We start from the raw sequence: 55840 nt of genomic DNA on the forward strand, positions 1-55840 counted from the left end.
ACTGGACCACGGAGCAATAGAGGAAGGTGGCCTGGTCTGATGAATCACGTGTTCTTTTACATCACGTGTATGGCCAGGTGCATGTGCGTCGCTTACCTGGGGAACACATGGTACGAGGATGCACTATGGGAAGAAGGCAAACTGGCGGAGGCAGTGTCGTGTTTTGGGCAATGTTCTGCTGGGAAAGCTTGGGTCCTGCCATCCATGTTACTTTGACACGTACACCTACCCAAGCATTGTTGCAGACCATGTACACCCTTTCATGGAAACGGTATTCTGTGATGGCTGCGGTCTCTTTTAGCAGGATAATGTGCCGTTCCACAAAGCAAAATGATTCAGGAATGGTTTGATGTGTCTCAGTTCAATCGAGCATCTGTGGGATGTGCTGGACAAACAAGTATGATCCATGGAGGCCCCACCTCGCAACTTAGAGGACTTAAAGGATCTGCTGCTAACATCTTGGTGCCAGATATCACAGCACACCTTCAGGGATGTAGTGGAGTCCATGCCTCGACAAGTCTGGGTTGTTTTAGCAGGGCAAAAGGGGGACCAACACAATATTAGGCAAGTAGTTATAATGTTATGTCTGATCAGTGTATATGCATTGTGTATATATATATATATATATATAGCATGATCATGTAAAGATGGGTTATATATAGCTGGGTTATGTAAATCTTGTATAGCTGGATCGTGCTTTCTAAACCTGCAGCATACGCTGTGTTTTGAAACAGACGTCTCTAAACCTATTTATATCAATCCCCATCCACGAGAGGGCGGTAAAGCTGAACCCCTCTTTTCATCACCTGGGCGGATGAAAATAGCCTGAAAATCTATCCACCCTGAAGTCCTCACACCCCGACAAAAGGGGACAGGACAAACTGGACTGGGCAATGAGGAGTGTTGGACATCATCTCATCTCAATCATCTCATTTCGGCTCAGCTCTGTTAAGATTGAACGGATCTGATCCAGCTGCTGTGTCAGTGCAGCAGATACTGAGAAGACGGAGAGGAGACCAGGAACCAAATTGATGTCGTAGCGCATTTCATAAAAATAGAAGAAAGCGCATCAGCCAAAGCCACAGCTACACACGGACAGTTACCTGGGGGGCGGACAGTATTTGACACTGTAGCGTAAGTCTTTCTTTATTTTATTAATCCATTGATTTTTATGCTGTGTTGTCCCTTTTACCGACTTTCCCTCCCGATGCCACACCTGCAGATAGCGCTTTATCCTCTCATCCATGATGTGTTCCAGCTGTGGCAGCTCGCGCGTGTGGCAATGCGCGTGCTTTGATATTTGCTGATTTAAACAAAATATATATTCGGCTCTGCTTTATTTAAACGCGTCAGTGGCTAGGATTGTCCAGATTTGCGATCTGGACAATCTGCGATCATGCAGATGCGCACACGCATTACTCTCAGCTATGCAGGGCCTCATAATTAACCGTGAGATTTTTTTTTGCTTTTTCATAAGTATGTGTCATATATTTGACCTCTGGATCAAAATGCATGCATGCCTTTGTCCTATCGGCTGTGCATGCAGTACAAAAACGGCCTGTAGGACATACTGACCAAATGCGGTATTATTTATTTATTTATTTTTATACTACAGTTACTGGTGTTATTTTTGCGGTGCGTTCCTGTGTAGGCTGGAAGAACGGTGCAGGAGCCTTAATGCGTTCATTTCACACACGTGCACGTTTCCCTGACATTAACGAGCCTGCTGGAGAATGAACAGGTTTCAGGATGTAAACTGGCCCTTCACCATCATCATCATCATCATCATTTACAGCAGCAGCTAGCTCCATCATTATTATCCCCATTATCAGGGCTGTCTTAATGTTCTGAAAATACCTCCATGCATCCATGAGTGTGCTTTCTACATAGTGTTTCTGTCTCATTTTGCTCTGTGGTTGACTGCTAACATGTGGCTCTTATTATTTCAGTGTATGTATAATAAGACAGTACAATCCTGTTTTTTTTCTGCAAGAGGGTTAAAAAGCATTTAAATCCTTACAATTTAACAGAGTTTTTGCTGAGTGCACAGACTGAATGAATCCTGACGTGCGATCTGCATTTCACGACCTGCACACAATCTGTGTGGTGTGTGGTCTGTTGTTGGCTGAATGACCATAACACTGTAAATAAGTAGCAGGGATATCAGACAGAACGTTGAGTGTTCACATTGCTAATGGGAAGGCATGTGCTATCTGATATGGGCAGGGCTTTTTGCTGAGATTCCTGAAGCAACTGTTCCAGGGTGAAGGGGCTGAAGTGCTTGGCCTTTTACACAAATACTCCCGCAATCTCTCATCTAGTGTACTATATTAGTGGAGCTTTCTCTGCAAGCTTCTGCAATCTCACCAAAGGACCATGTCGTCTGGTTGAATAACTGAACCCTTACCTCATACTGTCCACTTGGGGATGAAACTTGCTGTAGAACTACAGTTCCTTCTGAAGACCTGTCTAATATGTTAATCATAAAGTATATAAGCCGATTAGCCTCCGTGAGTGGTTGATAGCCTTCTGTAATTCACTAAACCTAAGTGCTATTGAAGATAACCTGGTTTGATCCTCATTGATTTTATTTTCGAAACTTCAAGACAATACCTCACCTATAGTTTGCTCTCGGTTGAAAGCCTCTTCTTCTCTTCTACTCAGCATTACTTAAAGCCAAATGCTTTCCATGTGAGCAAAATGATTAGTCGGCAAGACTGCTTAGTTAGGTATGTAGACACATTAAATATGTATCATATGAAGTCTGTGTTTGCTGAGGTTCTTAAAGAAACGTTCCAGGAGAACATCAAACTTGCATTGGTTTTCTACTTCCTTTACTTATAGCTAAGACCCTGGAGCTGTGTAACTAATAGGACTAATAATGGAAGCTAATGGCCAATATACAGCAAATTACTTAGACAGGCTGTATGCCATATGTCATCGTTTCAGTAGCCCTTAGCATAAGATAAGAACTTTTGAGTTTCTTTACTGGTGATTGAAGGATGCTAATATCATTCGTTTTAACAGTACAAGCAAATGATTTGGAGCATTAAACAATAACAGTTTATTGACTCATTTCGATTCGTAGGGTAATGTTGTGTTACCCTGCTCATACTGTGTGACTCGTTTTTTTTGGACAGTTCGTGGGTGAGGTCTCCATAGAAACTAACAGCATTCTTCCACTTCAGTGGGCAGTTTTGTGACAAATCCCTTTGAAAGGGCACTTAACTGAAAAGCAGTACAAAAAGATGTCAAGTTCAGCATGCTCTTTACATAGAAACATTTGCGCTTAGCAAACACTCACAAAGACACGGTTACATGTGAAAAATGAATTCTGGACACTCAGAAAGTTTCAGCATTGCTGCTGAAAAAAAAAAGGTATAATGAAATAATCTGCTTGTAAAATGTTTAAACATGTTGCAAATAACTGAAGTGATATATTTAGGAAGTTGTATACATTCTTATCACTTTTAACTATGTCACCTACCACAGGAGGCATTTTAACCTTGCATGGTCATTCTTTCTATCTCCTACTGCCCAGTTTTGCTGATCCTATTGCCCGATGTTGCCTCAGATTTTTTCTTGGCACGTGATGTCTACTGAGACGCTTTTCTGCTCACCGCGTTTGTAAAGAGTTCCCATAGACGTCATGTCAACTCAAACCAGTCTGCTTTTTCTCTTCTGTTGTTCCTAATAAAGTGGACAGTGAGTGTAGTGAATTGAAAAACTAGGCCAGAATAAAAGAATTACTAAGACAAATGCTACATGCTTGAACACATGTTATGGCACAAAGGACTTGATGAATAATTTAAATCCTTTTTTTTAGTGGGTTTTATGTTTAACATGCTGGTTAAAATGATAGCTCTTTGGAGCTAATTGTACATAACCCTTTTGCTTGTTACGGTTTCATGTCTCAAACCAGCAGCCATGGTTCACCTTGTACAGAAACAGCATGGGTTTTTAACAGTCTAGTTTCTCTATCAGAGGGGGAATATATGACTGTGTTAGGCCTTTGCTTTATTTTGTGTGCCTGGACACAGGGTCACTTTGTAGTGTGGAGCCTAAGGGCATTTTCAGTCTTTATAAGGGTGTAAATCAGTGGGTGGGGTGTCCTTTAACTGATGCCCCAGGATTAGTTTGTTATTGCCTTTGCAGTGAGAACTATTCAGTAAAGCTGAAAATACTGAAACATTTATGACACTGCGACATTATTATGGTTCAGCTCTTGCATGTGAATGGACAGTTATCACTGAAACCCCTAAAGAAACAGTACTTATGACATGTGCATGCACTGAGTCATATGACACTTTAGCTTCTCTACATACTGATAATTAAAGATCCAGCTCATGTGATATGGCCTTTGGCTTCTTCTTGCTTTCAGAAGTAAACAGTTATGCAGTTGAGTAGGCAGTGGTGACATTTCAGACTTTATTCTGTTACGGTTCTTAATTTTGCACATCATTAGACTGAAGATGTATGGAATTATATTGTAAGGCTAGGTACTGCAAAGGCAGATAGCACAGGGAGGGACAGAAAACACACATTTTAAATGACACTATTCGAAATAGACACCTAATAAATGCACCAGTTTCACCAAAATACTGTGGAACTTACATGAAGTAATCTAATGAAACCATTAACAACCAGCAATGCACGTTGATTGGACTCGCCCCATATCACGTTAGCCTTATTATTTTACATGTGAGCTTAATTGTCCAATCTTGTGCTCTAGTTAGTGTGATCACAGATTAAAATTAGGGACAGGTACATGAAGTTTAAAATGGACAGCAGAACCAACTGAACTGAAGCAACTGAACATAACGCACAAAACCACAGCATACACTACTACGAATACTCTTGAATATTTGGGTATGCAGTAACATTAAGATTTATTATAATTGGAGCTAAGGGGCATATTCCAAACCTGTTGCAAGACAATGCCCCAATGCACATAAAGTGAGGTCCATAAAGACAATAAAGGCTGCACAATGGCCTGCAAAAAGGCCTGATCTCAGCTAGTCTGAACACCAAGTACACACTAGGCCTTCTCCAATTACATCAGTGCCCGACTTCAATAAGGCTCTTGTGATTAAATGGGCACAAATCAATACAGCAATGTTCCAAAATCTAGTAAGAAGACTTCACAGAAGATGGGATGATGTTATAGCTACAAAAGGGGACCAAGTCCATGTTAAAACCCTTGGTTTTGGAACGGAATATTCATGAAGGACATACGATTTGCAAGGGTCAGGTGTCCACATACTGTACTTTTGATTGTAAAGTGTATAATTTGGCATTTATAAAACAGTTTTACTCAGGAACACTAAGCATGAGGCAGGATTACACCAGATAGACACCAGGGTGACACACACACACACACACACACACACACACATGCACAGAGGTGCATTTATCTATACACAAGGATGCAACTTGTGCTCTCTGCTACATGTCTGTGTAATATATAATAATATATAATATTAGATAAGAAAAAAAAATCTACCACATGTACAGCTTGAGTAAACAGCCTGAAATGAATGTAATTTATTTTCATTCAAACACAGATGCAGTGCACAGTGCCAAACTTATCATCAACTGAAGTTGGATTTATTTAGCAGCAAATTCACAACGAGTCACTGAAGTGTCACAAGCAGCCTGTAGTCTCTGTCTGCTCAATTCACACCTCACATGGTTCACACGGACTACACGACAGCTTGTTTTATTTTTAGCAAGAAAACTAATGGCCAAATGTACAACTGTGTCAATGAAACCTGGGGAATGGGGACAGCCAAAGTTGGTCAGTGGTAATTACAGCAATGTTCAATAGAAACGTGACAGTGTATAGGTCAATACTGTGTGTATTGCTATTGTACATACATTTTTCTGGGTAAGAACAGTTTCAATAATCATGGCATTTTGAAATAAATTTCACTTACATGCAAGAGATTAAAGGTTTAACTTAGACACTTCCGTGTGAATCAATAGAGTCACAATAACATGATTTGATTGTGTTTATTCAAGCTTTGGACAAGGATTGAACACTGTACACTCACCAAAGCTCAGGATTAAACCAAGCCCCATGTCATTGGGATGCAGGAGCATGACCCAGTGTGCTAGTGGGCCACACAAGTTAACAGTGATAAGGTTTTTTTTTCTTTTATATATTCAAACCCACACTAACAAACAAAACATATATAGTATAACAGAGTTATACAACACAATATATAAAACACAACTACCCCGTAATACCCCGCCCTTACCACCCTAAATCCCTCCAACCACACACACCAGTCTCATTTAAAAAAGACTTATACTATATATTTACATGTAAAAAACACAAAACACATGGCCACAGTACAAAGCCAACAGCATACAAATGGCAGTAAATATAATATACAGATATTGTGATTGACAAAACTTTAACTAGGACAAGGAAGAGAATGAATACACAAAAAGTTGCCAACGCACAGGGGTATGTCAATATACATTTTCATGACTGATCTATTCAGAGATCGTATCTGCAGCCGCAGTCCAAATCAGCCTCAATCCAAGTCCAGGGCCACGCATAATTTAATCACGTTAATTTAACACTGTAGTTAATTCCTCCTGTCAGCACCAACATCCTCACAAGATTTGATAACGTAAAGTTAATTATAGGTGACATGATCACACTCATTGTACGTAATTCAGTGCAATAAATGCACAAGTTTCGCTCGTGTAAAATAAATGCAGTGTGTTGTCATGCGTTTTGTTGCATGGATCTCAAAAAAAGAGAAAAGAACCACCTCCATTGTGAATTAAGGCCTTCAGGCTACAAAATATATAGCTGTTTATTCATCACCTTCCTCTGGTATCACACACCAAGAATGAAGAATGAAGCGAATAGCAGATATGGCTACAGAGCTTGCCAGGAAGGAAAAGGTCAACTGCTTTACCGTTTTACTGCAGAAGGAACAAAAGTGGGCAGAAGAGTCCATTGAGCAGTGCCATGGAGGTGGGGAGAGAGCATTTACTAGTGCTGGCAGCAGGCACGGGCCAAATGAAAGAAGTGCTAGAAGAAATGCAATAGCACATTGAGGTACAGATCTTAAGGGAGCATAATATAGCTGCCTTGCATACAGAGACAGACTCTGATACGCTTCCAGCGTCTTTCATGCTCTGAACCTGAGGCCCATTTTGGCAGATAATGCTGCTAGCGTGATGTCAAAGCAGACTAAAGATCGATGTGTAACGCAGGAGTGCAGCGCAGGAGCTGCACTTAATTCAGCAGAGGCTGGTATTAAAGCTGCCTTGGCAAAAGTTCCTCCACTCAATACTATTTCTTGTGGTCATCCACTCAGTTGTAGAACTGATGTAGAAGTGAAGTGCTATAAAAACTGACAAAAAGCTATATTATCTACATTTCACAGTCACTACTGCAGTAGATGCAAAATTATGTTGTGAAGAGTGGCCGAGAAATTTGGCTAGTACTAGCTAGCTAAAGGAAATAACTTTATAATGTAAAATAACATTAGCTGCAACTTCTGTAACAGTAAGTTGAGTGGTTGATCTACAGCTAACTAAAATATTATAATAAAAAAAAATAAAACCCACACATACAAATTTAATCACTCTTGAATTCATGGTTCTTGTTGCTGGCTCTCTAGCCAGTCATTTTTGGCTTCACTATTGATCATGCTACATAGAATAAAGCCACACAGGGTTTTGCAGTGCTCTCAACAATCCCCCTCCATAAATATTGGAACCTTTTGTTTTTGCTAAACATTGAAGACATCTAGGTTTGAGATCAAATTATGGATATGAGATGATAGATCAGAAATTCACAGTTCCTGTACTGATATTTACATCTAGATGTTTTCAACAACTTGGATTATGACTCCCACCCAATTTTAAGTGAACATGTGACTGACTGGTGTTTCTTGTTGCTCAGATTTTCCTGTTATATTGATTGTTTATCAGTTAATATCTCTGATTGTCTACTCTTCAACTGAGCCCTGGATTTAATTGGGAAGGCTGCATTTGATGTTAAAAAGGACAGACCAGCATGAAGACCACAGAGCTGTCCCTGGGAGAAAAGCAAGGCATTTTAGAGCTGAGAAAAAAGGGAAAAGCAAGTTTCTCATACTGTAGCAAGTTGGAGTGTCCTGAGAAAGAAGCCACTGGTGTAACAACCAGACACTGAACAGGCCCGTCAAGAAAAACAACAGCAGTTGACAGAAATATTGAGAGATCTGAGAAGAAAAAACCCAAAACAGCAGTGTTCATCACCAACAACCTCCACAGTGCATGGTTGAAGGCATCACAATCTACCATTCGAAGAAGACATTAGGAGCAGAAATATAGAGGCCATACCACAAGATGCAAACCACTCATCAGCAGTAATAAACAGAAGGCCAGACTTTTGGAATTCTCAAAGAACTACATAGATATGCCACAACCAATCACTTCAGCCAAAGTGGTGGAAAGGCCAAAGTGTGGAGAAAGAAAGGATCTGCTCATGATCCGAAACATATGAGCTCATCTGTCAAGAATGGTGGAGTCATGGCTTGGGCTTGCATGGCTGCTTCTGGAACAGACTCACTAATCTTTACTGATGATTTAACTCATGATGGTTGCAGCAGAATGAATCGAGAAGTTTACATAAACATTTACAGAGAAATTCATCCCAATCTAATTGGTAGGAACTTCATTATGCAGCAAGACAACGACCCAAAAACACACAACAAATGACTTCAACAGAGGAAAAACTGGAAGGTTTTAGACTGGTCAAGTTAATCCCCAGACCTTAACCTAGACAGAAGGGAGAAACCCCTGAAACAATCAACAACTGAAAGATACAGAACTACAAGCCTGGAAAAGCATAACAAAAGAAGAAGCTAACAGTTTGGTGATGTCACAGGATTTGAGCAAATATTAGTGTTCACTTAAATAATATTAATAAAACCTGTTCTGATACTTTTGCTTATCAAAGGTGCCTTGTTCTAGGTTTAACACATAATACAGGTGAGCTCCAGTTCTGCAGATCTTGCACGGTTTGGTGAATTGCTTATCAGCTAATCCCAGTGAATAATTTGTGACTTGAATTTAGATCTTTGAGCATGGAAATCATCAAATAGAGCTTGATTCTAATCCTCTAATACAGGCTGCTCTAATATAAGGTCAGTGAATACCGCTCAAAACAGGTGCTGTTTCTTATGGAAAGACCTTTTATAATTATAATGAATTTACTTGAAGCTACATTTTGAAGCCAGCAAACAACAGGGAAATTAGACGGGTGGTGCTTCTTCTCTGTAAACTACGGTGCTGTTAATGGGGTTGTTTTAAGAGCACATAAAGTCAAAAACACGCACATTAACCAGGTGACAGCCCGTGCTGTGTTTTAAATCAGAAGCCTCTATCTTGTCCCTTGCATTCAGTGTTTAACAAAGACAAGATGCAGGACATATTCACCCATCTGAAAGTAATCATGTTACCAGTTATTCTTGAGATTGATATTTGGCATGACTTCTTAATTAGAGCGAGCACCAGAAATTGTGGGATTTCCAAGCCAGATTTTGTTACCCAGCACTGTTAGTCATCTTCCCTCCGTCGAGTCCTCTCAGTGAAATCTGCCTCAGGCTGAAAAAAAAAATGCAAAAAAGTGAAGAAGGAAGAAATGAGAAGGCTACACTTAGATTGGCTGGCCGGCAAAAGTAATTCTCAATGCAGTTGAGACATCTGTTTCAGCTCAGTTGCTTTCTATTCATTTTTAGAGAAATACCTTGCATTCCTGCATTTCCTGCTTTTGACAGGGCCAAAAAAAGTTACTTGGTGTGAGATGTGATTAATAACAAAAATGTGTTTGGAAACGTTACAAGTTGTTTTTTTTTTATTGAAGAGCACTGGAAATAATTCTCATTGAAGCGTCATTTTTTTTGTTTGATGCATAGATCTACCACAAAGCCTCTGTGGTCATTCAGTTAGCTAGCCCTCGAAACCTAGTCAACCTTCCCACAAATATATCTGCTAATTCCACTGCTGGAGTTCCTCACGTTTGTTAAATATTGGGTTTATGCTATGAACAGTATGGTATGATATATATACCAGTAGGCCTGTATGCCTACACATAAACATAACACTAGTCGCATTGAATTAGCCTGCAACTAACAGTGATAAAAGTGCTTTATATGAGGAGGCCACCAACTGTACAAAAACTCATAACAGCTTTTATCAAAAGCCATTTTGAAGTGGCAAGGAAAACTATATCCCTAGCATTCCAGTACACTGGGAAACACCAACACAATAAGTATGGTTTGGTTACACATACTTACATGCCAACTTTATGATAAATATAAATTTCATTAACTTACGATCTACTGGCCTTCATATTGCATGAGCTTTAATGAGTGCAAGATTCTTATGGAGGTTTATTACCCATGAGAATAGGTTTATAGACACGAACGTAGTAATGACACGACGAGCCGAAACTCACCGATGTTATGTGTGCAGCTGGAGGAAATAATCAAATTCAAATGTTTGATATTAGGAGTCATTTAGAAAATGACAAAGAAAAAACCCGGAAACAAATAGTGAACCTTGTATTTGTATCCATTTAGATATCTCTGTTTATTCATATCATGCATTAATATTTAGTTACATCATTACATTAAAGGCTCCAAGAACGAATACAGAGACAATAAAGAAAAATATGTCAGAAAACACATGGAAAACTCTTAGCCCCGTTGTTTAATAATGATGGAATGGCCAGATTAACAGTCAAACCACTGTTTTTTTTACTAGCTGTAGCTAATAAGCATGTGAAAGGCAGAGGAATTTGCTGATAGACATATGATCTTCGCTTCTCCAAATGACCCTGAACCTTGCAGCTGTTTGTCTCTTAAATCTGTCTGAAATGCTGAGTACACCCATGAGCGAGGTTATGTAATATTCATACAATAACTTTGACCCACTAACCCTAAAAATATCTGCGCAGAAACAGAGACACACCGTGTTTCTCGAGAGTGTGAAGTTTTTCTCTGCAGTCCCTGTGTGTGTTATTGAGTTGCAGTATTTTGTGCTGCATCCTGTCATCTCATGCTGGCTGGAGTTGGGAGTGAAAGGTGCTGAGTCTGCACAAACTTATGTTATGCACCAGGATCAACAAACACAAGCTCAGCTTGGCATCATGCTGCTAGTTAACACCTTATTTAACATGAATCAGAGGGCCGTTTGATTGCTGGGAGCTGGTGTTGAGAGATTTTCCCAATTCTTTAAAAAAAAGGCGGACCTGTTCACAACATACCTAGAATAGCATTGTGATGTCTCAATCCTTTCCAAACTCATTCACTTCTTTCTTCTGTTTGTACAAGTGGTGTGCGTTATATGTTAGGGGATTGGAGGAGTGTGTATGGGGGGGTGGTTATGATGGGAAACACATGTCAGCCTGCAGGGTGTCGTAGGCTGGGGCATCCGTACATTCCTCTACTCCCTCATGACCCTCATGAGATCTCCATTCTCCTCATCTTTCAAACGCTCCAGCAGTACTCTTTCTCCATCGCCGTGTCCGTCAGAGTGACTCTGGAGGCATTTAAGGAAATGTATGGTGCCAATTTAAAGAGATCAAACGAAGGTGGGGGTGTGTGTTGTCGCACTCCAACGGTGTGAAATAAATAACTAGAAAAAATATCCAGAAGTCTCCAGAACCAGAGCTCACTTTTCTCTTATTGGCTCCTAGAATAAGTCCTATTAAGACTGTTATGTTTGTTTGAGATTTTATTAGTTTTTTATTAGATTTTTTAAATCCAGAAAACAACCCCTTAATAGCCCCTTAATAAATAAAATATTCTGAACTTTTAAGTTAATCTCGTTGAGGTGAAGTTCATTTCAGTGAAGTCCAAATCCAAACAATACTCTCTCACAGATGGGTCTGAATCCCATCCAAGCTTTAACTGAATAAGTGTAATAACGTCTTTTAAAACAGTCCTGTGCCATTTTTCTGTTCCTTAAATGACATATCCTTATACATCTGAATTGTAACTACTTGGACTCGAAGGAACCATTAAGGGGAAATTTCTCAGAAATGGTTCAAAAATCTTTCAGTGTTGAATTTTTCTCTTTTGTCCATAGAACAGATCTGCACACTGAAGTGCACTTTTAGGAGGGGGAAGAAGTTTCCCTAAGGATTCTTTGGACGATTAATGTTTCTAGCATTCTAAAGTGTCCTTCAGGGACGCAAACTGAAGACCCTTATTGGGTTTTTATGTTAATCTCCATATTTCTGTTAAATTGGGTTTTGGAGAAAGAATCCATTAAGGCTCAATCTGCTGTGATGTGAGTTATGGTCACTTCCCTTTCTTCAAACAGCGTGTCGAAAATGCTTTTATTCCTGTTGATTGATTTTTTTGTATTTTTGAATGTTGTAATCATTTGTAGCTGCACTAAAGATATTCCCTTACTTTACCTTACAGCACTATAAACTTCATTTACCAGCCCTTTTTTTTTTATTTCCTTTTTTTTAAAGAATAAGATATAAGTTATATTCATCAGAAGCCAGTCATATCCTATTCTTGGGAGATTTTAAATGCTATTTTCCTGAGTAGCAAAACTGTTCTTATGTTAGCTCTTTCAAGATGCACAATGATTTTGGAATTGTTGATATTTCTTGGAAGAGCTGATATTTGTTTGTCCATTATTAAAGAAGTTTGTCTTTCGTACATGTCAGCTCAGGGATGATGAAGTCCCTCAGATGAGACTCGTAATCTTTAATACTGTACACATTTCTTTTTCTTGACCTACTTAAACGAATAGTAAATGACCAAACTGCATGCAAGACATCATATTTCCTCCGTCATGGATCTCCAAAAGCATCAAGCCAGAAATGAGACGCTTCTTGAGTAAAGAAAGTGTAAGGAATTACAGACTGCCTCAGCCCTGATTCCCCTTACATGGTACAGTATAAAATGTTGGAGCAGGATTTGTCCCGCGTTCTTTTAGACTCCGATGGGCCCAAAGTACTTCATATATTTTGTCACTGCTACACTGCTCTTCTACGTTAAGGTCTCATCGTTTTATTTTTCTTACAAAAGGAAACTATTTGTGTTGGATAAACCTGGTGTATTATTATATCATAAACTCTTTTCAAGCTGTAACATGTTGTAAACCTATTTAATCAAAGATGCTGTGATAGAGAGAAGGGCCATTATATTACATTTCGTCTGGTTCTCTGTTTTTCTTCTTTCTCTTAGCTGAAGTTCTTCACAATGTTTGACACTCTGTGCTCTTTCTTCTGTTTGTGTCTCTACATTGAGGGTTCCTTATTGTATATGGATATTATCTGTCTCTGTTACATTCATATATATATATATATATATATATATATATATATATATATATATATATATATATATGTATATATATATATATATATGTGTATATATATATATACGTATATATAATAGTATATAATATTGTTGATAAGGATAGTATGTTTTTTATCCCAACCAACAGCAGACACACCCCTTTATATTAACAAGATGAGAGTAAGAAACAGAAACTGGATGTATTGTTGCCCCGTAAATTCTTCACTCAGAAACATTGCATGTCTGTGGGTGTGTGTGTTATTGTGCAAACTCAAGAAACTGGATTACAAAGGAAGGAACTGAAGGCAAAGCTGAAAACCTACAGAAACTCCGGAAAACAGCACAGAAAACACAACAGATTGCCTAAGAGAGAAACAGAGCTTACTGCATTGTTCTCTTTAGATATGTTTTTCATCTCTCACTCTCTCTCTCTCTCTCTCTCAGGATGTCTGAGGCGTTGTCACAGCAGGAGAGGCTCCAGGCTATAGCAGTAAGTAAGATGCTTATTCTACACGTTCTTTTCAACCACTGCATGACTTAAGACATCAAAATAACTTCAACTAAAAAAAAAAAAAAACCCCAAGTAATGTTCATATTAGAAATAAACGTCCTCTTTGATCATTAAAGGCCACTTGTTTTCTGCTAAAACGTGTGAACAGTCACGTTTCAGGCTCGGAGGTGGAGTTTGGCTCCTTAGAAGATGTTTTGCTCAGACACTCCCATCAGCAGTTATATGAACGCACACAGCCCCATCCTCATCCTCACTCCCCTTCCTCAGATTCCACTCATTACAGGAAATAACCAAAATACACTGAGTCTAATAATGGGCTCAACCGTGTACAGGTGCAATCAGTGCAGCAATAAACATATCACAGCATGAATTCTGCGATTTGGGGTAAAGGAAAATGAATTTAATATCCATGTACTGTATGTTGTGACTGTACTGTGGCTTGCATAAGTATTTGCCCCCCTTTGAACTTTTTGGAATTGAATGGACTTAATTGGGATTAAATGTCCCAAAGTACAAGAACATCTTATAATACTAGAGATAATATAAATGCTGTAGTATTTCCAAATAACTATTGACCCCTCTAGCTGAATGGAGTCAATCTGTGCACAATGAAAGTGCCATGTGATCTCTGTATAAATTGTTAGAGAACGTTCCTCAATAAACAGACCAAAGAGCTATTATAATACTATTATAATATTTACTTCTGTAAATGTATCAGTCAGGGTTTGGTTATGAAAATATCCTAAACATCCTGCATTGCTCAGTTAAATCCATTATTTCACATTAGAAGGCATGGGGCACGACCGTAACTCATGCAGGGTCAGGTGTGTGTATTTAGGGTCAGGTGTATGTATGCAAGTTTTGTTGCTAACTTTATTACTAGCTGAATAAAACAACCATTCGCTTTTTGAAACATTAGAAACATAAGCAAATTTGGAAAGTACAGCTCAATTTTGATCCAGACTTACACCAAATCTGTTTTTCTTTTCCTCTCAGGAGAAGAGAAAGAGACAAACAGAGATAGAAAACAAAAAAAGGCAACTGGAGGATGACCGCAGGCAGCTGCAGCACCTCAAGGTAAGACTTTTGGCATCGGATACGCAAAAAAGCAAATGGAAATTTTTTTGCAGCGTCAGTTTTGCCGAAACATTTTTCAAAATCACAGTCAGGTCACATTACAGATGCTTTATTCAATTGTTTTAGTTTTATCAGTGACGATTGGTTTGTGTTCCCTGCTGACCTGTGAGAGTAAAATCTTGGCAATAAAGCTTAACACTAAGACAAGTGTAAAAAGTTTAACAGTGTGTTCTGAAGTATCATTCTGGGTATCTGAGTGTGGAAGTGTCCTGACGGTTTCAGCCCAGGCCAAGGACACTCATCTGTCAGAGACAGGAAGACGAAAAATCTGTTTTGAGTGTGTTTGGGGGTGGGGATGGAGGTGGAAGGGGCTGATAGGACATCCTGTGTTGGCTGAGTGGGGGGACAATGCTTCCTCTGGCTAAATAGGTCTTAGTTAGTAGTGCACACATTTTTGTAACTTGACTCAGAGTGTTTTGTGCTCGTAATTGTACGACAGAATTCATAACATGCCAGCACTGACCATTCTCATGGCTTATTACAGGTTATGTGATAGAATTTGCTACTACTAAGCAAATATTCAGTGAAATGAAAATTAAAGTAGTCTTGGTATTATTTTAGATCTGCATACCTGTGTTTTAGTGTTAGTGACCAAAGTTTAAAGAGCAACTTCAACAACGGAGGACTTTTGCAGTGCTGGCCAGAGATAAGATCCAAAAGCTCTCCATTAGCAGTTTCCATGGAGCTCACATTCGCAGTCAGCAAAATGCAACGAGAGAGCCAGAGAGAGAAAGACAGACAGAGAGAGAGAAAGAGGGAGAAAAATGCTTGTTGAATAGTAGGCAGTGGGCCTTTTGAAAGAGAAGCTGAATAAATTTAATCTCTGAGAGTTCTACTTTACTTTAAAGCATTGCATTAACACTATATTCGTATAATAAATGCAGTATGTTGTGAAATATGTCTTATCACACGTATTGTCCGGTCAATGAACAAATGGACAAAATGGCATGACTGAATTATCAGTGAAACCACCAGAGGAAGGAAAGAAACAAAAGATAGAGACATTAAAACACTACTGATTTGAAATACACTGCATGACTTCTAATCATCACACTTATATATGGTTCTTTCCCAAACTGCTACCACAGAATTAGAAGCACATAGTTGTCTAGAACGTCTTTGTTTACTGTAGCGTTACAGTTTCCCTTTACTGGAAATAAGTCGGCTCAGTCCTGTCCCAGCATGACAATGTCGCTTTGTACAAAGCACACTCCATGAAGACATGGTGTGTTAATGTTGGACTGGAAGATCTTGAATGTCCTTCACAGAGCCTTGACTCTGACTCTGAACACCTTTTGGATGAACTAGAACACTGACTCTCCTTAGTCTAATATCATGAGTCCTGTATTGTTACACGGTGAAATGAGTACATCCTGTACGTCGCTGGAGGGCTGTACAGTATATACACCTACATTAGTGTTGTACACTTTGTTGTTTTGCAGTGTTACTAAGTCGTACGCTGAGAGGACACCAAATTGCTTGCATGTTGTTATGCTTTCGGTTTTATTTCTAGAGAAAAGACCTCTTTTAGAACAATAGTTACAGACTGGATGCATAGGAGAGCAATGAGGCCTTTGTCTTCTATTTTAGATCTCATTGTATCAGTGTGGAGGAGGATGCGTGTGTGTGTGTGTGTGTGTGCGTGTGTGAATGTCGTGTACATGGTGCATGCTTTTACAGCAGCTCATACGGGAGTATTGAATGAACACTGTGGAATATTCAGCAAAGTGTGGCTTACAAAGCAATGTTCCTCCAGAATCATTAAATCAAAATAGTCAGTGTCAACCTTAAATGTTTTACGGGCCCATTGCAAGGAAGTAGACTGACATCTACGAAATCTTGATCAGGAACAGCTGGGAGAAGCAAGAATGTCCGTAGCCTGTGATGCATTGTATGTTATGCCAAGAAGCCTCCAGAGACTGAAGTATAGCCAAAAAATACAACACAGGCTGATTGGGCAAAGTGTTCTGTTCTACATGCCTTGCTTTTCTTTGTCTTTCTGTGACAGCTTTAATATTTGTTCGGACATTTTTTCGGCCACAAAACGGTCGGGAAAATTGCTGTTGCAAAATTCTGGCCTTACAAGTAAACTGGCCTTTAATACTACTGTGCTCATTATAAATGATTTTCTATTGTGCCAGTATCATGTGGAAAGTTATTGATTTGCAGTTTGAATTACAAAACTAGGTCCCTCGGTTTCAGTTGTAAAAGCAGCGTAGTTGTGAATTTTTCACTTGTGCCAATCTCTGGATTACTGGAACTGGAGATGGAAGCAAGCCCAGCAGTGAATGTCAGATCAGGCCTGTCTGTTGCATTATTCTCATATGAATGGCCATTTCCTGTCTGCTTTTTCACTAGTCAGCTGATTCTAAAGCAACAGTGGCTCAAATGTCTGCTAATTAACTGAGAAACAGACCCACAGTGCCTCCTTTAGCTGCTGCACAGTGTCCACTTTATACACTCTGACCATGATGGATGAAATCAGCATTGCCTTGATCAGGTTTTTTGGATAATTTACCACCAACAGGCTCAGCTCAGAGCAGACTGAGTGCCACACCCTGTGTCCAGCACGACCCTCTCAGAGGATCAGTTGTGGGTTCAGAAAACCGGGGCTCAGCTGGCATCAGCACCTCTTAATGGCTCTTTCTCATGGCAGGAGGATGCATTAGCTTCCCTCTGTGCATTGCAGCCTAATTGATTGCAAGCTTTTTGCCTTTGTAGTGAATCCTTGCAAACTAAGAGAGCCAAAAGAGGCAGGCGGGCTCGGGCGTAACCTTGTTTTGAAAAGTACTCAGGATAAGGATGGGGGCAGGGTGAAAGAAAAATACACGGAACATAAGTGATCAATGAGAAACAGATTCACAACGGTGACCCTATAGTACAAGATTTTTTTTTTCTGAATTCATCGTCTGCAAGACTTTTAAGAAAATATACCACATTCTGCTCATCAATCAGGGCTTGTGTCACATAACCAGAAACATTCTCCAAACTGAGATAATAAGGAATCTTTTTATTTCAAATTCGTCGGTGTTTTGTGTCATCTATGCCATCCTGTTACCTTGCTGCTAAGATTTATGCAACCAGTGTAGTTAATAGGAATACTCAGAGAGGGTGATGAAAAAAGGAAACAACCAGAACGTCATCGCTAAATCAGTCACAGTTCATTCACCAATCAATACTCACAATGATGTTCTAATTAATGCCCCAATTGTTTGGAAATAGTAAACCATAGTATTGGTACCTTTTTGATTTGGTACCTCATTTCAACATACTACGATTTGGGACACACTAATTCTAATCTCGAATACTATTTAGGACAGATAGTAAAAAGATTGGGATGCAGAAATACAGTGTAAACTCTTTTACAACTAGCCAACTAGCCTGTTGTGTGTACGTGTCAAGCCTTGGCTACTTGATCTCTATCACCAGTAGGTTAACCTATACAACACCTCTTAAATCCATGAAACGAGTGATAATTATGCCAATACAGCTTCAAGCAGCCATCTTTGGGGTCCAAGCACCCTTCTCATATTAAATATTATCTCGAATATTGCTTAGCATATAAAAAGAAGAGTGATTTCACAATATCCTGATTATGCTAAGTGTTTTGGTCTAGTTCCAGCAGTAAAGTAGCTAGCTATATAAAATAATTGATCGTTCATTCATTCTTTTTCAGTAACCGTTTTATACTGCTCTGGGTTGTGGTAGATGTGGTGTTTATCTTTAAGGACACGCACAGATTTGCATTACATGTGTGTTAATAACTCAAAAAAAGTCATGTAACTTGAACACTGTAGAAAATTAGCACTAAGCTATTATCTGTCTATCCCATCATATAACAAAACTGTTAAAAGTATATTAGGTAGTGAGCATGGAAACACAACCCCAAGATGAGACTTCATTCTGTGACCTTGCTCCTGAATACACTAGATAAATCCAATGTTTAATCATTTTATGTCAATTTCTTTACACAGTCAAAGGCATTGAGGGAGAGATGGCTGCTAGATGGCGCGCCCTCTGCTGGCTCGGAGGAAGATGAAGCAAAGAAACAGCTTCAAGAAGATGAGGCCAAGACTAAAGGACTTGAGGAGGCTATTCTGAGGTAATGTGACATATTAAAAATGGAAGTAATTGCTGGATTGTAAATAGGGATTAATAATTTGTTGTTTCTTAACTTTTTATCATTAGAATATAACTACAGATCAAAGAAGCCTTGATTTTACACACTACAATATAGTAGGTGGCAATATGCACCTTTTATAATGGTCTGTAACCTGCCATAAAGATAGAAGAAGAGATAATATAGGTGTATCTTTAACTTCTGTTTAACTGACCGTTTCTTTACCACATACCAGTCCTTCTAGAACAGGGTGGCTCCTGCTTAGCCAATTTGTCTCAGTTTGCTCATGATAGTGAATGAGTGGCATCAGTCTTCTCACTGACGGGCAGATGAGTGTAATTCTCTTCAGTCCAAATTAAATTCATTCTTTAATACTATGCCAGCTAGGATCTCAGAGTAGGGCTTGGGCTCCAGTCTGGCACACAACGAAATATAATGCTAGAAAGCTGACATGGGCATTAAGTGTGAACCTGGAGCTTTAAAGGAATTATATTAGCATTGCTTTTAAATCAAATCATCGTCTGTGTAAAAATTCAATTACCTGTAAGTGTGAACCGTTTTAAAATGGCATTCTTCCACTATGCTGATGATCTCCACAGTACTGCAACCTGCCTGACTCACATCTCAGTATTGATAATAAACCTTACACTCTATACAAGAATTATTTTATGATTAAATTCTGAGTTTCTTTCAGTGACAAGTTAAATATCCTGCATTATCGACAATGTAGTTGAACTGCATGCTGATATGCATGTGGCGCCAGTGGGGATTAGTTCTTGCTTCCATCACTACCTAAAGAGACTGGTGCGGCAGCTCTTTAATGCTGTAGTCTGTCCGTCTCTCATCTGTAGACTCTGCTCAAGCAAAAGCTCATCAGTGCAATTGTTCTCATCATCTTATGGATCTCGATCTAACCGAGCAGAGTCTCTATGCACCAGCATCATTTAGCTGTATTGCATTCCTGAACATATTTTGCTTCTATGCTTTCTCATTAAAAGTCCATATCTCTTAGATTTGAGCCTTAAATAATTTCGTACTTACTGAGCTAGCAATCTTTATCTGTGACACAACTTCTCAGCATGACCCCTTCAACTAATTTCACCGAAATACTGCACCAACCTGTCATGGATACGCTTGACTACTGACAATTTCCCATCAGCCCCAGCATGCCACATGTCCCAGTGACCTTCACTTGCATCCAGTTTCACCCTTATAAAAGTTCCTGTGTTACAGGTTCGAATTTTCAAGCTTCTGTTGGCATTAAGTTTGCTTAAGTCTTGTTCATAGCTTGTATGTTTTTGCTGTTTTGTTTATTCTCACTCAATGAGCACAATAAAATTCACGTCTTCACGTCCGAAGACAAAGTAGCAACAGAATCGCTAAACGAATCACAGATATTTCAATATTTGTAGCATCTTTTTAATGTTTTTCAGGTTTAAATTCTTGTGTTTCCTGTATATCAAGACTATACGATTCAGGAATCAGATTTGTTCCTGTACTCTGTGTTTCTGCTCTAGACTGGAACAGGAACTGGAGGAGTTGGAGACAGGTGTGTCCGCAACGTCCACCAAAGAAAACCTGTCTGATGCAGTTCAGCAAGAGGAAACCAAGCCTGTAGAGAACATGGTAAGCATTAAGTCTTCGCACTTAAAGTAAAACACACAAGAGGACCATTACAGACAGGATTTAGGGGATAGTTATGAAGACCTCAAGGCTCTGTTTACAGTAATTTATTAGCCGTGATGTCCATTACATCCAGATTATATCCTCTAATGCACTTGTGTTTATGCACACTCAGCATAGACACACTGTAGAAGATTTTCATTTATCACTGAGGAAGAAGTTGTACAATGGACAAGGTGGCGGTAATTGGTAGGAAATGAAAAGACCTTGATTATTCTAGATAAATCTTCCCTGCTCTAACAGGAATTTGGAAGGCAGCAGTAAAGAGGAATGTTTGCTGTAATTATGGCCTCTGATTGTGCCTTCCTGTGCTGATCAATATCCACTTCCCCATCAGTAGAACTACATCAGTATATCAGATGTTTTGTTTTTTTCCTCTGGAGGTGTCTTCGCCTTCTGAGCAGATTCTCATCATTAATTAGGAGACCAAAAGCAGATGTGTAATCAGATATGCCAGTGAGGCATGGACTGTCTTCTTTTAAATGCTCTCACTTGCCCAAAATTGCAGACTAAAACACTGCATTCATCTCGCTGAATCTAATTTATATATTATAAATTATAATCCTAATCGTCCTACTGCTAAAAAAGAGACATTTATAATCTTATGATATATGAAATATGCAAGGGTGGCTGGAAAACAAAAGGGATTTTAAAAAAAGGGATTAATGTTAATTTTTAGATATGTAGATCTGTGCTTTGTTTTCCGGAAACTTACACTGGTGCAGTGTAGCACTTTCTCCTTGGCCCAGTTCACTTTCACATGGCAAAGTGTACCAAATGTATTTCTTCAAGTCAGACGTGAGTGAGCTATCCCCTAATTGGTCAGAGTAAACCTGTTTATGGTTCATAGTGGTCATCCTTGCTCTTTGAGCTTATCCTGGCTTTCTTTTTAGCTGTAGTTGTTATAATTTATAACAAAGTTTGAGTGAAACTCAAGGTTATATCTGGACAACATTCAGCTGTTTTGCCATGACATGCTCACCCACAAAATTTTTTCATCAGACATGTTAACTCCTGACTGTCCTGATGTCGCCTGACATTAGCTTAACAGACACACTATATAACATGCTACAGTCCCATAATGCATTACTATACAGGTTGGTTTGTTGGACTGTTGGATGAGATTTCTCACTACAGGCAGTCCTCTGTAGAGCTCGTTTGCAGTTGGGCCAAATGTTTAGCTGAAGATTGTAGTGTGATAGATAGATAGATAGATAGATAGATAGATAGATAGATAGATAGATAGATAGATAGATAGATAGATATGTTTGCAATGTGTACATTGTATGTACCATAGTAACAGAGATATATATATATATATATATATGCATATATACATATATGGATAGATAAACTAGGGTGATCTATGAATTAATAATTATGTACATTTATAATTATACTGTGTGGTGAAGATGTAGCAGAATGTATAGAGTGGAGCGGATCTGCAAGGTGGTTATAGGCAATGAAGTGTTAGTGAGACATGAGTGTCCTAGCGCTGCAGTGTAGTGCCATTTTCATGTGTGTCAAAACGATCCAAACCAAGCGAAAAAACAAAGCAGGTTTACCAAGCACCAAGCAGTCCAAATGATCTTGGTGTGGAAATGCTCTTAAAGTGGATTAGTTTGGACTTTTGTATAATCAAGCATAACATCACAACCGATGCTCGTAAGAAAAATACAGAGAATGGTAAAAAGACCTGACGCTCAGGCTGATTCCTTTCTAGCCCAGACTGTAGACTCATGCAGCCTCTCAGTCAGCAGTAAAACACTAGATTGTTTTTTTTTATTATTATTATTATTATTTCAGCTGACTGATCAACACCAATATAGCTTTATTTTCACTAATTAGCCTCTCACATCAAACATCAGCCATTACTGGAACTACTGCATGTATGAGGAAGTGGACAAAGTCTATTGTCAATATATTGATAGTCTATCAGTAGATTAGAAATCGATTCGATTAGTAAATTGTCCTGCACACTGCACTGTTACACAACTGATTCGTTTAGCTTTTAAGTAGATTTGCCTGATTGTTACGGCTCAGGAGAGCTAAAAAGCAAGCAAATCTCTGCTAATAAACTGTTTTATGTTTCCTTTAGAAGGCAAGAATAGCAGCACTAAATAAATGATTCTTTAAAATCATTTAAAATTGGAATAACCCTCAACTCTCTCTCTCTCTCTCTCTCTCTCTGTCTGTCTGTCTCTCTCTTAGGTCACAGGAGATTCCGTTAAAGGTACTTTTTCTGTCTATATATGTATATGTGTACAGAGTATCAAAAAGCACTCAATTTAAGGCATTAGAATTATTAGAAATAATCACAAAGACAGCTGTGTTTATTAAAATGTTTTGTCAAAATAAATGTGGTGTCTAAGTTAAAGTGTACTCAATTTACTGAACATTTGCATCTTCTAATCTTTTAGAAAATGCAAATCCTAGAGAAAAAAAAAACCCAAATCCACCTCATCAGTCAGGATGGAGAGTATAACAGTAGCTAATGAATGAGTTGGCAGACAGTTGTTTGGTTTTCGTTCAGTCGAGTCAGAAATCAAATCTCCGAGGCTCTTCTTCAGAAGGAATGCCTTCTTCAGTCATCACACTCCTTCAGCATCTGTTTCTCTGTCTTCCTACGTCTACTTGTTATCACTCTGTCCTCCTTTGCTCCTCATATCCTTGTTTCATGACCTTCATTAGAGGTCAGAGAGATCAAAGTTCACGTCAGCCCTCGACTGGAGAAATCCAGGGGTGACTCTGACATGATGAGAGCAGGTGAGTGCCTGTCCAGCGTAGCTCATTTAGACATTAACCCTCAATCATATCTCCAGCTTCAGCTTTATGTTTAATTTAAAAAAAAAGAAAGAAAAATCTAAAGTTTGATTGGACACATGAAAATGTGCGGTCCTTTAGACCTGGCACAGAATGAAACTTTTGTTCAGGAACGGCCTCCATTGTAATCGTTCTCATATCCTGAGGCCTTGTCTTACTCATTAATCAAACATTTACATTGTCTGTGACGCTGTTGCCTGGAGAGGAGTGGTGAAATGTGGTGGAGGGCCTTTAAGGGCTCTAGAAATACCCTGAGAAAGCGAGGGACTGATTTAGTCCTTATAGCTCTCACAGCAGAGCCTGTCTGTCTCTAAATGGTGGTGATTTTTCTTTCAGACTTTTTCATTTACTTTAAGTTGTTCTTAAAAAGGCAAGTGAAGCTCAGGTCCAAGAAGAAATCATGTCCATACTAGAACTAGTTAAAGATTTACTTATAATATTTTGTTATTATAAATAATTGTGCGCTAAGACTTAATATAGCGTATATACTGTATAAATATAAGCATGTATTTATAAGCATTGCACAAAAAACGATCAGTCATAACATTAATACCACTGACAGGTGGTAGCACAAGATGGGTTGGATAGATTAAACAGCAAGTGAACAGACAGCTGATGTGTTCGAAGCAGGAAAAATAGGCAAGTGTAAGGATCTGAGCGACTCTGGGGGCCAAATTGTGATGGTGAGACAGCTGGGTCAGAGCAGCAGGTCTTGTGTGGTGTTCCCAATATGCAATGGTTAGTAAGTACCAAAAGTAGTTCGAAGGAGAAGTGCTGAACCAGAGACAGTGCCTTGAGCTCTTCAGGCTTATTGATGTGCATGGAGAACAAAGGCTAGCCCATCTGGTTTGATCCTACAGAAGAACTGCAGAACAAATTGCTGAAAACGTTCATGCTGGCTATGATAGAAAGGTGTCAGAACATGCGGTTGTGTAGCTGCAGACCAGTCACCGTGAGTCACCCTGCTGAGCCATGTCCACTGCGGAAAGCGCCTACGATGGGCATGTGAGTGTCAGAACTGGACCATGGAGCAGAGCTGTTTTCGCAGCACGTGAGGGACCTTCACAATAGCAAGCAGGTGGTTTTAATGTTATGGCTGGTCGGTGTACATACAGCGATCTGTGTTACTTTTTTATCTAGACTCAGGCCTCTAGCGTCTCCCCACCTTCATTTTGTCGAATGTTGTGTTGTGTCTTCTAACACTTACTGTCTTTTCTCAGTTTTTGTCTGCATGCCTGTGTTTCGGTATGTTCATACAGTGAAATCCTTTACTTAACAGTGTAAAGCTGAGAAAAATAGCAGTGTGTTATTAGAAAAGTTATTTTTAAATATATTGTTTCACAAAATTTGAGGTTGCCATGGCAGCCGGACTCCTATGAAAAGGTTATCTTGGTGCTGCTGTTGTCATGGCAGCCTGCAGTGGCTGAATACAATACTTAACAAAATAACACGAAACAAACGGGCACCATCAGCTCTTAAGGCCGTAATTGAAATGATAATTAAAGGCTGCAAAATAGTTATGTTTCTGTGAACCACACAAGATATCACTACCAAGAATTTCCTCAGTAATCATGAACTAATCAGGTTGTTTCTCAAACATAATTAGTATGCTCCAAACTTTCTTGTTCACCGAGTGAATAAATATATATTTTTTGAAGGAATTTAAAAAACTTGCTCCATAGATTATGAATGTTATATTTAAGTCACATCCATATCCCACATAATTATAAGCTTCATGTTTGGCATCTAGCATCTGCAGCCTGTTGCACCATGCCCTGTAAATGATGACTATGTAGGAAAAATTATTGGGTCATACTGTACACTCTATGGCCAAAAATATGTGGACACCTGGGACCCCCATATGAGGTTCTTCCCTAAACTGTTGCTACAAAATTGTAAGCACACAATTGTCTAGAATACCTTTGTATGTTGCAGCATTACAATTTCCCTTTACTGGATCTATGAAATCCAAACCTGTTCTAGCCCGACAATGCCCCTCTGCACAAAGCGAGTTCCATAAAGACATGGTGTGTTAAGTTTGGACTGGAAGAACTCGAGTGTCCTGCACAGAACCCTGACTTCAACACCTTTGTGGATGAACTGAAACAGTGACTTCACCCCAGACCTCCTCAATCTGACACCAGTGTCTAATCTCACTAATGCTCTTGTAGCTGAATGATCACAAATCCCCAAAGACACAATCAAAATCTTCTAACCTTCCCAGGAGAGTAGCGCTTATTATAGCTAGGAATCAATCTGGGATATGGGTGTGATGGCCAGGAGTTCACATACTTTGAGCTGTATAGTGTAAACAGTCTCAATTTATAATTTAAAAATTATACCTATGCCCTAGTACTTGTACCTTTCACATGATAAAACTACTATGTAATTTAAAATGGACAGTTCTGTCATGTACAGTGTAAAATACAATTTCTAAATGGTACACAAACACAGGAAAGATTATAAGACCACAAATTGTCTATTTATTATTAATCACTTAATTTCTGTTAGAAATGTGGCAAACGAGACGAAAAAGCACAATACTATAGATGATTCTAATTTGTCTAGGATTAAACTTAAAGTTCAATTAAATTCAATTCAATTTTATTTGTATTGCTCCTTTTGCAATGGACATTGTCTCAAAGCAGCTTTACAAAAGAAGATAAACAGAGAAAGGAGAGGGGGAAAATAAATAAATAAATAAATAAATAAAAAAAATTATTTAACTATTTTATCCTTATTTTATTTTATTCCTAAGTGAATATTAGTGAATTTTAATCAAAGTGAATATATATTCTACAAAAAAAACAGACATTAAGCACTTCCCTGTGTCAATGCCTCGTCATTATAGCTGTGATATATCAAAAATGTGATTATGTCATAACATGTTTCTGATTGGTTGGTTTCAATGACACATTGTGCAACAAATGTTTGATTTGGAATCACCTTACACTTCATAACAAACATGTCTGTGATTCAGGTTTTAACCGAATTACTATCAATGTATGGTTTAGGATTGACTTTACACCCTGAGTTCTGATCAAACTTTGGTTTATCCGGTGCAACATGTGGCTGATTATTTGCTCTTAACAATTGTTTTCAGTATGATTATTTTGGATTTTGGTAAAAAAAAAAACAAACAAAAAAAACAAATGCAACAGCACCACCAATGCTCAGAAGAAAAATATATAAAATGCTGTGAAGTAGTGTCTGGGGCTGATTTCTTTCAAGCCCAGACTGTACATCCAAATCAGACCTTGAGATATGATTGCTCAAGCCTGATTGTTAAACTGTTGGTAGATATTGGATTCTAGCCTCTATTTCCAATTCCATGACTCGCCATCTCTGTGCAATATATAAAATAAATCAGTTCTGTATAAAATAAAAGCTGCTATCAGATCTAGATGGTGAACAAGCTCATTTGCTCTGATGGTACTAATAATATAATTGGAGACTCATCAATACTGCAAATAAATTGATAAATAAAGAAGCAGTATAAAGGGTAGTGAGTAAAGGAGTGATGTTTATGGGAGAACGAGAGCACACCATGGCAGGATGTTAATCTCTCCTCTTGTTGAATGCCCAGCGATGTACTCCGTAGAGATCACAGTTGAGAAGGACCTGGTCACAGGCGAGACCAAAGTCTTGTCCACCAACACACTACTGCCCAAAGATCTCTCTCACCAGGGGGTCAAAGTGTATGAGGATGAACGGAAAGGTGACTGGTTCGGGAATATATAGATGGATATAACAGCTGTAAACTTTTTGGAGAAACAAGACTGCTTTACGAGAAGTTCACTATAAGAAGTTCAGCTTCTTATGTCTATGAACTCGATACACAAACTGTTGAAAAATTGTGCAGAGGAGTAGTTTGCTTAGTGGAATCAAGACCAAGACAAAAGGAGAATAAATATAAGTATATATTAGAATCATTAGAAATCATGAATTTAAAAAGAAATACAGTGAAAGTGATCTGTTTAGCAGCTTCTCGTAAAGGTTTGTCAGCTTAGCATGGCTTAACTGTTGGGATTTTTGTTTATTTTCATCCCAATTTCTCTAAAACATTTAATTTGCTGCTTATACTGAACTCACTAGTCAGGCATGCCATTCCGCTTCACTCCGCTTATTTATTTATTTTAAGAAGTGTGTGATTGTAGCTACCTTCTTTAGCATTTATCAGTGATTTGTTCCAATCAATTTGAGTGTTCATGTTTTTTTTGTTTTTTAAATAAGATTATCTTTAAATAAAAATTGTCTTGAAAATGTTCAGATACTAATCTGTTTGCTTTTCAAGCACTCCCAGCCCTTCTAGCTTTTCTAGCTAGTTTGTCCTGCTTAGCTGCTTTGCTCATGGTACGCTAAGCTTGCCAGGCTCTGTACAAGTCCTGGGCAGAAAGTGATGTGAATTTTACTTTCATCCCCCAGTTACTCCACAATCCTCCCCTTGGTGATCATTGATCTCTTTGCTGTGTCTATGTGCAATAAGGCTGTCATAACTATATTCACATCCTTTTTGATTCCGTCACTGGTCATTATTAAATTAAAGGAGCAGTTTGTAATATTCAGAGCCCTCTCCTGGCTACAAATACAAGTGCAGGGAAAAAACAGTGACGAGCCTTCCTGGTCCTCTCCAACTGACCTATCCATTCTTTCAAAATTTCCTTGTGCAAGACAAGACAGAGCTCTGCTCCAGCTGAGGGCAGAGCTAATTTCTGGGCCAGAAACAAATGGAACCTGATGCTTGAAACACACTAATCATACCCCATGCATGATTATTACAAATCAGAGTTTTTCTAAGGTATTTTATTATTGTTAGGGGTCTAGAAATACTCTTTAAAATTACAAACTGCATCTTTAAAACATGCTAATGGATTTGTGCATAGCATTTTACATAGGGAGAACAGTGAAGTCTGTAATACATACAGAAATCATCTTAAGTGCATTTTAAAGTCAGTACCTGACACTGTACTTATGATTATGACAGCCTTGTAGAGTAAATGGTTTGAATAAAGTACACATAAGTTTACACATAAGACTATGATAATGAGATTTCATTCTTTTATAGTGGTGCACGAGGTGCGTGGGACAGACGGCCCACTGACCAACGGCGTGCACCAGCTCAGCTCGTCCGAAGTGGAGGAGCTCATCCACAAGGCCGATGAGGCCTCCATGAGCGACGGCAGCAAAGCCACACCCCAACATGTGATGGAGGCAGGCGAGAAGCTTGAGGCAGGAACGGGACAGGTCGGGGTCACTCCAGTCAAAGAGATCACCGGTGTAGAAGCCAAACCCTCGCCGGCCGTGACCCAGACCGAGGTAAACGATGCCAGTGCAGACAAGCCGGTCACAATGGTGTTCATGGGCTACCAGGACGTGGAGGATGAGGACGAGACGAAGAAGGTACTGGGGCTCGAAAGCACCACGGTCAAAGCTGAGCTGGTAGTCATCGAGGATGGAGAAAACAAGAATGGAGCCACAGAGGAGCAGGCACCACCAAACGGAGGCCCAGCTGAGCCGGCAAAAGCCCAGGAAGAGAAAGGCGAAGAGGGCGAACCCGAGGCTGGAGCTGCTGAAATTAAAAGCAAAGAAAAGCAGCCTTGCAAATGCTGTTCCATCATGTGAAACACTTCTTCACTGGGGAACTTGGGACTTTTCTTTCTCAGATTGGTGCATCGTGTCACCTCACAGACAAAATAATACCAACAAACAAAAGAGAGCAGAGAAAACATCTTGTATCTTTTGATAGAAAGCTATTGTTTTCTTACTTCATTTGTACCAGTTTTATAATTTACTTTATTTTTCCATTTTTTGTTGTTCCTGTCATATTCTTTAGCCTCCTTTGGTTTTGGTTTAGTTGCAACTAAGACAAAAGCTGTTACACGAGTGGCGCCTGATACCTTCAGCAAAGAAGTTAGCAGATGAAGTATCTTTATCATTGCTATAAGATCAACAAACCCTTTTTTGTTTTTCATTTTTCATATTTGCATAAGAAGGACTCAGATATCTCTGTAACTATATAATATACACTATATGAATCATTTATTTTTAATATATATTTATTTTCTGTTGCTTTATCAAGCGCCCTAACATTTTTTTTTCTTGCAGAAGCATGATGTGTGGATGCTCTCTGGTCCTGTTATTGCATTATCTTTCTCCTAAAAATGGGGTGGGGTCGGGGGTGAGAGGGACCGCCGGGGTAGTGTGGAGGCTGATCGCCTCAAAATTGTGCGTAATTCTACATTCATGACTGATCAAAGCTGCGAGTAATTTTCCTCATGCGAGAGAATGAGGGCTGAAGGTTACTCTTGAGGTAGTGAGTGTAATGGGATTTCAGTGGTAGAGATGCTTAGTGGTCTGTTGACTTGGCAAGTGTGTGTGTGTGTGTGTGTGTGTCTATTATTCGAACGCTCAACCGCTTTTGTTTTATGTCAGTCATTGCCATTAAAAAAAATCGCACTTCACAGACCCTCACATTTATTATTAGTACGATGTTAAGATGTTTCATTGTCTCCCAACTGCATTCAACTGTGCCACACACACACACACACACACACACACACACACCCAATCATGTCTAATATTTCCTCTCTGTTAAACAATCCAACATACTACACCGCATTAAAGACTTTAAAATCGAATAGAATTTAGCCGGTTTGGTTTGGATGGCTGATAAAGGCACTGCCTTTTTTATTATTAGTTAGAATAGTCAAACCAAGTCAGCTGCCTGTGAAGCAAACAGGCATCCTGATGATGCCATCATACACTGCCTTCAATCTCCTCTCAGGCAGAACGATCCACTTCTTTTAAATTCACGACTAATTTGCTGGAGCAGAACCTATGCAAGAACACTCATATAAGCAAGCCAGTCGTTATATTCAGCGGCGATTCTAATATTTGTCACAATAAATAACATAGAGGTCTTGGTGGAGTCCCTGCATTCAGATCTGAAAAAAAGTGGTGCCCTGACTCATTAAACGGATAGCTATGTATGTCCACTGAATGGAATCTGGTTTATTCTCTGATTAAAGATAAAGATTCCTGTGGTGCTAAACAATCCGAGCGGTCACGCAGCACATTATATGTTTCATGAAACAGCAAGGCTAGCCCTCATAACCTTCGCTCCAAGTGCCGTCAGTATTGCAGTGTATCACTTTGTTATTATTTTCTAATAATAATATCTTGCGTGTGAACAGATCGCTTCCTTTTTGCATTGTTTTATTCATTTATTATCTGTAACATAATAGTGAGTAACATTATCAGATAACTTTGTTGTAGGTAGGAGGATAAAGCTGCGTTGGGCTTTTTTAATGACGCTACCAGGATAGTCAGAAGGTAAATTGGTGGCTTGATAGTGCATAAGTGCATTTGTGTGTTAGTGTGGTGTGTGTGTGTGTGTGTGTGGTGTGTGTGTGTGTGTGTGTGTGTGTGTGTGGGTGGGTGGGTGTGGCTGTGTTCTACATTCAGTATAATAGCATTGCCAGTACTTCATTTCTTCTTCTGAGAAGATTTTCTTTGGGTGCCTTTTCATTTAGAAAGGCTCACAGAGATTCGTATATAACACATTGTGGTAGATAATATGGGACCCTTTCATCCAATTAAAAGCATATTTCATAACAATATTTCCATTTGGAAAGATGTCTTGTTAGTCGGTGTCTCAGAATCCAGCTCCTTATGTGGTTATACAAAACCATAAGACAATATCTTTAACGCTTAACCTTAACCTACAGTTAATCTGGGCTTCCTGTCCCATCACCCTGACTCACACATAACACTCTCAGCATCATCACTTACCTCAGACTTGCTCAGCAGCACACTCTACTGTCTGTCAGTACTAACATTCCAGTTCAGATGATTTTCCTCGGCCCCGAATGCCTTGTTGCCCGGCCCCTTGCCGGGGCGTTTTCTCTTTGTACACATGCATGCTTTTTATAGATATATTGATCATTATATCTTCATATCCGTATCCATCAGTCGGTAATGTCTCCCTCTCCCTGTAGTTGAAGTCTTGCCCTGTATCATCCATAATGTCTATGAGATTGATGTATTGAACATAGTGTCTAGGAGCATGAGGAGTGAAAGCGTGATAGTGTCGATGAGGTCACTTCCTGTGTTGGAGCAAAACTCTCATCTACTTTAATGCTCCATTTTCTTCCTTGAAGGACAGACCCATCTTAGGTTTCGTTTTGTTTGTTTTGTTTTTTTTATTTCCACCTGGGAATTGGTGTGTGTGTGCTCCCACTGCCACGGCTCTGTGCGCTTTCTCAGCTGTGAAGGTCTGCTTTCTTACCGGCTTGAAAGTGCTGTAGAACGAATTTTAAACGAGATATTAAAATGTGACGTGCTTTAAGGATATCGCCGTCTGTCTGGTTTTTTTTTATGCTCTCTTCAGGTTGAAGTTTGAGGTCTGCAGGTGATGTAATATTGGCATATTTTGCACCACATATTCACAAGACAGTTAATAAAAAAGGTCTGTCATCATCATGAAAAGAAAGAAATATATAGAATTAAGATGAAGTATTTCAGTTCTTTAAAAGATTTCATTTCTCAGGATTCCACATGATATATGATTTTGATTCTTATGCGAATTATTCCACTGACTAAACCACTGAATCAGCTACAATACCATAGAGGTTGATTTTGTAGCCTGCAATCGTTGGGACCATGTGATCATTCGTTTAGAATTTGCAGTGGACCTGCAGTTAATTTGAGTTTCATGATGATGTAGAGATTGACACATCAGTTTAATATTGATCAAATGTAATCTATAATAATCCGTATAATTACAGCATCTGGTGGACACCCTTATCCAGAGCAACTTACATTTTATACAGTTGGGGGATAAGGGCTTTGCTCAGGCAGTAGCAGGTTGATGGACTGGGATTCAAACTCACAGCCTTCTGATCAGTAGCCCAACACCTTAACCACTAAGCTACCACATTCCATCATAGAACAACTCTTCTTGTGATTGATTTCAGTCACTGACCAATGTTACACTATATTACACTACTTTCTATAAAAGAAAGGTCATGGCTCTCACAAATTTGATTCCACTTTAGCTGTAAAAACTCAGTACAGATTTGTTTCATCAACTATTCAAATATTGTTCAAATCTGTGCAATCCTATTCTGATTGAGCATTAAAGTTCTTTATTTTATTTTTTATTTATTTATTATGATTTTCAAATGAAACCCCTTACATTTGTCACATAAGCAAACCGTGGTTCAGTCAGTGGAATGATAAGAACTCAATAATCAATAAAAATGTAAAACATAGCTTTTTAAATCTATCGGGAAAACAAAAGGAAAGGGTCAGTTCATCTCTATTTCCTTCCAGCATGTTCTCAGCAGCATACTTTCCCCAGTCCAACAATCTAAAACTTTCTCTCGGGTATAGTCACTGACTAACAGGACTGGACTTTACGGTCCCTATTTGGTGTCAGGGGCCCATATTATGTGGCTATTCTTTGCTTTTGTCTAGGGCATTCTGATGGTCAGCAGCATTCCAGACTGATGCCCCTACTCTCAGGACACGCACCAAACTCCCACATGCAAACACACACACACACACACAGAGCAGATGGAGCCACATTTTAACAACAGCAAGGTCTCATCACACTCACACTGGGCTTTGTCTCTTTCACTAATACCTCCTGGAACACACACACACACACACACACGCACACAAATACTGGTGCCCTGAGAGTCAATCACACACACACACACCTCACACGCATACATGCCAGAATGGAAGGGAGGTGGGATGATTGAGCCCAAAACAATACCAGTGGGCGAGGATTTAGAGCCAGGCCTTACTCCCATGGACTGCCGTGATGAACCAGATTGTAACACTCTAAAGTTTTCCTGGAGATCACATTGTGGGACTGTTTAGAATGTGGTGAGTATTTTGTTATATTTTCGGTGTTATATGTTGTATGGACATGTTTCAAGTTACGCATGGCTGCTTTAATCCTGTTGCATACAGTCTACTATTAAAACGCTAGCTATTAATCAGATACAATTAAAGGATCACTCAAATATTAAATCTTTATATGTCTTCCAGAAGGTAATAATGATCAACAATATGACATCACACACACACACACACAAGCCCACACACACTTCCCTCCTCTTCCAGTGTGACTGCAACACAGCGAAGCTGAGCTTGATTGCTGTTCTACCTTGGAGAGTGCTTCAAACAAACACAGAAGGGTTCTGCATACCTCAGCACACACTCGGAAGAATAACACAGGGCAAGCAGAGCGGAGACATGTTCAAGTACACGCCTCCATGGCAAGTGCTGTGCCACAGTTTGGAGCATAGCAGTAAGGTAAGTTAAATACACACACATTTATACACACACCATGCTATAAGAGCTGTCAAGGGATCAGAAAGTAGTGAATCTTGTGTAAATGAATACAATATGATCGACTCCTGAAGGAAAGAGAGCAGAATTGATATTTTTTGGCTCTTTCTCATTCCTCTGATAGAAAAATCTGAACGTAGCTTCAGGAAAGTGGTTGAATTATTACACAAAAAGAAATTTGTAAAATTGTACATGTAAAATTGACTAATGAACATTTTCAGTGCTCAGTGACAGATCTTCATCATTGTATACAGTATGTCATATTTTGATGTTACACTGATCTTCCACCAGATGTCAGGATTTGTGGCAATTTGCAGGATTGGTCATAATAAATCTCAGAAGTCATACAAAAAATCATACAGCAATATTTGCACCAATGCTGGAGCCAAATATTTTCCCGTTTACGCCTGTGTCCATTCTAATACAATTCAAACGCAAAACCATGTAAACATAAAGCGCTGATATTCCTCAAATGAGTTTTAATGCAAACGAAAAATCTGGAAAATTGTATAACAGCAGCAACAACAAAGAAAATAATACAATTAACAAATAATAATAATAATAATAATAATAATAATAATAATAATAATAAATAAAATCCGAAATGTCCTTAAAAGCTGCTTTGTGACAATATCCACTGTTAAAAATGCTATACAAATAATAATGATGATAACAATAATGATAATTTTTTGTCTGTACCGCTTATCCGATCTATCCTCGGGTCACGGGGAGCCTGTGCCTATCTCAGGTGTCATCGGGCATCAAGGCAGGATACACCCTGGACGGAGTGCCAACCCATCACAGGGCACACACACACACTCATTCACACACTGCGGGCAATTTAGAGATACCAATCAGCCTAGAAGCATGTCTTTGGACTGTGGGAGGAAACTGGAGCACCCGGAGGAAACCCACCAAGCAACCACTGCTAACCACTAAGCCACCGTGCCACCATAATAATAATAATAATAATAATAATAATAATAATAATAATGTAAACCTTTCCCACATGATTTTAATGCACATATTTGCATCTACATTTAAATTAGTATTCTGCATTCACATTATAATTTTTGCATATTTCATACTCAACATATTTATCCTTTTCCTCCACTTTATTTTTCTATGTTAGGACAGTTTATCTTACTTCTAAGACTGATTATCTCATCATGGCACCTGTTAGTGGGTGGGATATATTAAGCAGCAAGTGAACATTTTGTCCTCAAAGTTGTTAGAAGCAGGAAAAATGGACAAGCGTAAGGATTTGAGCGATTTTGATGAAGGGCCAAATTGTGATGGCTAGACGACTGGATCAGAGCATCTCCAAAACTGCAGCTCTTGTGGGGTGTTCCTGGTCTGCAGTGGTCAGTTTTTAACAAAGTGGTCCAAGGAAGTGGTGAAGCGGAGACAGGGTCCAGGGACCAGGTGGAAGGGTAGCAAGGCTCATAGTATAGGAGCAGGATTCAAGCTGTTTTATTATGGTGTTGATAGTAAGAGAAATGGGGTAGGTGCGGTCCTGAAGGAGGAGTTTGTGAGGAATGTTCTGGAGGTGATGAGAGTGTCAGACAGGGTGATGAGTCTGAAGTTAGAGGTTGAAGGGTTGATGTTGAATGTTGAATGTTGTTAGTGGTTATGCCCCACAGGTAGGTTGTGAGTTAGAGGAGAAAGAGAGATTCTGGAGTGAATTAGATGAGGTGATAGAGAGTATCCCAACAGGTGAGAGAGTGGTGATAGGAGCAGATTTTAATGGACATGTTGGTGAGGGGAACACAGGTGATGAGGAGGTGATGGGCAAGTTTGGAGTTAAGGAAAGGAACCTTGAAGGACAGATGGTAGTGGACTTTGCTAAGAGGATGGACATGGCTGTGGTTAACACTTATTTTCAGAAGAGGGAGGAGCATAGAGTGACTAGGTAGGAGCACACAGGTAGACTACATCCTATGTAGAAGAGGCAATCTGAAAGAGATTAGTGACTGTAAAGTGGTAGTGGGAGAGAGTGTAGCCAGACAGCATAGGATGGTGGTGTGTAGGATGAATTTGATGGTCTGTAAGCAGAGGTCAAAGATCGAGATGGAGAAGGAAACCAAGTGGTGGAAGCTGAAAAAGGAGGAATGTTGTGAGGAATTTAGACAGACTTTGAGGCAGGCTCTGGGTGGTCAGGTAGTGCTGCCAGATGACTGGGAAACTACAGCAGAAGTGATCAGGGAGACAGGAATGAAGGTGCTGGGTGCGTCATCTGGAAGGAGGAAAGAAGGTAAGGAGACTTGGTGGTGGAATGAGGAAGTTCAGGATAGTATTCAGAGGAAGAGGTTAGCCAAGAAGAAGTGGGACATGGACAGGACTGAAGAGAATAGACAGGAATACAAGGAGTTACAGCACAGAGTGAAGAGGGAGGTGTCTAAGGCCAAGCAGAAGGCGTATGATGAGTTGTACACTAGGTTAGACACTAGAGATGGAGAGAAGGACTTGTACAGGTTAGCTAGGCAGAGGGATCGAGATGGGAAGGATGTGCGGCAAGTTAGAGTTATTAAGGATAGAGATGGAAAGGTGCTCACAAGTAAGGACAGTGTACGGAGGAGATGGAAGGAGTACTTTGAAGAGCTGGTGAATGAAGAATATGAGAGGGAAAAAAGAGTAGAAGGGGTGAACTCTGTGGAACAGAAAGTAGATAAGATTAGAAAGGATGAAGTCAGGAAGGCTTTGAAGAGGATGAAAAGTGGAAAGGCACTTGGTCCTGACGACATCCCGGTGGAGGTCTGGAAGTGTCTAGGAGAGGCAGCAGTGGAATTTTTAACTAGTCTGTTTAACAGGGTTTTAGAGAGTGAGAAGATGCCTGAGGAATGGAGAAGAAGTGTATTAGTGCCGATCTTTAAGAATAAGGGTGATGTGCAGAGTTGCAGCAACTATAGGGGGATAAAGTTAATGAGCCATACAATGAAGCTATGGGAAAGAGTAGTGGAAGCTAGGTTAAGGAAGGTAGTGGAAATCTGTGAGTAGCAGTATGGCTTCATGCCCAGAAAGAGCACAACAGATGCAATTTTTGCTCTGAGAATGTTGAAGTATAGGGATGGTCAGAGAGAGTTGCACTGTGTGTTTGTAGACTTGGAGAAAGCGTATGACAGGGTGCCAAGAGAAGAGCTGTGGTACTGTATGAGGAAGTCAGGAGTAGCAGAGAAGTATGTCAGAGTGGTGCAGGACATGTATGAGAGGAGCAGGACAGTGGTGAGGTGTGCTGTAGGGCAGACAGAGGAGTTCAAAGTGGAGATGGGACTGCATCAGGGATCGGCTCTGAGCCCCTTCCTGTTTGCTATGGTGATGGACCAGTTGTCAGAGGAGGTCAGACAGGAGTCTCCTTGGACAATGATGTTTGCAGATGACATTGTGATCTGTAGTGAGAGCAGGGAGCAGGTGGAGGAAAACCTGGAGAGGTGGAGGTTTGCGCTGGAGAGAAGAGGAATGAAAGTCAGTCGTAATAAGACTGAGTACATGTGTGTGAATGAAAGGGAGGGAAGTGGAACAGTAAGATTACAGGGTGAAGAGGTGAAGAAGCTATAGGAGTTTAAGTACTTGGGGTCAACAGTCGAGAGTAATGGAGAGTGTGGGAAAGAGGTAAAGAAGCGAGTGCAGGCAGGTTGGAATGGGTGGAGAAAGGTGTCGGGAGTTCTGTGTGATAGAAAAATTTCAGTGAGAATCAAGGGGAAGGTGTACAGGACAGTGGTGAGACCAGCCATGCTGTATGGTTTAGAGACAGTGTCACTGAGACAGAGACAGGAGTCAGAGCTGGAGGTAGCAGAGCTGAAGATGTTGAGGTTCTCTTTGGGAGTGACACGGTTGGACAGGATTAGGAACGAGTACATCAGAGGAACAGCTCATGTTGGACGTTTTGAGGACAAAGTTAGGGATTAAGGTGGTTTGGACATGTTCAGAGGAGGGAGAGTGAGTATATTGGTAGGAGAATGTTGGACATGGAGCTGCCAGGCAGGAGGCAAAGAGGAAGACCAAAGAGGAGGTATATGGATGTAATAAATGAGGATATGAAGCTAGTGGGTGTAAGTGTTGAGGATGCAGAAGATAGGGATAGGTGGAGAGAGATGATTCGCTGTGGAGACCCCTGAAAGGAATAGCCGAAAGAAGAAGAAGATATGGAGTAATAGAAATCTCTTACCTAATTATTATCTAACTAATTACCCATTTCTGAGAAACTTTTTACCCCTAATTGTAACTCACTACAGTTTTGAAGGACTCTTCTTCTCTCATCCAGCCAATGACTCAATCATTTTGATATTTTGATCATTTTTTCACATGGATGTTTCATGCTTCCATTGAATAAGTATAATTTGTTGTTCTGACGTTGTTGCTGGTAAAACACTTTCTAGCCCCCCTTTCCTTCTTACTACATAATATTTAGTTGTTTAGTTCAGTCCATGGTGACTTTTCGCCATAGAGTATATACTGTATGTGTGGATAGTGTGTTTGTTTGTGTGTGTGTGTGTTTGTGTGTGTCTGCATACACAAGGCTTCTTTTCCATGGCCTAAACAGCTGCTCTTAATCTTAACCTTAACCCCTTAATCTATTAGTCTCATACACTTATTGTAAGTCTGTGTGGTGGGTGTGGCCGTTAACACTCGGTGAACTTTGTCTGTAAATTTGCTACAATAAAGTCTGAAAGGATCTGGAAAGTGTGCGAGTGAATAGCCTGAGTTACAGACAGAAGGTGAGTTTCGTGAGCTTTTCCGTTTCAGATTCAAACAAATTGTCTTAGTTTTAGTTCAAACTTAGTTTTATGAGCTTCATTAGAAATATAATATTTTGGAACACAGATACGGTAAAAATATTTCACTCGAAGGTCTGACTGAAGCAATAACAGTGATATAATGTTTAATGTTGGATGCACTATATTGCCAAAATGTTTGGCATGTCTGCCTTTACATGTACATGAATTTAAGCTTCTGGGAAGGCTTTCCACAAGGTGTTTATGGGAATTTTTGACCATTCCACTAGAAGCGCATTTGTGAGGTCAGGCACTGATGTTGGACGAGAAGGCCTGGCTCGCAGTCTCGGCTTTAATTCATCCCAAAGGTGTTCTATCGGGTTGAGGTCAGGACTCTGTGAAGTTCCTCCACACCATGTCTTTATGGACCTTGCTTTGTGCACTGGTGTGCAGTCATGTTGGAACAGGAAGGGGTCATCAAGCTGTTCCCACAAAGAGCATGAAATTGTCCAAAATGTCTTGGTATGCTGAAGCATTAAGAGTTCCTTTCACTGGAACTAAGGGCCATCTCCTGAAAAAGAACACCTGAATTCAATGATTTAGAGGGGTGTCCCAAAACTTTTGTCAATACAGTATATATTAATGCTTAGTTCCAGTTTATAAGAAACATGCAGGGAACTCGGTATAAATGATAATTTCATGGAATTACGAGGATGCAAAGTCGGCTAAATTTGTGTTCAGAACGTTTACGATAGGAATGCTGAAGGATAAGGAGTGGTGAGGGAATGGGTCTAGTAATAAAATAAGCTGTACAATGCGTGAGTGTTCTGATGATTGATCCCATTAACAAGATCCAAGTAATTTGGGTAAATATATAAATCTAAGTAAGTTTTTTTTTTACCATGACACAATTTAACTTCAATACACTGAAGGTAATATAATGAATCATGGCAATATGATATTTCCTCTATATGGTGCATTCCTGCTACAGAGCTCTTCAGTAAAGTTTTGAAAAAAAACTAGGACAGCCCTTTTAAATGCTCTCGTCCAATCAGCTGCATGTAGACGGCAGGTTCCAAGAAGCGACAGTGCAAAAGGTTTATCAGTGGTGTACAGTCCACTGTGTCACGCATGGCCACCCTCTGACAGTCAGCTAAAGCCATGAAAAACTACGTAATCCAGCTCACATGAGCAGACTGTGTTATCTAAAGAGTTTGACTACATTCAGCTCGGTCAAGTGTCTCGTCTTTATCACTGGAAGTATTTTTAGTGTAAAAGCAAGTCTTTATTGCATTAACGTTGGTGTGGCGTGAATTCCCTCCAGTTTTATGAGGTAGGTAAAAGACACAGTTCCGTGTAACTAAGTTTACTTTTATTATTTACTGAAATATTGGAACTAATACGATAGATAAGTGATCAATGTAAGGATTATTTATGTGAGGATTTTTGATGTTAAAATAATACTCACACGCAGTGGGGTCCAAAATTCTGAGAGCGCTAGTGAAGTTAGCACATTCTTTTATAATTGAATGCAACTATGATATTTATTAAAACATATTTGGCAACAACTCGAACGGAAAGTTCTTTGCAATAGAAATAGAACTTTCTTGTAAACTATTTACATGAATTTCAGAGTATTTGTTATGTCCCTTATTTAATGACAGCATGCATTCGAGCTAGCATGGACTCCACAACTTATGATCCATTTTAGATCAAATCCATCGAAGTGTTGTCTGAATACGTGATTCAATAGAAAAGGAAAAATACAGGAAAAAGTGACCTTTTGTACAAAGTGGTCAATATCACACATTCAAACCAGATTTTGAACATTTACCTCCTTTGTTGTAAATATTTCTGATTTTAACGGAAAAAAAGATGGATGACTAACTTTTAGAGGTCTTTTAGCATTATGTTCTGATTTGAATGCCAACCCTATTATGTGGAATCTTGTATTGTTTTAAAAACTAAAGCTTCTTGAAACATTTTTTTTAAAGATATAGAAAGCTTAAATTGTAAATGATTAAATGAGGGTGTGCTGAGCCTCCTACAGTTCTTACACAACCTTTATTTGGCATCATGTGCTTCACCTTTAAAACTGAACTACCTGTAATAAAGTAAAAGATTTTAAGACATGCCATTCATGTTTTTTTTATTTGGTTACCATTAGCATTACCATAGTCATATTTACTATCTATTTAAAATGTTTTCCATGTAAATACTAAAATAAATCAAGTTATTGGTTATTATTGGAAAACCTTTCACAGCAGTTAGTCAGAGAATGATTACAGTTAAGATTTAAACAGTGTCCTGATTTTACAGAGGCAGTCAAACAGTCCTCAAGATGTACAAAGCCGAGGGAAAGGGAGGATTCTGAGCCGCTCGTATAAAACATCTTCATCACAAGACCTTGTGACTGCTGAGGACCACCAATTATCCACAATCACCATGGCTAGCATTCCGAAACGGTGGGTGATGAAACCTTTGACACCAAAATTAGAGAAGTCTGACCTCCGGACATTTTTGAGCCCTGGCAGTGAGCCGTATTCCTTAGAGAATAGCTGGAGTTTCAGCCAGAATGGCGATTCCCATCCATTCTCCACTGATAACATCTCAGTGACCCAGTCCTCTGTGAGAGTCACAAATGGAGAAGGTTTGGTGGATGTTGTCCATGCCAAGCAAGTGGCTGTGTCTGAAGACAGCAGTGAGGACTGGCAGCCTAGTACACCTACCAGTCCTAGTTCTGTGAACAGTTCAGACTCCCATGTGGGTTTCTACTCCTTTGTGGATGACCCAACAAGCCCAGAAGCTGAGAAGAATGAAGTTTACATGGTCTCACCAAAGAGGCAAGCCAAACTAACTACTCTGAAAGAGAAGAGTAGGTTTAAGCTACAGACTTACATGGAGGAGAGAAGACCTGAGAAGCTGTTTCAAGAGACTAATGGTGATCAGTACCATATTGGTGAAACATCAGGAGAGGACTATGACAAAGATAAGATGGATCGAAATGAGATCATCCGGAGGCAGGCGCCTAAAAAGAATGCTGTATTCAAAGAACAGTGGAGTGCCTTGGAGAACCTAGATCTTACTAACTCCCCACAGCGTCTGATCGAAGGATTAAGTGTGTCCTATAGCCCTGTGAGCACAAAACCTCTAGAGTCTGAAGCAGAGCCCGGCACCATTGACAACCAGCAAATTGACTTCAATGCAGCACGTAAACAGTTCCAAATGATGGAGAGCACAATGCAAAACCCCTTCCAGAAGAATCCTCAACAAGAAAATGCTTCTCCAAAACTACGTGGACAATCGTTGTCTGCAGGAGCAAAGCTTTTCACAAAGGATGTCAGCAAAACTGAGACCCAAATGGATGACTATTGGAAGAGACAAAAGAACGAGGCAGAGCCCATCAAGGAGGATCTAGAAAATAGGAGTCAGACTAGCTTGATAGATTTTGTAGAGTTTGGACTTGACAACCAAAGCATGGACTCTACAAGAGCTGGAAGTTTATCATATGAGCCTTCCATGTTAAACAGCACATCTGTGGCTAGCATGAGTGAAACACCCATAGAGCGAGAGATTCGAATAGCTCAGGAACGAGAGCAAGACCTCAGGCGTTCACGAGGTATATTTCTCCCAGACACATCAGAGATGGTTGAAATCAAGACCAAGCCTATTCTGTCCCTACCAACACCACAAATAAAGCCTCTAAAAGCTAAAGAGCCCAACAGAATGAGTTTCTTCATTCTACGTGAGATGGAAAAGGGTAATCAGAACACAGGTCTTCAAGGTGAAAGAAAGAGAACTTTTGGTTCTCTGTCAGACCAACTAGACATTATATCTTCCAGCACAAGCCCAAGCATAAATCTCACTGGCAGATCTATTATTACAGAGGACTCATCAGTTATAGAGAACCCTGAGAATGTAGAAGAAAAGAATGTATTTGTATTTGAGGAGCCTCTCTCACCCTGCTGCCCTCATCGACACCCAGATGAGACAATCACTTGGAAGGAAAGTACTGCAAAAATTCCAAACCGACTATTTGAAACATACACCAATGAAAAAACTGCAAACCAGCCATTTTGGATGGCAGATTATAAGCCAAAAGAATCACAGAGAACCTTTAGCACAACGTATCCACTTTCCGTTCCAGCTGAACCTGTAAGAAGAAGCAGATCTACAGAAGATTGGAAATCTCTTTCTGAGAGCTCAAGCGATTGGCCCCGTATGTTAAATGCCCCAGATAAAATCCGCAAAGAGATCGAGGAGAACCTCAGACGAGAGCAAGAGCTTCAAGAACTACGAGAAGCAAGCAATCTCTCATTTGCCTCGGATGCCACAATGGCCTCAGATGAGGTGTCTGGACAAAGGAATAATGACCAAAATCCAGTAAACATCTCTTATGACAATTCTATAGAGGTAGATGCTGCCCTACCACAAAAATCTACACAGAGGACCAGTTACAGTTCCTCTTATTCCTGGAATGTGGATCCCACCCCTGTGTCCTGTACAGCAGTGCCAGGTATCTTCAAAAAGCATGATTATTTATTTAATTTTGAGTTAGGCTAACCATTTTTGATTTTACAGTAGGATTGCTTGTGCAGGAAGCAGAAAGTTCACATTTCATTAGATTACAAGAGGTCATTAGCAGATAAACAAGGACACTGATATGACCCAGTTATACCAGCAATATATCCACCGATTCCCGTAGTGTGAAATTTGAACACGGAAATATCAACGAGTAATAACAGGCTCAAGGCCATGTTATGATAACAAAATCATAAAAATTCCATTGAATCATATATTGGGCTGTGTTTACATTTTCACACAAGGTAATACATTTCCTGAAACACTTAAAACATGGTACCTTTTGTTTGAACTCACTGTTTTTTCGTGTGATCAAAAAATATTGGAACACATGACTGACAAGTTTCTTATTGCCCAGGTGTCCTGTTAGACTTAGTATTTAAACAGTTAATAGACCTGATTGTCTATTAATTCTTGGTTTTCACCTGTGAAGACTGCATTTGTTGTGTGATCAGAACCATTGCTCAAGCACTGGGATTAGCCAATACAACAATTTGGAATGTCCTAAAAAAATATAGAGCGTACTAATACACTAACAACCAGACATCAATAATTTGGCCAAGGAAAACAGCAGCAATTGATAACAGAAACATTGCATCGGGAAGGATAAGAGTGGACACCCCTGATTTACAGAGAAATGCATCCAATCTAATTGTAAGGAACTTCATCATGAAACAAGACAAGACCCCAAACACAACAAATTACCTCATCAAGGGAAAAAGTGGAAAGTTTTAGACTGGTCAAGTCTCCAGACCTTAACCCAGTTGAGGAGCATATCACTTCCTGAAGAGAACCAACAACTAAAGCCAGTAGAAGCCTGGAAAAGCCTAATAAAATAAGAATATAACATTTTGGTGACGTCAGTGGGTCAGTGGCTACATACAGTTAACACAAGCAAAAGATATGTATCTGTTCCTATATTTTTGCTCACTCAAACATTGGGTGGTCTGCCACCAAAGGTGCCATGTTCTAAGTTGTTTAATACGTCTAGATCTAAATATCAGGAAATTAAAAATGGAATTCTGATCTACAGTTTCATTTTTTTTTTTTATGTATCAAACCAAAATGTCTTCAGTAATTAGCAAAAACAAGGGATTAGTCTTGCTGTTCCAATACTTTCAGAGAGGGCTGCATATGTGGCTAAGTTTTCTGTTTCACACTGATTTACTGCAGGTCTCTGATTAACCTTTGCCTTCGTTGTTTATGGATGTCATCAGTGTAGGATGAGACAAAATAGCTTACCTAATTAGCTTCTGAACTTTGATCACATGCAAGGTGAACCGGGAACAATGCAGCATGAAAAGGTTAATTATTGATCCAATGGACATGGGTGATGATAGTTTCACTATTATTATTTCAAATAATCATTTTATATTAAATCTTACAGATTATTGGGGTTTTTTTGTGTTTGTTTATTTGGTAATGGTTGGCATATATATAAACTTTTTATTTTTATTTTTATTTCTTTCCAACAGGCCCTCGTTCAAGACTTTCCTCCATCATGACAGCCCAACCGTGGAGTAGTCTCAAGCACACAACCCCTGCAGTCCATAAGGCAGTTCCTACTCTTCCATCTAGTCCATTAACTGAAACCTCCTCTCACAAGGGCCTGACAAAGACACTGCTGGATGACTTTGAGGAAAGGCGAGTCAGACTGAAGCTTGAGGAGAGCTCTGTAAGTGAGCAAGCTACTTTTCCCATATATTCACTGTTCATGGATTTTCCCAAAGTGTAATAGCAAGCAGTGTGTCCTGCCATTGACTGCATCAACAGCACACATAGAATCTCAGCAGACTCAACTTTATTGAGTTAAAAAGACAGAAATGAATCAGTAGATATACATAAATTAATACAGAGTATACTCTTAACCCAGAGTGTTTAACTTTAACTCGGTCTTGTTTTCTAGTATGCTGGAATTCAACCTATTGATGACATTAACAATGAGGTAAGAGGTCTGGTCCTTATCTATCACGTTACATATGTCTAGACCTGCATTTCCTCATTGGTGCTTGTTTGTTTCCTGCAGGTTGTAGAAGTGACTCGTGTAACACGGCACAAAAACACAAGGGCTCTACGCTGGGAAGCTGGTGTCTATGCCAATGAAGACAATGACTGAGTCTGGACATGCTGTTCAAGTGGGAAATATGCATATACCTTAATACTAATGCTAGTAGCAATCATCTCCAGACTTGATTATCTGGACAGGCTGGATCTAACTGACATCTTGTACTTATGATGGCACCACCCTTTAAAAACACCCTTAAAGAACTACTGAGGCAATATTTACCATGAAGGCCCTTCGGAGATACAGAAAACTATGTCATGGTTTGGATTATAACTAATGGGCATTATTTCATGATTTCAGAGTTCTTGGTTGGAAACATGGCTTCTCTCAATGCTAGAACTTATTTTTTTTACCGAATCATTGCCTGATATTGGTCAGAGTGGTAGAAAATACCGCAGTTTGAACAAACTTGCCAATAATTGTTCTCTAAGTCATCAGTATTACCAGAAAATACAAAAAAATGGAGGTTTACCAAATTTAAAAAACAAACAAACTTGTAATCATAAATGAAAACATCGAAAAGTCTGAGTTGTCTATATCTTAAAATAGTCGTTATATTTTTTTAATGATAGAGAAATCGCACTGATTTTATTATTCAGTTTTAGTAGAAAGTCAAACTTTTTTATGTACTTTTTTTGATCAGAAGTATGTGTTTCTTTATTACAAACAGAAATCCAGGTTTTAAGTACCATGTATGACTGATTCATGCAATATAACATAATAATAGCAATGCCCAATATAAATAAAATAGAAAGTGCATAGAGTTTAAAACTGACCCTTAATAGAACAGACTCTTCCGCAGGACATGGGTGAAATAATTTACCATCCAGTAGCTTGAGTAGGTTGTCTAATGTGTTACCTCAGATCATGTTTTGCAAGGCTGGAACAAGCCTTTCAGCTCTTTGTCCTGTGTTCAGTAACTCGATCATTTAATTTATAACCTAAGAAAGGATGTAAAGGACATATGCACTTGTAGAAGTGAACAGTAGAGGGCATGGAAGAGGGAAGGAATTCAGAAGTCCCTTAAAATCACTTAATCAGTTCAGTAACCTCCATTTTAAATAATAACATGAAATAATATGGAGCAGTGTAAGCAACAAGTGGAGAAGGAATTTGTCATTTGAAAAACGATCGTAATTTGAAAGACGTTGGGATTTTATTATATCCTAAATCATACCTGATGTCTCTTTCTAACCGAAAGGTATGAACCAATTCAGAATCTACAGCAATGTACTATTTAGTGCATTAGTCTAAAACGACTAATGTGATATTTGTATTCATGAATGAAGATTTGATGAGTTGGAATAAAACTAAATGAAATTGTGAACCTACAGTCTTTGGTCTCAGTGCTCTTTATATATGACATAAGCATCATAAAAAATCATCTTTTGAATCTTTTTTGAATGTCTTCTTTTAAACTGTAGTAATAAAAACATCCAAATTGAGCAGGAATTTATTTATTTATTTATTTATTTATTTATTTATTTTTAATGATCATATTAAAATTTTGTCGGTCCCATACATAATCATAGACAGTACGACATGCAGTGAAATGCTCTATGTCAAAAAATAATAATATAGAATATAAATAGACTACTAAGAATATGTCAGTGATGACAACAGAAAATGAATTTAAATGTACAGGTAAGAAAGGGAGAAATATACAGTATATACACACACACACACACACACACACATATATATATATATATATATAGTATAGTATATGATGAATAGTATATGAATACAAAATACAGTATGGCTGATATGATATGAATATAAATATGATGATAAATTTTATGAATAAAGCGAATATGTGTGTAGCTTTTAGTGCACACATGCCAAATATGCTGTGCAAAGATCCAGCTGTGGTAGGAGGTGATGTGCATATAAGTCCAGACATGTCATATATCCTGAGGTATGGTATGTCTCGACTTCCACTGTGTCATTATAATATACAGGTCAATTTATTTTACAAACCTTTTAACCTGCTAGAATGGAAACGTCTATGTTTTATTTTAATTTTGTATGAATTAAAATATTTTATTACTTTATTTCGTATTCATTTTGTAATTTTTTAAAACCTGGATTTTAATTTGTATTTGTATAAAATCTTTTTCAAAATCTTAAGAAAAACAATCTAAATTCAGAACCAAATGCATTACATTTAATGTCATAAACAATTTTCATTTAATTCTTATATGCTATACTCATTTTTCATAAAAAAAAAACATTGTATTTAAACAATAAAAGAGTAATATTTCCACAGGCTGTTCTAATTGCTCTAAGCCTTTCTCTGGAGCAAATCTTCACAGATGAAATTAACATTCAAAAAATTCAATGGTTTAATCTTTTTTGATATGAAAAAAGAGCATAATTAATCAAATGGCAACAAATATTTATTTATTTATTTATTAAATGTCTATTCACTCGGTTTCTCCATGCCCTGCTTATGTTCTGCTGTTTAATGATGATCTCTGTGCTGTGACATGTCTGGGGAAACTCAGCCCTATTCAGTTCTGGGTATTTGTGGTGAATTGTGTATGTTAGATGTTTGTAGATATCCAGGCAATAATGAGTCCTAATGCTGGCATCCACCCAATACAGCTCATATTTTGTATGTTCTGCAGATATACAAGGCATCCCCTAGTTTCCATTTCACTTCCAGTTCTCTAAATTCCTTCTTCTCTTCTGGTGTGTGTAACATTATCAGTCTTTCTTATAGCTTGGGGCATTCAGTCTATAAACTGCTTCTTTTACTTCATTCCTTCATCATTGCTTTTCATTTAAAGAAGGAGATCAGAAAAGGCAAAGAGAGTGCTACAGGTATGTACAGTTTTCTCAAATAAAGAATTATATTTATTATTAGATTTTATCCTATATTTCTGAGTCAAGAATAACAAAAGCGTCTTTCGTTGACTTGAATATACAATAGACATATATGTATTAAATGGTGTAGAGTATATAAAGCTTAATTAATTAATTAATTAAAATTAAAGCATAAAGACATCATTCAAAATACAAATCGTGAAAAAAAGGTCTTGTTTATAAGATGAATCAATAGCCAAACAAAATGAAAGTCAAGCATTAGACAGGCTGGCCAGTATGTTTGATTTCATCACACTTCTTTGTACGCTATCTTAAAGGTTTATCATCCTTAAGACACTACAAGATCCTCTGGACACATGTAATGGCAAGTTTTTTCACTTTAGTGGAGCCAGTGGTGGTTATGCACAAACTGGGCAGCTCTTGTTTTGATATGGCTCTCACCCTGACAGTGTACAACCGCTCACTGGAAATATCAGGGGGACATACTGACCAAGCCCAAGCGGCTTCCTCGAACTTCTTCCTTATCCATTCCATCATATCTGCAGTAGCGGCCATGTTTTCTAGCATCCCACTAGGCCGCATCGCAGACCGATGGGGACCTAAAGTGTTCTTGGTCATCCCTCAGCTGGGTTCTCTGATGGGAATGTGCTTTCTGCTGGTCTTCCTGTTCCACAATCTACCTTTGGAGTTCCTTTTCCTCGGATCCATGGTGTATGGCCTCAGCGGAGGTCCTCCTGCTTTCTGGGCTGGTGTTGCAGCTTTGGCGTCACTCAGCTCGAACCAGAAGCACCGCACTTTAAAACTCAGCGTGGTGGATCTCTGTGTTGGCATCGCAGGGGTGCTGGGTGGTCTGTTATCTGGATATGTGTACCAGTTAGGACATCAAGGACTGGTCCTTTTAATGACTTCCATGCTCTTCAGTGCAGCGTCGCTTTTTTATGCCGTGTTTCTTCTGTCCAGTTCAAGGCAAAAGTGTGATGAGAAGGAGCAGCTGCTGTCAAGTGGGGAGAAGATGGACAGAGTAGCAGTGGGGCTGTTGATATCAGCTATTGTGGTGTTTGATCTGGGAATGATTGGAGCAGAGGATGTTCTCACGCTCTATGTGCTGAAGCCTCCAATGAGCTGGGATTCAGTGTGGGCTGGTTATGGCAGCGCAGCCACTAACGCCATGTATCTGACCAGCTTCCTCGGGGTGCTTGTGCTCTCTGGTGTGCTCGGAGACGTGGCCCTGTCTCTGCTTGGAATCGTGTCCAACTGTACAGGAATGGCTATCATGGCATTCACAGTGGAGAGCTGGGTTTACTTCATGGGTAGGTGATGTGAGCAGGATAAAACACATAAAATAATAATACAATACTTTCATTCTATCATTCACATAATACATATTTCACATATATTTATATCAATATTTGCTCAGTTTATGAAAACTACACTGTAGTACTTAAGACATTGTTCCCAGTCAAGCCACTGATGCTTATCTAACATTTTGTATGGACCTGTTTCCTGACTAACAGCACGAGGGATAATGATGTTTGCCTGTGTTCCCATGCCAACGCTTCGAGCGATGCTGTCCAAAGTTCTGGACACACAGCAATACGGTAAGCGAGGCATGAAACAAGAAGCAGATTAGTTGTGTTAAATGGAAAATCCCTTCATGTGAATTATATTTTTAGTGAAATAACTCCAGGGTTATGACATTTCACAGCAAGCTTCACATGATCGATATATTGCATCACTTGTGATTCAAAGGGGTTCAGTGATGAAAGTGTAAATGTAATGAAAGTATAAAGAAAGCCTACAGTATGTTTAAATATTTAAGAAAGAATAAAATAAGTTTCAGTATTTTAAATATTTAATAGAAATGAATAAATAAAAAGTATTATTGTTTATAACAGGTTTCTGTTCAATTACTTCATATGCTTTAGTCTGACTTGAAAACAGATTGATATATTCAGACAGATTGATATATGAGTATATAATGATTATATAAGTTTAAAATATGTCATTGTTTATTAAATATTCTCCAATATACAGATGACAAAATGTGTCAATGATAAGCATGAGGGCATTTTGGATTTTGCCTCAGGTCCACTTTGCATCCGCGTAGATGTAAAATTCAATGCAAATTCACACTGAGTTCCTCTAAATGATCTCCTTTATCCTGTGATGAAGCATTTTTCCTGTGGTCTCGTCCAGGATAAACCCACCCCCATCCACAGGGCTCTCATCCACTCACTGATCCAACTGAACACCATTGGGACATTCTAACCAACCAGCGTCATCAAAACAACAATCTTTTTAAAGAATGGTGTTTATCCCTGCTGTACCATTCAGGAGATTTAGAATGTACGCCAAGTTGCACTGAAACTGTTCCAGAGGCTTGTGGTGGCTTGGCACTTGCTTTTTTCCCCCTTTAATTTGTCACATGTCTGTAAATACGGTATATCCTGTCAACAGGTGAGAAACTTAATAATAATAAAGCTCAATAATCATATGCTCAATCTTTATTCTAGGATGTGTATTTGGGAGGCTGCAGTTGGCTCTAGCTGTGACTGAGCTTCTGTCTACGGTGCTTTTTACCTCTATTTACCCTCTCAGTCTGAACTGGTACAGTGGCCTCTGCTTCCTTCTCTCGTGTGCCATCAGCTACCTCAGTGTCATACCCATCCTGTGAGTTTCCCATTACTACGGCGAAGGTTTTTGAGAAATTCAGTATAGGAACACATGCTTTTTGCTACAAACTTCTGGCACAAGAAGTATTTCTAGTATTTCTGTATTTCTACCTAGCCCAGAAGGGGTTATATATTTATAGGAATGTTCTATAAAAACAAAAGCACTCAGTTTCAGAGATTTAAAGGCGCTATCTTCAACCACTGTAATTCTGTGTAAGGTTATCATTTTATATCAGACTTGCATTGATATAATAATTTGTTTATTTATACTAATATCCCATAAGTTTAGTTAAGGAAACACTAGTGTACTGGTAAAAAGGGTTACTCATGTAAATTAGAAGCGTGCATGTTGCACCTTTCACTTTGTGTGGTATGCACTACTATTATTTTTAACATAGTTATCTTTGATATGCTGCTTAAAAAGAAAATCCAAATCCTTTCATAACAAATGCTATCATTTTTTTGTTTGTTTGTTTTCAGATACCTGAGGTTCAGGCAGAGGAGAACTGGGTACACACCTATATAAGGGGAAATAGATTTTGTACAGAAATCTGTATTCCAATAATTGCACTAGATATACGAGTGGAAAAGCTACAAACACTATAAGATTATCATGTTTCAGCTGTTGACATTTTCCCAGATGTCTCTGTTTCAGCTTGGGGTGAATTTGAGTAGAATATCCTAATATTTCAATAATGTGTTCTGCATCCAGACAGAGATACAGCTTAAATCCTGCACTAGATATCCTGCAGAGTTTTCCACCAGTTTACTAATTCTACTGCTCTCTGTCCGTTCCGCCATGACTCAGTCCACCAAAGATGCCTGGAACTCAGACACTAATTACACTCGGGACTGCAATACAAATGCTCCTCAACAAAGGTCCCTGAATTATTGACAATTAAGTTAGGCAGGGTTTCCTGAGTGCCACAGCAGAGGATGATGTGCTCCTGAAGCTCTTCTTATTCATTATCATCCATCTGAAAGATCAGGATATGATTTCTGCAGCTCACTGAGAAGAGTTAGTGGACAAATTGTGTGAAGGTACAACAGCAAGTTCAACTTCTTTGAGAAATATCCAGATTTTGTGGAGTGAAAGCGTCTCCAAAAGCCCCCTCCAAAATGATCTTTTACGAAGCATTCGTGTTAGAATCATGATCGTGATGTTGCTAATATTTTTTTTGCTGTAACATTTCCAGGCAATAATAAATATACAGTGAATATACAACACTACACCCCTATCCAGAAATTGCAGGTTGTTGTGTTGTGACAAAATAAACCCAAGGTAAGTTATTTACACCTTTAATGTAATGCAGCAACCAACAGAATTCAAATAAAAATATCAAAGAGAAATATTATAGAGATATAAATTATTATTTATTTTTTATTATATTATTTATTATTATAGGTGTGTAGATTTTATATCATTGTATATAATTTTGTATTAAAATTGCATTAAATAGTCTGTATTATTATGCAATTATTAATTATATAAAATGGCATTTTTAAATAATATAACGTCCTGTTTAGTCAATTAAATCTATATTTAATAAATAAATGAGTAAAATGGTATACGTGAGTGTGCAAATACTGTACTGAACTATGTTCTGTGAAATATTCATTTTTCTTCATTTGGCTCGCTTCCATTGCTATATTTTTGTCATTTCAATGCTGTTTTTTAGGCTTACATGGATGGAAAGATGGCAAATTGATATGATTATCAGAACTAAGACCACTGTAGTTTTCTTGTCTTTTCCTCTTTTGTATGTTATCCTATTTTTGTTTTCAGTGCCTCTTGTTTTTATCAGTGGTGGGCTGTCAGGGCCAGCAAGGCCTTCTCTGCTGGCCTAAACAGCAGTAATCTGAATCACTGACTTGCATTTTAATATATTTAATATAATTTTCCATGAACGTGTATTAAATTATTCCCAATAGTCTATTCTCTACATTTCATAGCTTTTCTCTTGGTTGCGCTGCTTCCAGTAGTGTATATTTATGATAAGAGTATTTATCCAATCATATTTCACCCAGTGGCTGACATCATGTGTTGCCTGGCTCTAAGGCCTTCAGAATCAATAGTGCAGGCGCCCGTAGCTTAAAATAAGTGGCAATGAAACTGTTCCATTAACCAATCAGATTTCGAGTTGGCGTCACTGGGGCCATCTAGCAGGCATACGATTACGTCAGCAATTTCCCGTCCTTTGATTGGATCATTGGAGCGAACCGCACAAACTAAATAAAATATATATATTTTAGCTCACAATGGCTGACAGAGGAGAAGAAATCAATTTGGTGAAGGCCAGTGAAGGTCTAGGTGTGAAATGCACGGCCCGCCACTGGTTTTTATGCTGCATCAATCTTTATCAGTCTAATTTTTCTTTTTCATTTGTAAAATCTGGAGCCTGAAATGTTTTGAGGTTAAACTGCTTGGCCTAGACATCATTGAACATGTACCTGACAGTTCTGCCTAAGAAAAACACATGGGTATGAACCCCCCAGAAAAGCACACAAGTCGTCTGCTGATATGGTTCAATAACAACATCCGCCTATTAAAACACTAAACAAATAATTAAAGAAGAAACAACACTCACATTTAACCCTTTGCTGAAAGGTCTGCTTTTGCTTTTTGTCTTCTTTAAAAAAAAAAAGGAAGTGAAACACATCTTAGAAGATTGCTTCAGAGTGGTGCATGATGTCTAGGTGATGGACAGTACACCACAGAGATCACAGACTTATGGATCTTAAGCATTGTTGTATTTTGTGCTGTACACAGAATTGAACATGTTACCCTCTGAAATCTGTTGCCCTTTTGAGCAATTTATCATTATTGCCACACATATGTTACAGCACAGTGGAATCCTTTTCTTCACATATCCCAGCTGAGGAAGTTGGGGTCAGAGCTCAGGGACAGCTATAGTGCAGGGCCCCTGGAGGAGAGAGGGTTAAGGGCCTTGCTCAATTGCTCAACAGTGGCAGCTTGGCAGTACTGGGGCTTGAACCCTGACCTTGTTCTGCTCAACAACCCATAGCCATAACCACTTGAGCTATCATTTCCCCTTTTACTGCCTTTCCTTCACTAACCTTTCTATTTGTCAATCAAGTTCTTCTCATTTGATTGAAACAGTGAAAGCACCATTAATAGCATCCCCACATTCATACTGCCAGCAAATATTATAATTTACTCCATGGCTTTATGTTATATGAGCTCAGATTTGAGCATGACAGCAAAGGAAATGTGACAAAGAAGCCTGCAAAGCCCAGTCTTTCTAATATATTTTTTTTGCTTAACAATCTTTCTACTTCTTTATTTCACTTTCTTAAATCAGCCTTATTTCCATTCTGATCAATGCTTTTGCTCTATGGTCTTCAAATAAGGCCAGAACTCTGTTTTTGTTAGTCGTGAGATATTGCTTGTCATACCTCTGCTATACTGAAATGATTTCACCAAACTGGATGAGTCACTGGTTTGGGGAGGAGGCTGATGGGGTGAGGTTATAAACAACTCGTTAAAATTTCAATTACAGTGACAGGTCCAATTAGGGTGCAGTGGCTTAGTGGTATGTATTTTTGGCTCGCACCTCCGTGAAGTACGCAGTTTTGAATAAAAACTTCCGCCCTGTGTGCAGAGTTTGCATTTTCTCCCAGTGTTACTACAGTTTCCTCTCCAAACCAAAGACATACACTGTAGGTGGATTGGCATCAATAAATTATCTATATTGAGTGTGTGTGTGTGTGCTCCCCCTGACCCTGTGTAGGTTAAGCAGTACAGAAAATCAATTAATGACAAATATAATCATCATGGGCTTATTTACCAATTTTAAGAAAGAAGTAAGAAAATTACACAACCTTGAGAACATTGAGAGCATTGAGAACATTAGACGTTTACCAGTCTGACCAGCTTAGCCTGTGTTTTGGCTTATAACTGGTTAGACTAAGCTGGAATTTTTTTTAGCAGGGTGAAAGCTTTCACCCTATCCTATAGTTGACATGGAAAAAAATCTGTTGCTGTTGCTTTAAACATACCATTTAGTACAATGGTATGTGGTTTCAGATGTAAGAGTCTTGTGTTGGGCATGTTGTAAGGTGCAACTTTCTCAAAGTGTTAGTTGGTGAGTGTTTATTTGCAGTGACCTAAACCTAACACCAGGTGTCACTCTAAAGAAAGCAGCATCCCATCAGGAGGGAAAAATCCATCCATGAAAATTCTTCCAAAAGTAAAGTTTGGTTGAAAAGAGATAATGGACTGGTTTGGGCCATTGTCCTTTACTTCCATTTAAGGTCAACAATAATGCCACAGGAAACAGAAATAGTTTGGGGAAGACCCTTTCCTGTTTCAGCATGACTGTGACCCTATGCACAAAGCGGCATCCATGAAAAACATTGTTTTTAAGAGTTTAGTGTGGAGGAACTCCAGTGTCCTGCACAAATCCTTGACCTTTACCCCACTGAACACTTTCAGGATGAACTGGATCGTTGATTAGCCAGGCCTTCTCATCCAGCATTAACTCCTGACCTCACAAATGTTCTTTTTGACTGAATGAGCACACTCCTTTATCTCTGAAACTGCTGATTACTCAAGACATGTTTCCTTTCTGAAGTGCTCCCATTTTCCAAATCAAACTAAAGGCTAAGCAATGCAACCTTCAAATGCTACCTTAACATCCTCCTCAGGTGTTTGTGCTTATGAGCTTCGAGGTTGTGAAGGCAACATAGTGTGAATTCAGATGGCTTTGTTCAGAAGAAATGGACAAGGTGAGAAAACTTTTTAAAAATTTTTTGTGTATCATCAATCACAAGACGTTTACTTGTATTACTGAAAGAAGAAGCTTTTGAGATGGGTTTTTTTCTCCAAAAGATTTTAAACACTTTTAGACTGTTTTGCATTTGGAAAGTACTGTATGATATAATATTAGAACCCAGTAGTGTAAAGAAAAATATAAACTTTAGATCCGGAGCACATCCCTGGACCATGGGGCATGAGGTGGGAATACACTGTAATACAGGTTGCTGG

General features: G+C 39.0%; 3 protein-coding genes across 6 annotated transcripts; all 3 read left to right on the forward strand.

The window, feature by feature from the left end:
* Positions 1 to 784: 784 nt before the first annotated feature.
* On the forward strand, positions 785 to 31961 carry palm1a (paralemmin 1a). 3 transcript variants are annotated; one of them, XM_058401124.1, is made up of 9 exons: positions 785 to 1134; positions 13782 to 13827; positions 14845 to 14925; positions 18960 to 19087; positions 20623 to 20731; positions 23000 to 23021; positions 23480 to 23554; positions 27198 to 27329; positions 28677 to 31961. In XM_058401124.1, the coding sequence occupies exons 2-9, from the start codon at positions 13783 to 13785 to the stop codon at positions 29231 to 29233; spliced, it is 1149 nt and encodes a 382-aa protein (XP_058257107.1). In that variant the 5' UTR covers positions 785 to 1134; position 13782; the 3' UTR covers positions 29234 to 31961. The 3 variants fall into 3 exon arrangements, with proteins under 3 accessions (XP_058257107.1, XP_058257108.1, XP_058257110.1); XM_058401125.1 differs by lacking the exon at positions 23480 to 23554 and having other exon boundaries at positions 786 to 1134; XM_058401127.1 differs by lacking the exons at positions 23480 to 23554; positions 27198 to 27329 and having other exon boundaries at positions 789 to 1134.
* Positions 31962 to 33792: 1831 nt separating this feature from the next.
* On the forward strand, positions 33793 to 46004 carry misp (mitotic spindle positioning). 2 transcript variants are annotated; one of them, XM_058401675.1, is made up of 5 exons: positions 33793 to 33937; positions 41005 to 43201; positions 44742 to 44941; positions 45173 to 45211; positions 45293 to 46004. In XM_058401675.1, exons 1-5 carry the CDS (start codon positions 33878 to 33880, stop codon positions 45380 to 45382), a joined length of 2586 nt encoding a protein of 861 aa, XP_058257658.1. In that variant the 5' UTR covers positions 33793 to 33877; the 3' UTR covers positions 45383 to 46004. The 2 variants fall into 2 exon arrangements, with proteins under 2 accessions (XP_058257658.1, XP_058257659.1); XM_058401676.1 differs by lacking the exon at positions 33793 to 33937 and adding an exon at positions 39790 to 40018.
* A 2029-nt stretch (positions 46005 to 48033) lies between these two features.
* On the forward strand, positions 48034 to 52231 carry si:ch211-262i1.4 (thymic stromal cotransporter homolog). The gene is made up of 5 exons (XM_058401351.1): positions 48034 to 48157; positions 48478 to 49470; positions 49675 to 49758; positions 50674 to 50830; positions 51313 to 52231. Exons 2-5 carry the CDS (start codon positions 48522 to 48524, stop codon positions 51356 to 51358), a joined length of 1236 nt encoding a protein of 411 aa, XP_058257334.1. The 5' UTR covers positions 48034 to 48157; positions 48478 to 48521; the 3' UTR covers positions 51359 to 52231.
* Positions 52232 to 55840: the final 3609 nt, after the last annotated feature.

Source organism: Hemibagrus wyckioides, linkage group LG10 (assembly GCF_019097595.1).
Source record: "Hemibagrus wyckioides isolate EC202008001 linkage group LG10, SWU_Hwy_1.0, whole genome shotgun sequence".
Classification (NCBI taxonomy): Eukaryota; Metazoa; Chordata; class Actinopteri; order Siluriformes; family Bagridae; genus Hemibagrus; species Hemibagrus wyckioides.

Excerpts from the sequence above, each read along its gene's own strand:
- palm1a (XM_058401124.1), top strand. The coding sequence starts at position 13,783 with ATGTCTGAGGCGTTGTCACAGCAGGAGAGGCTCCAGGCTATAGCA. Across the intron at positions 14,926-18,959 it reads GGCAGCTGCAGCACCTCAAG|TCAAAGGCATTGAGGGAGAG; the intron begins GTAAGACTTTTG and ends TTCTTTACACAG. Across the intron at positions 23,022-23,479 it reads CACAGGAGATTCCGTTAAAG|AGGTCAGAGAGATCAAAGTT; the intron begins GTACTTTTTCTG and ends GACCTTCATTAG.
- misp (XM_058401675.1), top strand. The coding sequence starts at position 33,878 with ATGTTCAAGTACACGCCTCCATGGCAAGTGCTGTGCCACAGTTTGGAG. Across the intron at positions 44,942-45,172 it reads TGAAGCTTGAGGAGAGCTCT|TATGCTGGAATTCAACCTAT; the intron begins GTAAGTGAGCAA and ends CTTGTTTTCTAG. Across the intron at positions 45,212-45,292 it reads TTGATGACATTAACAATGAG|GTTGTAGAAGTGACTCGTGT; the intron begins GTAAGAGGTCTG and ends TGTTTCCTGCAG.
- si:ch211-262i1.4 (XM_058401351.1), top strand. The coding sequence starts at position 48,522 with ATGGCAAGTTTTTTCACTTTAGTGGAGCCAGTGGTGGTTATGCACAAA. Across the intron at positions 49,759-50,673 it reads TCTGGACACACAGCAATACG|GATGTGTATTTGGGAGGCTG; the intron begins GTAAGCGAGGCA and ends TCTTTATTCTAG. Across the intron at positions 50,831-51,312 it reads CTCAGTGTCATACCCATCCT|ATACCTGAGGTTCAGGCAGA; the intron begins GTGAGTTTCCCA and ends GTTTGTTTTCAG.